The sequence below is a fragment of the Schistocerca gregaria genome, chromosome 3, assembly GCF_023897955.1.
Source record: "Schistocerca gregaria isolate iqSchGreg1 chromosome 3, iqSchGreg1.2, whole genome shotgun sequence".
Lineage (NCBI taxonomy): Eukaryota > Metazoa > Arthropoda > Insecta > Orthoptera > Acrididae > Schistocerca > Schistocerca gregaria.
In genome coordinates, this window is record NC_064922.1 from 388,902,498 (window position 1) to 388,974,586 (window position 72,089).

A 72,089-nucleotide genomic window follows, 5' to 3' on the forward strand; every position below is an offset into this window, starting at 1 on the left:
GGACAGTTGAGACGTCTTGCGGATGCAGTCGAGGACAACGGCCAGGAAGACTACTCGGAATGCTCCTACTCCACGATAACGAACGACCGACGCCCCCCTCCCTCCCCACAATTCTGCTAGACTGGCGAGAAACACTGTACAGGAGTTAGGGTGGGGAGTCATTCCGCGTCCACCTTACCTTCATCTTGCGCCCTCATATTTTCACATTTTCCGCTCTAGCAATCTTGCTATGAAAATGTGCTCCGAACGTAGCTCTAACAGCTCTTCACCTCAAAATAACCGATTTCTACAGCCACAGACTAACAGTTACTCCGATCTGGAAGACAAATAGTGAAGCACAATCTATTATTGATTACTAAAGGCTCATGTGTATCTTATTTAAATTATGAAAAAACGCAAGGAACTTCTGCGCCATGATGGAAGGTATTGCTACTCTGAACTGGTGCTTCTTACTTTACTGCCGCGTCAGCGTGTACAGAACACACAAGTTAAAGGAGACGCACTTAACTACAGCTCTAGAGCTATAGATCTATCATCGTAACCAAATAAATTGAGATTAAACGAGGTTAGAATTCTGTTGCTCTATTAACCTAGTATTTTTATCTACATACATACTCCGCAATCCACCATACGGTGCGTGGCGGAGGGTACCTCGTACCACAACATCTCTCCCTGTTCCACTCCAAAACAGAACGAGGGAGAAATGACTGCCTATAAGCCTCTGTACGGGCCGTAATCTCTTATCTTCGTGGTCTTTCCGCGAAATGTAAGTTGGTGACAGTAAAATTGTACTGCAGTCAGCATCAAATGCTGGTTCTCTAAATTTCCTCAATAGCGATTCACGAAAAGAAAGCCTCCTTTCCTCTAGAGACTCCCGCCGGAGTTCCTGAAGCATTTCCGTAACACTCGCGTTATGATCAAACCTACCTGTAACAAATCTAGCAGCCCGCCTCTGAATTGCTTCTATGTCGTCCCTCAATTCGACCTGACAAGGATCCCAAACGCTCGAGCAATAATCAAGAATAGGTCGTATTAGTGTTTTATAAGCGGTCTTCTTTTCAGATGAACCACATCTTCCCAAAAATTCTACCACTGAACAGAAGACGTCTATCCGCCTTCCCCATAACTGCCATTACATGCTTGTCCCATCTCATATCGCTCTGCAATGTTACGCCCAAATATTTAATCGACGTCACTGTGTCAAGCGCTACACTACTAATGAGGTACTCAAACATTACAGGATTCTTTCTTCTATTCATCTGCATTAATTTAGATTATACTTAGAATTAGCTGCCATTCTTTACACCCATCACAAATCCTGTCCAAGTCATCTTGTATTCTTCTACAGTCACTCAACGACGACACCTTCCCGTACACCACAGCATCAGCAAACAGCCGCACATTGCTATCCACCCTATACAAAAGATCATTTGTATAGATAGAAAACAACAGCGGACCTACCATACTTCCCTGGGGCACTCCAGATGATACCCTCACCTCCGATGAACACTCACCATCTAAGACAACGTACTGGGTTCTATTACTTAAGTATTCGTGCCACTCATACTTGGGAACCATCCCAGATGCTCGTACCTTAGTTAGGAGTCTGCAGTGGGGCAGCGAGTCAAACGCTTTCCGAAGTCAAGGAATGTGGCATCCGTCTGATACCCTTCATCCATGGTTGCAAGGTATCATGTGAAAAAAGGGAGAGTTGCGTTTTGCAGGATCGACGCTTTCTAAAGGCGTGCTGATGCATGGACAGCAACTTCTGTCTCAAGGAAATTCATTATATTCTAACTGAGAATATGATCGAGAAGCCTGCACCAAACCTATGTTAAGGATATTGGTCTGTAATTTTCAAGATCCGTCCTTCTACCCTTATGTACACGCGTCACCTGCGCTTTTTTCCAGTCGCTCGGGACTTTACGTTGGGCAAGAGATTCGCGATATATGCAAGCTAAGTAAGGAGCCAATGCAGTAGAGTACTGTCTGTAAAACCGAATTGGAATCCCATCACGACTTCGCGATTTATTTAGTTTCAACCCATTCTGCTACTTCACATGTTTTCGATTCAGGATCTGTACGAGACTCAAAAGGCGGTATGTTTGTACGATCCTCCTGCGTGAAAGATTTCTCAAATGCTAAATTTAAAATTTCAGCTTTCGTTTTGATGTCTTCCGTTGCCAGGCCAGACTGATGAGTGAGTGATTGGCTGAAAGCCTTCGACCCGCTCACCGATTTTACGTAAGACCAGATCTTTTGCTAAGGTATAACGGTGGTCGTGCTTGAATGCTCCGCGCATCGCTCTTTTTACAGCAGCACGAATCTCTACTCAATTTAGCTTTGCAGTAGCGAAATATTCAAATTTACCAAATAGGTAAGCATCGCTGTTCTAGAGCACTATATTCAAGTTCTTTCGACTTGAAGAAAGTCTCTTCATGTACATACACACAGGAGAAATAAGAGACACGGAAATATGGCATACTGAGCAAGTGCAAATAAAACTTGTTGAATGTGCCTCCCGGCCGCTTTCTAAGAAGTTTCGAATACAATCCACCTGCACAGACAAGCTAGGAAGACAGGGGGAACCAGATTATGGATGGATGACCTGCAATGAAGATAATCGTTTGTGAAATTCAGGTATCTAATGTGTTTAAATGTGTTTAATTTCTTCCAAATGTTACTCTATTACTGATGAGAGCTCGCTGAACAGCTTTGCACAACCATATACGGCAACGCACTACCCTCCAAAGGAAGAAATCCACATGGCAAAAAACGAGTATTCCTACGTTTTACTGCGATTTGATAAAGCAGTTCATTCGAAACAAGTGTTTTATTAGAACAAAATATCGTTACTGATTAAGTGTATTGTGAAATATCTTTCTCTAGATCCTTCTGTATTGTTCTGCAGAGACAGTCCAATATCTACCTCAGTATTCTTACGGCTCTTTGAATATTTCACTTTGCTTAGCGTAATGACTAACTGAAGTAAGTCAAGGCATATGTAAGATAATACACCGGCAAGTTTCTCTTTAACGCTACCAGCTAAGATTTTAAATGCTTAATAGTACGATAGGAACTCTTGTGGGTTAAAGGATGTGATTGTGGAATCGCACGAGATACTGGATTTTACAGAATTTCGTTCAATAAGTGCTTATGTTCACATGAAAATATATTTGAAACTACTTTATGAGAAAAGTAGCTTTTTAACTACTTTTACCATTGTTCAACTCATCGTGCTTTTTAGAGTCAGAGATATCACGGCTGTGATTACTGTACTCTCTCCACACATAAGCTGTTCAAGGATGACATAGCTGCTCTGGTCCAAACCAAGAAAGACTTAAGATCTGCTGAACGTCATGGTCAGCGCACTTAAAAGATACGGACTGGGAATGAAGAATATCAAGATAAAGTTACAGTAGGAATAGATATGATTGGAGAAGTAATGAAAGCTAAATTTTTCGTGACCTACCGGTGCTACGGAATTAGCATGTACAATAATTGCTACTAAAAACGGCAACGAATGGTCCTACTCAACGCCTGAAGTCAAACTTCAGAGCAATGCTTTATCACTTTAATCTGCCACTATTTTAACCCAGAACAACTGCCGAGCAGGTCTGTACAGAACCTGAATGTGTTCCACATCAATCCATAGATAGTTCGTTTGCTGTGTGCACTGTTGAAGCAATGCAGAAATTCCTTTAAATGTTTCACAGACTTTTAAAAAAAGAGTGGTGATACAACACCTAAACCCTTCGAAGAGAAAAGTTACGTGATAAACGCTAATCCAAAGGCGAATGTCTAATACAGTTTCCCACTGCCAAGTAAACAAATAGTGCAAGCGAGCGGAAATTAGCTGGTCTGCGCCTTCACATTCAGTAAATTTTCTGTCTTTTTCCGCTGAACGTTTCATTATACCCATCAAAATACCCCGAAAGCAGAATATTTTTTTTAAAAAAAACAGAGCTTCATGAATAATTCGCTAGAACAGAAAGATACAGGTATCACCAATAATACTGAAACACCTATCTTTGCGTAGTATTATTTTCACCAAATTCTGCTGCCGTGTGAAACAGAATGAACGAAGAGAAGCAACTGCCTTTCGCCCCCACCTCCTCCCTCGTAGCTGCTACCAAAGCAGGTACTTACGAACGAAGGTTAAAACATATCGAGGATGAATTACTGATTTCTACACTAAGACCAATCTCAAATTACTAAAGTACAGTTTTAAGAAATGACACGTGAATTATAAGAATAGTTCAGACCTTCGAACAGGATTACGTTCGAAAACTTAGATCCTAGAAAAACAACTTTGGTTTCAGAAGGGCATTAGTTTACCGATCACAGAGAACTACGCTAAGTTTTGAAACACTAAGAAACGTACATGAGAATTACTTGCACGTGAATTCAGCCTGGCTCTCTTGTACCCACACATGAACACAGAGAGAATGGCCTCGCAGAAGCGCTTAAGCGTTGTCCATAAACAGGTCATGTTATGTCACCAAGACGTCCGTGCGGCCCTCTTCTCTGAGAACAGACGGTAAAGTGCGCTACACAGTCTCACAGCTGTCGACAGGCGTGCTAGCGACTGCTACACTATCTTTGCTTAGAACGGTATCAGGCAACATCTTTGCTGCACTTTTCGCCCCTCGACAAATACCCGCGGAGAACATTTTCCTCCATGTTAAACATGGTGAAATATGACTTACTGCTAATTTTTATGAAACGAAAAAAAGGCTTTACGTATTCAAATATCACATCATGTAGTTTGAGACGTAAGTCTCATAACCCGTTGGAATTATATTCTACAATCGTTTCAGATTCGTTATTTGCGTCTGCACCAGGTCCACAATTGTTTTTCTCCAAAACTACTTACTTGGATTATTAATGTGAATAAATGTAAGATCGTCTTGCGGAAATTGTAATTTCGCCACAGCCTGAATTTGCGGAGTTGTTCATTGCAGTTTCAAAACTGTGTGTTGTCAGAGGTCTGCTACCTCTGCAGACAATACATATTTCGTAAGCGAATGTGAAGCGCATGGTGAAGGTACTTAGCACTAATATTAGTGACATGTGCAGTTTCATTGTGGTACAGTGCGAATGGAAAATGTCTACACATATTCTCGACACCCTACGTGAAATATGCTCTGGAGAGAGCAAAACTATTGCCCAGACTTCCTGGAGTACTGGTTCTCTAAATTGGGCAAGAGGCATCGAGAGGACAATATCCTATTTTTTCTGTAAAAATTGTCTCAGTAACTCTGTCTCAGATATGGGCTACACCAGCCTCTGACGATCCTGGCAGCGCCTATCAATTGGTTCGATGTCAGCCTTGGCGCTTCCTCAACTGACGCTGGAGCTGTCTACAATGCCTTGAATGGATTTTTTTAGATGTTCACTGAGCTTTCCCAGAAGCAGTCTAAATCTCAAATTTGTCATTCATAATACTGATATCACATGTTCACAGAATCCCATATCGGTTTGCTGTACTACCATAGGACATTTAAACGGAATGATGGGAGCAAGAAGTTAGTCACTGATTTTTTAATCGGACACGGTCGGGTCCTCTCTCTCTGTTATGAGCGTCATCCACGTTTAAAGGGAACTGTCATTCGGTTAATCGTGTGAATAAACACCTAAGTAATTGTGTCAGATACTGGTCGTCCTCGTAAAGGATGTAAGTTAACCGCAAAGGTGATCAAATCCTCTTTAACCTTGGAGTCACCTAACAGTTTTATTAATGGCTCAGTAACTAAATAAACTCTACCCCAAAACTTAATAAAAAAAGGCGCGACACGAAGGAATTATTCGAATGCGACGCAAGTCGGTAGATGTAATACACCGGGTGATCAAAAAGCCAGTATAGGTTTGAAAACTTAATAAACCACGGAATAATGTAGATAGAGAGGTAAAAATTGACACACATGCTTGGAATGACATGGGGTTTTATAAGAACAAAAAAAAAAAAAAAAAAAAACATATTGCTAGACGCGTGAAAGATCTTTTGCGCGCGTCGTTTGGTGGAGATCGTGTGCTCAGCTGCCACTTTCGTCATGCTTGACCTCCCAGGTCCCCAGACCTCAGTCCGTGCGATTATTGGCTTTGGGGTTACCTGAAGTCGCAAGTGTATCGTTATCGACCGACATATCTAGGGATATTGAAAGACAACATCCGACGCCAGTGCCTCATCATAACTCCGGACATGCTTTACAATGCTGCTCACAACATTATTCCTCGACTACAGCTATTGTTGAGGAATGATGGTGGACATATTGAGCATTTCCTGCAAAAAACTTCATCTTTGCTTTGTCTTACTTTGTTATGCTAATTATTGTTATTCTGATCAGATGAAGCCCCATCTGTCGGACATTTTTTGAACGTTTGTATTTTTTTTTTTTTGTTCTTATAAAACTCCATGTCATTCTAAGTATGTGTCTCAATTTGTACCTCTCTATCTACATTATTCCGTGATTTATTCAGTTTTCAGATTTATACTGACTTTTTGATCACCCTGTACATGTACAGACAAACAAATACTTACGATTTCAGAAAAAAAACTGAGAAAGTGAATAACTTTTTCGTCCAACTCTGGCCCTGACGCAAGCAATTGATTGATAGAGTTGTTGGTTGTCCTTCTGAGGGATATCGCCCCAAATTTTGTCGAAGTGGCGCGTTAGAGCGTCTAATTGAGTGACGGATCTTGCCCATAACGCTCCAAACGTTCTCAACCGGGGAGAGATCAGGCGATCTTGCTGGCCAACGTAGAGTTTGGCAAGCACGAAGACAAGCGGTACTCTCGCCGTGTTCGGGAAAGCAATATCTTGCTGAAATGTATGCCCAGGATTGGCTACCATAAAGGGCAACAAAGCGCGTCGTAGGATATCGTTGAGTACCGTTGTGGTGTAAGATTGCCGTGGATGACAACCAAAGGTGTGCTGCTATGAAAACAAGTGGCACTCTAGACCGTCACTCCTGGTTGTCGATCAGTATGGCGGGCGACAGCCAGGTTGTATCCTACCGCTGTCCTTGTCGTCTCCAGACACATTTTCGGCCTGGAAAGTCATTAACTGGAGTAGAATTGTCTTCAGTGGTGATTCCCGCTTGAATCGAGCTCCGATTACCAGATATCCACCTTGAACTCAGCCCAGTGTAACGTAAAACTCTGATAAGACAGCGATGGGATAACTACCTGACATTCGCCCGCCAAACGGCTAGCTCACCGGGTATGATGTCTAGGATGCCATTTCATGTCATAGCAGAACTCGTTTGGTTGTCACCCGTGGCTCACTTACAGCACAGTGGAACGTCGACGGTATTCCACACCTGCTTTTGTTGCCCTTCCTTCCAACCTGTCCTGACCTAATATTTCATCAACATAATACCCACCCTCAGACGGCGAGAGTTTCTAATCCTTGTCTTCGTAGTTTTCAAAGTCTACCTTGGCCAGCAAGTTCCCCGGATGTCTCCTTAATTTGTTCATGAGACCCAGAAAATATTAGATACAGGCTCCCAGGTAGATGCCACTTTCCTTGACTTTCGGAAGCCGTTCGATACAGTTCCTCACTGTCGCCTGCTAAAAAAAGTAAGAGCATACGGAATATCACAACAGCTGTGTGGCTGGATTGAAGAGTTTTTAGCAAACAGAACACGGCATGTTGTTCTCAATAGAGAGACGTTTACAGACGTTAAAGTAACCTCTGGCGTGGCACAGGGGAGTATTATGGGACCATTGCTTTTCACAATATATATCAATTACCTAGTAGATAGACTTTGAAGTTCCATGCGGCTTTTCGCAGATGATGATGTTGTATACAGAGAAGTTGCAGCATTAGAAAATTGCAGCGAAATGCAGGAAGATGTGCAGCGGATAGGCACTTGGTGCAGGGAGTGGCAACTGACCCTTAACATAGAAAATGTAATGTATTGCCAATACATAGAAACAAGCATCCTTTATTGTATGATTATATGATAGCGGAACAAACACTGGTAGCAGTTACTTCCGTAAAATATCTGGGAGTGTGCGTGCGGAACGATTTGAAGTGGAATGATCATATAAAATTAATTGTTGGTAAGGCGAGTAACAGGTTGAGATTCATTGGGAGAGTCCTTAGAAAATGTAGTCCATCAACAAAGGAGGTGGCTTAAAAAACACTCGTTCCACCTATACTTGAATATTGCTCATCATTGTGGGATCCGTGCCAGGTCGGGTTGAGGGAGGAGATAGAGAAGATCCAGAGAAGAGCGGCGCGTTTCGTCACAGGGTTATTTGGTAAGCGTGATAGCGTTACGGAGATGTTTAGCAAAATCAAGTGGCAGACTGCAAGAGAGGCGCTCTGAATCGCGGTGTAGCTTGCTTTCCAGGTTTCGAGAGGGTGCGTTTCTGGATGAGGTGTAGAATACATTGCTTCCCCCAACTTATACCTCCCGAGGAGATCACGAATGTAAAATTAGAGAGATTCGAGCGCGCACGGGGGCTTTCCGGCAGTCGTTCTCCCCGCGAACCATACGCGACTGGAACAGGAAAGGGAGGTAATGACAGTGGCACGTAAAGTGCCCTCCGCCACACACCGCTAGGTGGCTTGCGGAGTATAAATGTAGATGTAGATGTAGAAATGAGAACGTTAGGAGCATTAAGGGCAGGGCTTTCCAACCAGTTCGGGATTTTGACGATCTAAAGCGCCAATTGGACAGAATTTGGTATGATATCCCTCAGCAGGATATCCAACAACTCTGTCAATCAATATTAAGTCGAATAACTGCTTGCTTAAGGGCCAGAAGTGAACCAACGGGTTATTAACTTGCTTAATTTGTAAAATTCTTCCTCTTCAATAAATCATGCAGATTTTCTTAAATCGGAATCACTTGTTTGTCTGTACATGTACATCCCGTCTACTGATTTCCGAACCATACGAATAATTCCTTTGTGGTGAGTCTTTTTTTGTCACACTTTCTGGGATAGTGGAGAAACTTGTACAATTCAGAGGCTAGTGATCTAGGTAGGCAAACAACCGAGTCGACGGTTATAAGTGAAAATCGTTGTGATGCCTCTGACAGTGGACGTCTTTTACTGCGAGCTCTTTGCTTTTCATATTTTGGTTGAAGATAGTATGACCAAAACCAGATAAATATTTCCAATAAACACGGGCTGTAAGGTGCATACCTTAAGAACTATGAGGACTTGTTCATCTTTGCTTCTGTGAAACACATCTCTTGTACTGATCAAGTACTCGCAGCTCTTACGATATGCGTTTTAGAACCGATATTTGGTAGGCAATATTTTCTTTCTTTGCTCCATATTGTCTCCTTACACAATATGGTAAACAAATAGCTGACATTAGAAAATATCAGAACGATATTCGATTATAACTTTCTACCCGGTCGTTTCCGGACCAGCATCCCTTATCTCAAATTGATACATTTATCCCTCTCCAAGGAAGTTTGTAATACCATCAAAGAATCACCCTGTCTATCTGAATAATTTCAAATTTGTTTAGTAGCCATTTTTTAAGCACTTGTGAAAGGATGTATTATTTACTGCATGTACTTCTAACTAGTGGTCATGATATACGAGGACGTGCTGAAAAGTAATACTCCGAATTTTTTATGTGTAAACTCTAAAAGCTCTTATAATAAAACAAATGTTATTAACATTGTGCTACTTTATTATTCATGTCTGCATATTTATTTTTCAACATAGTCAACTTGGCGGCGTACTCATTTCTCCCAACGAGAGACACGTTTTTTGGTATTGTGATGCTGGAGCAGATGGTGCCCCATGTGCGAAAGAGCACTTAGAATTCGAAATCCGATTACAGCACGTCGTTTCTTACGCAACAAAATAATCAACGTTATATACCGCCATTTTACACGCTACAATTCTGAGCGCTCTTGTGGCAGAGGCCTGCAAGTATATAGCCATGAAGGATAAAGATGTAGGTTGCTAATAAAGTTTGTTCTATTTAAAAAAACTGTGAGATTTTTTTACATAAAAAATTCGAAAGCATTAGTTTCCATCACGCTGTCGCTATCCTTTTGTAAAAAGGTTAGCTCTTCACCAGCTTTCATTCCTGAAATTTAATGTTAAGAGTACTAGTTTCTTGATGCTAGTTTGAACTAATTCGAATGAAGCGAAGTCTTTAGTTCATGATAGAAATTTGCACAGCCACTTCTCAAATAGTTGGCTGTGGACAGTCATCATAGGGTATTTACTGATTCGATTTGTATACGTGTCGAAATGTTTCTAATGATCGCTGCTTGTAACCAATCCGGAATATTTATTGCCTTTATCTTCTGTATTTTCTGAATTTATTGCGCCGAACCTGAATTCATCTCAGAAAGCAAATATGGGTTCTTACTGTTATCTGAGGGGCATTTTAATATGCATTTCGACTACTGCCAACGGTGCGTTCAAATTATCTTGCCATGTACGTTACTTCCGGTTTGCATTTACGGTCGCAACTGCTACAATCAATATGTGCTTTGTCGTCAGTAATTTTAGCACCGTCCTCTCTTTTATATCAACATCGGTGGGAAAGAAGAAGCAAGGTAGTCTTGTCATTATCGCTCCGTCGACAGCAAGTTCGTAAGAGAGCGACCACGGCTTTAGTCACAAGTAACTTGTGGGCGTCGGGACAGGGTATGGAAATGCGCTCCTTTCAAATTTTAATAATGCACCTTGACCAGCATCTTTCTTTCTTTTGAATATTTTTAATATACATTGTGAACAAACGAAACAAGAATGGTAAGTTCACAATTTCACGATAAGACTTTCTCTGATATAGAACACACACATACTCTCTCTCTCTCTCTCTCTCTCTCTCTCTCTCTCTCTCTCTCACACACACACACACACACACACACACACACAGAGAGAGAGAGAGAGAGAGAGAGAGAGAGAGAGAGAGAGAGAGAGAGAGAGAGAAAGAGAGAAACAAACAGCAACCAACCGTTTCCATAGATTTCGATTCATTGGGCTACTGAGGATATTCCATTTCTCAATATCTCCATTTTTTGGTGCATTGCGCACTTCACACGATTGTCTCCCTTTTTTCACTTTTACTGCACTTCCAGAAACAACTGCCAAGATCAAGCAGGCGTATCGAATGGACTTTTCTCTTGCTGTCTGATCAAACGGCATTCTACTGAATAAAAATTCTTGAGTAGTTTCTGCCACAAGAAGAACTTTAGGACTTGGCCAAGTTGTATGCTCTTCAAAATGAATGATAATGAAATGGTAGCTTGCTATGTCACAAATTTTAACAGGTGTAGGTATGTTCCAGTGGCAGAATCAATATTTTGATGATAAATGTGTGTCATAAACTGCACTTGGGGTTGTTAAAAAGTACTTGAATTGGCAGTAGTAGAAAAGGAGAAAGCTCTTATGCTGTACCTTCCAAGCCAACAACACTAGCGCCGGAAAAGTTAACCCATTTCTGCCTGAATTATCTTTTTCTTCTGATTTCTACAAATTAGATATTTATGTGTTTCTTGTCATCAAAGAAAAGCAATACAACAATAGAAACAAAAACTAATCAATAATTGAAACAAAAAATGGCGTAACAAATATGTCACGATAGGCAGAACATACATTTTAGGGAGAATGTATGACAGCAAGTAAAATAATACACTGTATGTGATTTACATCAAGTTCAGGCAGCAGTAGTCACTTTCTGTGATATGGCACAAGACATTCCATGCAAAAACCAACATCTCACTTGCAGCACATTGTTCTTGGGGTTCCGTTGCAGTTTTCCGCCGCACAGCGTCTTCTTTTTTTCTGTGACATCATGATTTGTTTCATCATATCTAATATCATGCAGGACTGTGCCTTGGTTTGAATTACCTGCAGGGCGTCCAGGACCTATTGGTAAAGCAGCATTGGAAGTCAGGTGACATTTCACAATGTAGCGCCGGAAGTGCAGCTGAGGCATATTTATACCAGTCTTCTATGAAGAAGCCACCCATTATGTGTAGAGATATCTAGAAGCCAGGTAAAAATTGGCCACCACCATTTCTTTCCTCTGACACTCACTCTGTATAACGCTACATTTTCATACATTCTGTCAGTTCCTCCCACATTCTCCAATTACATTAAGTCCACCAAAACCTCGTTGCTTCAGGTAAATCAACAATTTTTGTGATGTAAACAGGTTGTCAAAATAAAACCTGTAGTGAAGATGGTTGTTCTTTTCAGGAAGAGAATCGATCATTTGAATCAAAGGCGCAGCACATTTTCCAAATGCTTTCTCATATTTTTCATTCCTCTGAGGGTGAGATCCTTGGTATATTTGAAAATCCACTAGATAACATATGGTTGTGTTTAGACACCATGCTTTGTACCCAAATCTAATGGGCTTACCTTTCAGAAACTGTTTACATCCATGTCTACCAAAATGCTTTATCATGCTCTCATCGTAAGACAAATCTTGCTCAGGCTGAAAGTGGAGAGCAAACATTTTTCTTAGCATATTTATTAATGGACGAAGTTTCCACATGCCATCATTAGCATCTATTTTTGTGTTGTCACATGAGTGAATGAATCTCATAATTGTTTCAAACCTGTCCCGTCTCATCGTGCTGTGGAACTTTTTATTTCTCACGTCCAATCCAGAATCCCAATAATATCTTCTGCTAGGTAAAGGATTGTAGCCAGAAGGAATTAGAATTCCTAGAAAACCTTTTTATCTCTTCATATGTTATTTTTGGATCTGAGCAGTTCTTGAACAAAGCATACTTCGTCGATTCAGTGACAAGAAATTCAATTACTTCGTCGTTCCAAAATAATTCGAAGCACTGAACTGTATTTACTATAATCACTCTCAGGAAATACAGAACTAACACTACGCACATCGTCTTTTTTCCAATCTCTGATAACAGTTTTTAAGATCAGTGACTTTTCCTGTTCATCTGGTTTATGATCAGGAAAGAAATTAATCTCAGGTTCACTACCTAACCTGTTTTTACTTGCTACAACCACTTCTGCACCAGCCTGGAGCTTCCTTGGTCCAAGATTATCGACGTTTCCTCCCCCATCTTCTTCCCCAGAATCTTCATCCGAATCCACATTAGCTTCAGGAAGTTCAATAAATATATCTTTTGCATTCCGCTTCCTCCCCTTCAAGAATAGCCAGAATCTCATGGAGAAATAGACCTCTAAAGAAAACGATTCGTTATTTTCACTGTTTTGCCTAGCATGACATATGTGCAACACAAAATTAAAACTGCATTTGGAGCCACAAAAATAAGAATTGCATTTTGTAAATAACCATCAACATAAATTTCAGTACTTTTAACATTATAATCAACCATAATTAAACAAATTGTATTATATTTGCGATAAAAAATGACACTTACTTCTTATTCCAAGATATAATCTCACTCAGAAAAGTCTTCCTTACCTGAAGCACCAGTCACTGACCACTTAATGCTTGCAACTGACTGACACCCACCTAAACACGAACAGCAAAGCCTCCTTATCTGAAAGCCATACAACAATAGCCACTCCAAACGCAGGCATTGTTGCCAACGAGAGAAAACAATGACAGGCTGGTCCGGGACATATGTGTTACGCTAGGAAGAAATGGGTTAAAGTTATTGCCATTTAACGTAGGTGAAAGGCCAGATAGAGAGTTATTCATCATAATATTTCGTTTTAACCTTGACCCTTATTTTATACGACCAATATGGCGTAGGACAATTACGCAACAGAATTAAAGGATTACTTCTTGGAAACAGCAAGATTCCTACCCATTAAGACTCTTATGTTTGTAATGTGGCTCAAACGTGCAAACAGCCGTCCTCTGTGGAGCCCTCGGACGTTACCTCGAGCTCGATGACGCTTCAAACAGCGAGGTGTCGACACTTCCGAAGAAAAGCTCGCAGATAAGAAGTTCATGTCACGTGTAAGGTGGGTTAATGATGCCACATTGGCATCAAACTTCACCACAATTCTACCCAACGCCACCGTGGACGTGCCACAAGATCGGAAGATCTCACTCAGCCTCTCTTACCCACATTTCTCCCCTTCATTTGTCGCCTCTGTGATGGAGGTTATTACCTGGACTCCGAGTGTTGAAATCACTCGGTTTTCTTAAAAGTATCCGAGGAGGAAATTCTAAACTTAACGCCGTTCAGTATCGGCATGAAAAGGCATCAGGGGTTGGCATTAAAGGCATCAATAAAACCGCCCCTTTCCCTGGGGCGTTGATTCCCACACACATCGCGTCGAGAACGACAGTTCGTGGTGCGATGGGCAACAGGAAGGCGTTGTTGACAATCTCCAACACCGCAGACACCATCTGATGTTTCAAGGCTTCTCTTAAGACCTCTGTGGGGGCGCAACCCCATTAAAGGTGATCAGACCCCTTTGGAGCGCCGCACGACCACAGTTTTTCAAAATGCTCAGATGTGTGTGAATTCCTAAGGGACCAAACTACTGAGGTCATCGGTCCCTAGACCTACACTCTACTTAAAGTAACTTATGCTCAGAACAACACACACACGCTCATGCCCGAGGGACGACTCGAACCTCCGGTGTGAATGGCCGCGTAATCAGTATCATGGCGCCTCTAATCGCGCGGCCACAGTTTTCCCTCTCATGTGTAGCTTGGAAATACCAAGGACTGTTCACGACATTCGAAGAAAGCTAAATGTGCTCCGAAGCAACTATGCTTTTAAGATTTCGCTTTTTCAGCGCTGCTATTTCGCTTCCTTCTATGACGTGAATATGACGAAGGTGTACGGGAGGTGCGACATTGACAGGCATGAATGAAACAACAAAGGGTCCTCCAAAGGCCTGCCCTCCTCCCCCGCCCCCCTCCTTTCCGTTTGACAAAACCGTCTATTGTGCTGTTGTGCCACCCACCCGACTTTTCAGCGCTGCTATTTCGCTTCCTTCTATGACGTGAATATGACGGAGGTGTACGGGGGGTGCGACATTGACACGCATGAATGAAACAACAAAGGGTCCTCCAAAGGCCTGCCCTCCTCCCCCGCCCCCTTCCTTTCCGTTTGACAAAACCGTCTATTATGCTGTTGTGCCACCCACCCGACTTTTCAGTGCTGCTATTTCGCTTCCTTCTATGACGTGAATATGACAGAGGGGTACGGGGGGTGTGACATTGACACGCATGAATGAAACAACAAAGGGTCCTCCTAAGGCCTGCCCCCCCCCCCCCCCCGCCTTTCCGTTTGACAAAACCGTCTATTATGCTGTTCTGCCACCCACCCGACTTTTCAGCGCTGCTATTTCGCTTCCTTCTATGACGTGAATATGACAGAGGGGTACGGGGGGTGCGACATTGACACGCATGAATGAAACAACAAAGGGTCCTCCTAAGGCCTGCCCTCCTCCCCCCCCCTCCTTTCCGTTTGACAAAACCGTCTATTGTGCTGTTGTACCACCCACCCGACTTTTCGGCGCTGCTATTTCGCTTCCTTCTATGACGTGAATATGACGGAGGGGTACAGGGGGTGCGACATTGACACGCATGAATGAAACAACAAAGGGTCCTCCTAAGGCCTGCCCTCCTCCCCTCCCCCCTCCTTTCCGTTTGACAAAACCGTCTATTGTGCTGTTGTGCCACCCACCCGACTTTTCAGCGCTGCTATTTCGCTTCCTTCTATGACGTGAATATGACGGAGGTGTGCGGGGGGTGCGACATTGACACGCATGAATGAAACAACAAAGGGTCCTCCTAAGGCCTGCCCTCCTCCCCTCCCCCCTCCTTTCCGTTTGACAAAACCGTCTATTGTGCTGTTGTGCCACCCACCCGACTTTTCAGCGCTGCTATTTCGCTTCCTTCTATGACGTGAATATGACGGAGGTGTGCGGGGGGTGCGACATTGACACGCATGAATGAAACAACAAAGGGTCCTCCAAAGGCCTGCCCTCCCCCCCCCCCCCCAACCTTTCCGTTTGACAAAACCGTCTATGGTGCTGTTGTGCCACCCACCCGCCTTTATTGAGTAACTGAAAAATGTACCTGTACAGCGTCGGGAGCTTAAGGCCGATACGCTGCTGCCCTTACGTCTGAGAGTGTCGAAAGGCTTGCCGGGCGGTCTGCAGTTGTGGGGACATTTGCCACGATTTTACCTGTTCCGAAGGGTTGGGTCCCTTGTCTCCCCCTCCTCCTCCTTATCGCTGTCGCGCAGTAAAGGTACTTACTTAGCCTTTCCGCTGGTTTACTTAACGTAGGATCAGAATGTCTTTGGATTTTCTGCCACATTTCTAGAGAGACCTTCATTGTGGAAACTATTAAATGCATCTCTCATTGAAATCCGCACCAAATTTCGAGCCGCAGTAAAACTTCGCCAATATTGGAGGTTTTGCGTTCATCTAAAATATACGTGCCTTTTTCGGTGCTCCTGCAGCAGCTCTCTGTCGTGTTTTGTGTACCACGCGGGAAGAGTTCCGTCTCTTATTAATTTATTTGGTATGAATCTTTCCAGCGCTGTTGATACTATTTCTTTGAACTTAAGCCACATATGGTCTTCACTTACGTAGTTTGGAAGGATTGCAGACTGTCTCTTAGAATAAATAGATATATTTCGCGTTTAGTTTTGGTGAATTTCTTTGTTACGGAACTGAGCCTCGCTACGACTGTAATCCCTGTATTCCTCGTGATGCTCAGGGTTATTTGTGGCTAAGAGGTCAAGTGTGTTTTCGTAACCATTTACAATTTGAATGGCCGCGTGAAATAATTGTTCAAAATAATTTTAAAAAAGCATTTAGAACAGTTACGGAAGTCGTTTTATCTCTACAACAGGGTCTGAAAATGTATTTTTTTTTCAACACACGGAAGGTAGGTTGAAGTCACTGCCAAATATAACTCTATGAGTAGCGTACCTATTTGTGATGCGACTCAAGTTTTCTTTGAACTCTTCAGCAACTGTTTCATCTGAGACCGGGAGTCGGTAAAAGGAGCCAGTTATTAATTTATTCCGGTTGTCGAATATAACCTCTGCCCATACTAAGTCACAGGAACTATCTGCTTCAACGTCGCTTGTGAGCTGAAACACACATAACATTATTTTTCCTTAGGTTGTGCTTCTTGTTTCTGTTGTAGTGCAGATCATTACAATTACGGCTTTTCCCTCCAAAACCTAGGATGCTTTCTCTGTCACCCTGTAAATACCAGAGCTAAACAATGTAGAACAACAACGTACGTTACAAGCATAGCATTCTGTTTTACTTCATTTCCTTATTCCTAACATTTTAAAATTGTACGTCGACTTTAGATGACATGTCAATCATAGATGTTCTTATCTCTATTGAATGAAAGTATTTTCAGTCATGTTTTGAAGATTGTCCCGCTACACATTACTAACTAATGTTTCGCCGCAAGGGAATCGGATTTTAGAGAGTAAATTAATATGGAGTGTGTCGTTCTTCTTTTCAAACATTCACATCCCCATTTCCTCTTTCCTTATTGTCTTTTTGTCATGCAGTTGTAGTAATTAAAGTAGGCACAAATGCAGTGATCGAAAAGAAATGATTAACGTACATTCTCATTCTCTATACATCGTTCCTTTCTTCTTGCTCCCATGCCAATGAACTGTTTCTATCGCAATCAGTAAGCGTGAAAGGAAGCTACCCTACAGACAGAGGAAACTATATTTACACTTGGCAGAACTAATTAGATACTGACATAATCGTCGGTATTGCTTTCGTTTCCCAAAAGTTTTAAATATATCGATTTCGGAAAAGAAACTCTGTATTTCGCCAAGATGTCGAAGAAGAAGGTCCCTTACGTACTGGTTGTATCGAGTAAGATGTGGAGACGGCGGTTTGAAAGCGGACAGAAGAAGTAGGAGGAAGGGCGTCCCTTACCTGAGGATCGCTACTCAAGCTACCTGGCGAAGGGGCAAGTGTGGAAAATGAAGGGCGTGGCAAATATCCGGCGTGGCAAATGTCCGGCATTCGGTCTGCAAAGGCCTACGACTTCGTCACGGGTTCTGCTTCTGCAGGTATATGTTTAAGATTCTCAGTAAATATGGGTGGGTGTCACCAAGGGTTTTGCAGAACTGAGGAACCCTCCGCAGTTTTATTCGTGCATGTGTCAATGATGTGTCCCCACATGATCATGCCACAGGAGGACATAAAATAGGAGCGCAGAAAAAGCGTAAGCATAAAAGCCTAGCTGCTTCGGATCAGGTTCAAATAAGTCCAAATTTTGTCGAATGGTTTTGAACGGTCCTTAGTGTTTCCAACCTGCACACGAGATCAAAACAGTGGTCGCGCTGCGATCCAAACGGGTGCGATCACGTTCGATGGAGATTCTGCCCCACAATGTCCCTAGAGAAGGCTTGAAATCCCCAGGGATGCCAGCAGTATCAAAATATGTGAAAGTGCGTTGCTATCGCTCATCGCACCGCGAACTTTCGTTTACGACCGCTAAATGGGTGGGAATCAGCGCCCCAAGGAAGGGAGTGTTTTCACTGACGTCTTCTACGTTACTCACTGATGTCTGTTCGATCCGATTCTGAACAGCGGTGTGTCTGGAATGTTCTTCTTGGCCACCCGTAAGAAACCCACGTGATTTCAACGCTGGGAGTCGTTGTTCTGACATCCCTCGTCAAAAGAAGGGAGAAATGTGGGCCAGAGGGGCTGTGATAATCTTCCCTCCCCCCTCCCCCCCCCCAAAAAAAATGGTTCAAATGGCTCTGAGCACTATGGGACCTAACATCTGAGGTCATCAGTCCCCTAGAACTTAGAACTACTTAAACCTAACAAACCTAAGGACATCACTCACATCCATGCCCCAGGCAGGATTCGAACCTGCGGCTATAGCTGTCGTACGGTTCCAAACTGAAGCACTTAGAACCGCTCGGCCACTCCGGCCTTTCGCCAAAAGTGTGTTTATTTTGCAGATAATAAAATTCCATTAGGAAAGCTAAAACATTCGTTTCATTATGTCACTCCCTGTGAAAGGTGGAATAGTATATTGAGAATAGAAATCAGAGATTCACATTAACAAGTGGTGTCACTTGAATGTGAACTAAATTGAAAGCGGAGAACCATTAACTATGGAATTCTGCAAGATTCAGTGCTTAACATGCTCCTGTTCTTGGTCCTCCAGCCCAGGAAATTGGATGACACTTCAAAAATTCTGATGTTTGCTGATCTCACAAGTCTACAAGTAAAGGACTCAACCTCTTCCACACTACACTCAGTCAGGAGAATAATGGAACAGGCTTACAACTGGTTCACAGCAAACAGCTTTAAACCTTAATCTTACAGAGACTCATACTGTGCATTTCCATACAAATAAACAAGACTTACAGGTACTAAAATTAGAGACCAGGAGGCACATATTAGATGAGACAGCTCAGGTAAATAAGTATTTATTCTACAGAAGTGTAGGGTGGAAAGTAGGAGGTGGGTGTGTCGAATTTACGCCTAAGTTCGAGTAACGTAGGATGTTGAGAGGTGAAGGGTAAGCGAATTCGAAAGGCTGGGCGGAGTGCGTGGCGTTCGAGGATGAAAGGAGGGAGGAACGGAAGTCCGTGCCACATTTGTTTAGCAGACGATGGATCGAATCGGGAATTTATAGGCGTGGAGGCTTTTGGAAGGCTGCAGTCCCTATGTGCGGCCAATTAGTAAATTTAGCAATGGTTTTTCTGTCGAATGTTTAGTAGATGGGGCCTTCCATGTCAGTAAGTGACCAAGTGTTAGTCCGAGATATTTTACGACCTAGTATGTTAGTCAACTGGATATGACGGTTTTAAATGGTAAAGTAAAAGTGGTGGGGAAAGAAGCTGCGGATGGTTCGGCCTATAATTATTGCCTGGGTTTTGGTAGGGTCGATTTTGAGGAACCACTGGTTGCACCAGGAGATGAACTAGTACAGATGGGGCTGGAGGCATCGCTGGGATTTCTGGAAGGTAGGAAAGAGGGCGAGGAACTGGAGGACACAAAAAGGTATTACACATACGTCATAGTTCCTTCACTGCCTAAGTCCAATATCAAGTGTGCTTTGACGTCATGTTTACCTTTAAAACACGTCATAGACGGTTAGCGCTCCAAGCGATTACATTTCTTCACGCAGTAAACAGAAGACGAACGCACTCCTTGATCATATCCAAAGGGCCCTACACACGCACCACTCGACTGAATGACCGACTGTAGGCGTTTTGACTGACCGACTGACGAACCGTCGTTGTCAGGGTGTCGAGTGGTTAGGACCACCAGACAGCTGATCACCCCTCTCCCTCATTCATCAGAATGTGCCGGGCCTGGTTCCTTCGTGGCAACCGCCCGACAAAAGTTCATCTTCTATCACTGAACCGAATGACAGGGTGCGAGGAAGACGAATCTCCAAGGACAGAGTTCCTAGACGAATTTAAAGACTGGGGATGTTTGTTGGACACATGGTGCGAGGAGTATAACAACATAGATGCAAGAAATGGAGCGTTTTTCTTCATTTTTTGACGAATACCTAATGGTTTCGTGAGCGCACAAAGAGAATAAAAGTCGATCGAACTTCTGTGTTTGTATTTTTATGTTCTATTTCGGATACTTGTCGGAAATGAAATCTAGAAACCGAGCTATCAACATTCAATGAACGTTGATTCATAAAATGTACCTCCCACATTATTATAAGTGTTAAAAAAAGTCCAGCCTTTAACTAAGTTCTCTGCTATTAAGGGCGAGGTATAGTATTTATTACAGTTAAAACAGTTGCTAAATACTTCACTCCTTATGTATTTGTTGTTGTATTTATTAGACGATGTGTGGCATCACCATATGTAGTCTTTCTTCCTCGAATTTGAAACGAATTTCTTAAACTCACTGATCTTAAATACATAAATAAATTAATAAAGTTTTCATGAACGTCTGTTGTTTAATTTGTTTATTTTACCATTATGTATTTCATCAGTCAACCATAAATCACCCTGCATGATTCAGCAAGCATTATAGTCAATAACTGAGATGATACAACACTGAATCTGAGATCCTCTTAACTTCTGCCAATAGGTAGAAATCGTAACGCTTGTAATAGCCTCTACTCGCAGCTTACGGCTTCTCTCATGACTGTATACTTTTCCTTTAAGGTGATGTTTAGCAGCTCCTGAATGTATGATACATCCATTCTTAGATAATTACGGAAATAGTCGGCTCACAGCTGCTTAAGTGAACGAACGTGGGTGAATTTCTTTCCTTGCATTAGCCATTTCTTTGCCTACGGCTCTCTCTCGGCTTTTAAGACCTTGTTACCTGTAAAACAGTCAAGGCAAACTCCCGTTCTTGTTTCTGTGTAAAGCTAAGCGGAGTCTCGTAGAGCATACTAACAACGATCCTAAGATAAACAAATCACAACGCAGGGCGGCGCTGCAATCCTTGAGTGCAGTGGGTTGGGACGTTTGTAGGCTGCCTCGAAAGTGGTCGGTTGTCGGTCGGTCGTTCGGCCGATAAATTGTGTGTGTGTGTGTGTATGTGTATATAGGGGCCTTATAGGGAGGTGCAGGATCTGGGCATAGAAAATTTAACAAATGCGTGACAAAGTTCCTTATTGCACTGTCGAATTTCTTTGACAAATTTTGTCAGTGAAAATTTGGTAGTGTAATACCAGCCACACCAGGTTGTCGCCAGATTTTGCCAGCCACGCCCCCTATATGTAAGAGCGCAGACTGGGCTTGCTACGATGTGAGAGAGAGTAAGTTCATTCCATAGTCAAGCGGCCAGAAACAGTTATGCCACTGCTTGATTATATCAGGGGCTACAGAGACTTCTGGATAAGGATGTTCTGTTTCTGGTGTTGTAGGAGGCCTGATTATGTTCCATTTCGCCAACGGACTCCGGTACGTTAGCAAGTATAGTAACTCTGTTTCGAGTAAATGTACCATGTTAATTAAACAGAAGCTGTTGTAAACTATTTAGCAGTTTGAAACCGTGTGCACGTAAGTTTCTGATGTTACTGGAATATAGAACAGTACACGTGACACAGAAGCTGGTGGTATTGCCATTGTCGAAATGTTTAATACGTAGGAAAACGTGTGTTACTGAAATGTTTCGTCTTAGTGATCCGAATTAACGAAAGGACACGAATTATACTCAATAACATGTTGCGTAGTGTAGCTATGAGGTATATTTGTTTTTTGTTTCTGTAATTATAAGCACAGTTATGTTCTTCTCTCTTTCCAATTTGTCCTCGCTTGTAATGATTAACACTCATTTGCAGTATTACGTACTGGAAACAAAGCGAAAGCTTCAGAGACTTGATATTTCACATGTCTCTGAAAGGGCGATATGGACGATACCGACGTGGCAAGCTTGAATACGAAGCGAAAGTTAGGGACTCAAAAATTTACGTTAATAAAGAGGCTTGGAACCTAATCGTTGTGCAAATAGTTCCAACCAAAAGTTGGTCCAGAACATGCAACTAGTGATAGTATAAGCTGTATAAAAGTATAACTACATGAAATTTAATACTGCGTTTAGGACGAGTGGAAGAGAAATTCGAATAGTAATTGCAAGAAGCTCAATCTAGAGCTTCCACTGCAATGCTTTTTCTTTAAAGTATAGAGCATGTTTTTTTCTATTTTCAGTCGCCTCCACGTAAGTAAAAAGTCATACTTCAAACCATAAGGTTTATTTCAATATTCACAGAAATTAATGGCTATACCGATTAGATTGACTCATTACAAATTGCCCATAAATATCTATTGGTGGATGCCTACAGCAAAGCGACTACTAGAATACTTTGCCGCTGTCATCAACCAGGAAGTATTCGGGGGCCGTTTGTTATGTTTAATCAGCCATTAAACATCTCACGTGAGGATGTAGTCTTGATAGCTAAAAGTTTTGTGCTCACTTTTGCTCTTGCCAATAATATGGCAAATAAGAACGTATTTTAATTGTCAGAAACAAAATAAAGTACAAAGGCTTGTAAGCATGCGGTGGAAAGACATCCTATAGGGCCCTACACACGCACCAGCTGACAGACCAATTTCATGTATAGCCTCCACACATCTCGACCGACTTTACTTAGCGATTACTGCACCGCAGTGTCATACGAACTTTCGTCGGGCAGTTGACAAGAAAGCACTACTCCTTCGTTCGGTGCCTGTCCTGTTCAGATGTTGACGGTCATGGATCCTATTCTTCTCGTGCTGATAGCAATACGAAATAATTATGAAGACATACTGAACCAGCAACTAAGGTTGTCAAAGATGTTAGTCTTCTTCCAGGGCCTCTTTCGTTGATTTTCGCCTGAAGTTTTTTCCTAACAAATATCTATTTGTATTACCCGTATGTCCTAGATATAGCAGCTTTTGGCATTTCACTATCTAGATTAAGTTAGGAACTGTTCTTCTCAAAACTTCATTTGTCACTCTGGGTGCAAAGTATTCTCAGGGTCCGCCTGTAAAGCCACAATTCAAAGGCCTCCGTTTTTATTTAAGGTCAATGTTCCTATCCCATATGACGACAGACCATACATAGCAGTGCAAAAATCTGATTTTTGTTCTTAGTTAGGTTATGGCTAATGAAAACGGTACTCATTGTCTGAAACACGCTTCTTGCTTTCGCAGTGCGTACCCGCGGCATTTCTTGCGAGTTATTGTAATTTCATTTATTATGGTTCCAAGATACGTATATTTTATCCTTTCTATAGTTCTTTGGTTTGACTAAGTTAACTCTTGTAATATTTTCCTTATTTCAAGCCAATAGTGACTGCTGACTCTTAAAATTGTCCATTAATAATTGTAACGCATGAACAGTGTCAGCAAATAAAATATGATAAACATATCGAAAGTTGTTTAATCTTGTTCCGTTCATCAAAATTCCTTCTACTTCTCCCAGGGCATCTCTAAACATGAATTCAGAGTATATATTAGTATATGTGAAGAGATATATCCCCTTCTTACTCCCCTGAGAATTTTGACTGATTCCATGTGTTAGCCATCAATACGAAACATCACTGTTTGATTCCAGAAAAGTTTTTTGATTCGTAGAGCTTTCCTCCATTCCAATATTTCTCAAAATCTCAATTTGCCGTGTTTTACTCTATCAAAATCCTAGTAATCTATTAGCCAAGAAAGTACCTATTTATTTAAATCTCCACATCTCTGAAACCATACTTGGACGTTGGACAAGGCTTCTCTCGTACTCATGGCAAGAACAAACGCAAACTGATTAGGGGCTATCTGTTCTCACATAGACTATTTATTGTGCTGTGTATCACCCTCAAAAACAATTTAAAGATAAGGCTCATTAATATTCATACGATAATCTCGGCATTATTTTTGCTTTTAGTTTCTTGGGCAGAGGAATGTACTGATTTCAGCCACTCGAATAAATGTTTCCAGATACATAAATTTGATTGAAAATTTGGGTTTACCATATTACACGATTTTCATGCATCAATTTTAAAAACTCTACTTCTGCTTTATCTGATCCTCAGCCTTTCCGTTCATCTGTCGGCTGTTTGATCTCCACTTCTAGTATATCTGCAACACTTATTTCATTTGTACTTGAATTAAAAGCACGTCTAGTGGCATGAAACAAATTTTCTAGATGTCCTTCTTGTCTTCTAATTCCACCATGAAGTTCTCTGCTTCATCCATTAGTTTACACTGATCTTCCTGTTATTTTCTTTTTTGACGTTGCTGCGTATATCATATTTACTTAGATGAAACTTTGCCCCCCCACACGCCAGATTTGTTGGGTTTAGTGGTGCGCCGTCGGCTGTCGGGCGGTCACAATCAAACTGTCGGGTGGTAATACCCAACCGGCAGCTCGACAGGAAACGTTGGTCGCTTGGTCGACACGTGAGTAGAGCGAGGACGAAAATGGTTATGGTTTTCTCAAAGGTTTTAGCATCTTTAAATCTGCCTTGTTGAAAGCTTAGTATAGAATCTAATCTTATCCGAAATTAAAATTAACTTAATAGGCAGTTTAGAAGCTCTACAAGTTTTGTAACGCATTCATGAGACTCTCGGAAGTTTAATCACGCTTCTGTCACAATTACACTGCGCGATGAGAGCCAGAGGACAAAAAGAAACGGAAACTCGTCCGGAAATGATCAATAATCATGTGGCCGTCTCCAAGGGATTTTGAAACGAATCAAGGTCAAAGTTGAAGACAACTGGTATTTTTATTGATATACGGCGAAAGATCGTATAAAAAATTATCAGTATGGTATGGGATCCAAAGTTGGTAATGTTAGTTATTAACTTTTTGTGGTTTCATGCTGTAGCTTGGGTATCCGTCATTCAATGTATCGAGTAGAGTGAGGTCGGTGATCTGTCGGCGGCGGCGCGGTAACTCAGCGTGTTCGGTCAGAGATCTCGCTGCCCTCCGTAATAACAGTGAAGTATTCAACGATGCACTTGAAGGCGTACCTTGTCTTTGCACACCAGCTGCCGAGAACGATGACGAACAAAATGGTGAAAAAGCAGTCATGGAGCTAGGTTACGAAACTACTGCTCCGTGTTAGTCTCGGTCGTGTCCGTTTTTAATCAGATATTTTTCTGTGAATCTAATATTTTGATGATAGAATACTTTTGTCTTTTGTTTTTGATTAATCACCACACATACATTGTAGAAGTTATTTTTATCGTGGTACATAGTACAGAAAACACCAGTAGTATATCATGCGCAATCCCAACTGGTCATATTCGTGAGTGTTCCCGTAATTCATGGGTAACGTTTATTATAGAAACAATTAAAACACAAATATTTTCCGCATCATGCACAACACATGAACGAAATCTCAAGGCATTGACAAAACTTGTTTGTTGAAAGCATACGGATTTACGTTGCTCAAAACAGGAATAAACTTGGATGCATACCGAGCGTATAAAAGCATATCTTGAAAAACAGGAGTGGACAGATGGTTATGGACCAACGCTTGAATTTTGATGGCATCCACTCTGTTGTGATTATCTGGTGTTATGTGGCACGATTTTGAAAGCGTGCGATGTAATTCTTTACCTGCTGGCTAAAGAAACTTACAATGTTCACAGAGGTATATTTCTGTGGTATCACTTACGGTGCAGGTTAGCGCGTTATGTATTAGTATGAAAATAATTTGGAAAGAAAAGTACTTACATTACCAGAATGTCACGGGAAAAATCAAATGAAAAGAAAACCACGACAAAGTATCGAAACCGAAGCAGCTGTTTGGTAATGTTGTGACTACTCGTCCAGCGACCACTGTATGCTAGACATGTCGAATGACTGGTACCAAACTTATAGCATGAAAACACAAAAAAAATCAATAGCTTCCGCTCCCAAATTATAAGAGTATTAAGTTTTTAGGTCTTTTTATGTGTAGCATTGAACATGATTGTCATCAACCTTGACCCAGATTTTTCAAAACAGTGTCCAGCAAAAAATCGGAACGCCTTTGTTCACCAGCGTTTGAAAATTGAATAGAAGTCGGTGACTCTCACGTCAGACCCCACCCTTGAAAGTGGAAAACGTATTGGACAACTGGATATTTCGGCGTTGTAACTAGATGAATCACAGCGTTATGAACATGTTCTTGGTTATGGAAGTTTAATACTTTGTACACGTAATATGTAACTGCAAACGAAACAGTGACAGTTTCAAGCAGTCGTTAATTTTAGACGAGTAATCAGTATGTAGGCATTGCAGGTGCAAAAATTCTCTCGCGAACTTAGAATATTTCTGGAAAATGAAGCAATTTGACGTTGAACTGAGAGTGGGAATTAATTCCTGAGACAGAGAAGGTAAAAGAAGGATATTAACTTCTAGTAACGAAAAATATGAACACAATACTAAAAGCGCATAGCTTACATTCACACTAAGCACCATAGTAGAAATTCCTGCGTAAGTAATCTTCGGAAATGTTTGCTTAGCCTACACCATAAGCGATATTTTGCCCCAGTCACCTGTCAACGACTTAACCATATCGCTTTTAATTGGAATACAGTTCATAGGGCAGGATTCTATGACTGAAAAGATTTCCAGGTCCCACATTTTCCTACTCGAAAACTTAGATATTTCGAAGATCCTGAGTTTCACTACAGTTTTTTTGATTGGGGAGGGGGAGGGAGGGGAGGGGGTGGTGGGGCGCGGCGCGGCGTAGCATCTGCAACCCCCCCTCCCCCCCCCCAGTCTCTGTGACACCTCTGGTGGGAAGATTTGCAGTTTCACATCAAATCCCTTTTTGCTCTGTCAAGGGCCAACTCCTGGGAGGCTACCTCACTGTCCAATAAACTTCACGCAATCAAGCAGACTTTAACCATATGGCGTTCTTCTCTCCACTTCTCCTGGTGGGAATCTACCATCCTTCGCTGTCTTTGTACTGGCCATACTAGGTTGACTCGTGAAATTTACTCTGCAAAAAGACACGCCCACTTGGTAGTTGTGAGGCCCCCCCCCCCCCCCCATCATGGTGAGCCATAGTTCACTGGACTGAACCCATCTTTTCGCCCTTTGCACCAAACATTCCCTCCCAACTTTCTTGTCTCAGGTGTTAACAGATGAACCTCGCATGGTTCTTCAAAAGGAATTGGTATCTCAGTTTTAAGTCTTTGAATTTTCCTCTGGAATTTAAATTAACATTGGTTATAGAGGTCTTGGTCTTGCCTGTACACCAGCCAGGTCCTCCATGACTTTTACCTATGTTTTGTCTGGTCTTTTGTGCAGTTTTGTTTCCTGTTTTGTCTTTTTTTCCCCTGGTGGTGTCCCCAATGTACCATGATCATCGTAGGCTGTGGAACTCGGGATGGGTAGGCGAGAGTGGTGATGTCTCACTGTACTTAACGTTTATTGGGACACACGTGCTCTCCCAGTTTCCCTCCGCCCCGTCGTGTTCTTCCCTCTGCTGCGCTGAGGTCCCTTTTACCTCTTAGATTGCCCGTCATCACTTCCCCGTGACTGGACCATGCTGTTTTCGTTGTTCCTCCCTTGACTTCTGCCATCTTCGATTATGGGAGTGATGACTTCGCTGTTTGGTCCCTCCGCAGCCAACTTAATTCTTTATGTCTTAGAATCTATGATAAACTACGTATCACGACATTTTTCAGCGATGTTAACACTTTTATGAGGAGATAAACACAGCTGTTAACAATGTAATGGCCGGCCGGTGTGGCCGTGCGGTTCTAGGCGCTTCAGTCTGGAACCGCGTGACCGCTATGGTCGCAGGCTCGAATCCTGCCTCAGGCATGGATGTGTGATGTCCTTAGGTTAGTTATGTTTAAGTAGTTCTAAGTTCTAGGGGACTGATGACCACAGATAAGTCCCATAGTCCTCAGAGCCATTTCAACCATTTGAACAATGTAATGTCTGTGTATGTACGTATTTTGTGTTAGATGAAAGCTCCCTGATCCTTGTCAGGGAAATGAATACAAGTTAGGAATAACGAAGATAGCCAAAATATTACTTGATTGGGTAACCCATGGTGTGAGTAATAGCTACACAGAAAATGAGGCTGAGAGGAAGCGAAGTGGCTAGCACACTGAATTCGCTTGGGAGAGAGAGAGAGAGAGAGAGAAAGAGAGAGAGAGAGAGAGAGAGAGAGAGAGAGGAGTCGTATCCCAGTCTGGCCATCCATATTTGCGTCTTCAGCAATTTCCCTAAATCTCTGCAGGCAGGTACCGGGATGGATCCTTTGAAAAGGGCACAGCCGATTTTATTACCCGTCCTTTCGTAGTCAGAGCTCGTGCTGCATCTCTAACGACCTCGCACTCGACGGGACTTCTTTCTTCCTTATACATCAAATAGACTACTTCCTTTGTAAGTTAGCTGTAATACATGAAATTAGTCATTTGACACCTCCCGCTGGAGAAACTCTGCTTCTAGAATTTTCAGTGCATTCGTCTTCAGCTGTAGGTATCCATGTTTCCGAATGGCGTCTACCCATCTTTCATTGGTTGTCGTCTGTCATTTATCATGGAATCTGATAAATAACTTGTTCCACTATTTATGACTCTCCTCACTGAAAGACCTGAACATTTCTATTTAAACTCGGCTACAATCATAGTTACATTCGCATGCCAATCTGTCCTCTGACCTAACGTTCTGCAGTCTCTTGGTAACTCTTAGAGGAATGCGTACATCTCTATAATCTTCAGTTTCTGAATTAGTCTCGCTTTAAAATCCATGTCGTACCTCAAAAGTGGCAATGCACACGTGCTATCCAATTCTGTACAGTACAGACTGCTAACGGAAATCAGTAGCATTCAGCATGTATTGTAGAACTCAGCTGACAGCGTTCGTTTGCGGTGAAAAGTGATTTACTGTATGGCCTACAAGCAACTGCAATGGAAGCTGCCAAGTAGATATCCACTACAATGCTATCCGTCTCAGCATCACGCTGCAGAAGTAAAGACGTAACTCCCATTCGAAGATGATCCAGAAAATGTCTGAAAAAGAGTTTACGGGAACAAGCAAATATTTCAGAAAGCGTGGTTGCATTTATTTGTATATATTCGAAGTTTGCTGAAAATATTTTGAGTGATAAATTTCCTTGCCTCGTCCCTCTCAATTTCTGGACGTCTAAGTAGCTTAACTGAAGTATGTTGTGCTTTTGGTTGTAATTTCAATGAATAGACATTAACAGACGGAGACTGCCATAAGTGATGTAGTTTGTATTGTCTGCTTTAGCGTGAATAGCGTTATGGGTGTTATCTTCCAACCGCAAACATGCTGCAAATAGTCTACTAAGTCTATTTTTACTTTTTCCTCTATATTTAAGAACTTTGGTATTCACTTGAAAATTATTTTCAAAGTTCTGTTGCAATACAGTGACAAATTCCGCTCCAGCGGTTGTAATGTCGATTTGCGAAAGCAGGTACAGTCAGTTTCAAGCTACATGTCAGTGGCTATAATGAAAATAAACATGAGTAAAGGTACACATCAGTTGTCTTTGTTGACTTGCAAAACATCCTGGACTTTACTAAACTAAATCAAATAAATCCTTCAATAATGGTAAAAAATATTTTGTTTGTTTGCAGCAAAAAGCTCCCGAGTCATACGACGAAATGTAGCGTCGGATGATACATCTGGACGAAGAAAAAATATGCCAATGAGCTGATTCGGCGCACAAAGGAATGTCGAGTCTTCACGTTTGTTGTAATTACATATTCTAAAACTTGGCATCCATTATTTTATAATTATTTCAATGGTCACAAAGAAAATGTATTTTCTCGTTGAAAATACTCCAGAACTAAAATTCAGTAACGCAGGTGGTGACCTTTAAATCAGCATGATAAACGAATTACTCTTGTAATTTTGCGCATATTTAAATGTTTTTACATAAAGTATAAATACGTAGTGACAGGTCTAAGAATAATTCAGATGTTTATGAAGAGATGTTACTGGTATCAAAACTGATGCTTGTATCCATAATTTTAGTTCAAATACTTAAAAATGTTCTCTATGAAGCATTGTTTGAATAAAATTTTAAAATTCTAATTTTATAGCATGTTAATACAATTTGTGAAATATATTACATATCAATAGTGCTATAGTTTATTTCTATGTTGTTTAGAAACGCCTTACCTTTTCCTCGGCTTTAAGAAAAAAATTTGTGACACTCTCAGATTTAATACGGAGCTAAATCACTGAACACAGGCCTTTAATTTTTGTTCACTCAAGTAGTCGCTACAAATTAAGCGTGTTGGTATTACGATGACACTACCGCAGCTCGTTGCTTTCTAACGGACTAGAAATCGTTTGAAGTACTGAGAGAATACGAAGCAGTGAGAATGCCTTGCAGCATGGTGGCAGTTACCAGTTGGTCAAGTAAATGCTGTGAAGCAATCTTCTGACTGCTGTAGGTATATCTTAAAATTGTGTGCAACGAAATTAGCAATGACCTCACTCAAGTTTACTCTACAGCACTCAAGGGAAGGGCATTATGCATTTAATACATTTGGCAAAGTACAATATCTTTGTGTTAAGTCAGCTCAGAGAACATAGAGATTGAACTCGCCGCGGACACATTGTTACCGTAACGTCCCCATACCATGAGCGACTCCTAGTGCAGCAGCGGCGCTGTGCTCTTAATACGGCCCTGCTTGCGGCTGGCTGCTACTTGCGTATTGTATCGAATTCAGATAAAAGCGCTCTCCCAGGAGCCATTGTAAAGCACGTAGCTTTCAGAAAGCGCTGGACTGCATCTCCGCTTCCCCTCAAAAACAGAAAAGCTGTTAAACGAGAAACTGAGGGAATAACAAAGGAAGCTGTGAGTTATCTGGAGAAATTTGAAATGGCCGTATCCCAAACTATGGCTGTTAGTATCTCAGTGTGAAATTATAAACAGCGCCACACATAATGACGTTTCCACTACGTAGCGGAGTAGGCACTCGAACAAAGCCCGTATCAGATGAATATTGCCAGTCAGCCAAGAAAGCTTCATCTTCAATCGTCAGTTGATTACTACAGGTTCCGTTTTAAACAGCTAGAGACCCGTGGCACTGATTAATTGGGGACCCCTTCAGTAAATATTTTACTTCCATAGTATGTGGAGGAAACGTCTAATAATTTACTTCATTTACTTAAACACAGACAGGTGCTATGTATAGGGTGTTTGCAAATTAAGCAAAAATGACCTTCAGTTGCGAAAAAGTAAAAACTTAAATATTTGGTACAACACGGAATGCAGTATACCTTCGTTTCACTCACAAATTTTCGTTGAGGCTACCTTCTGTAAGGAGACAAATGTTCCATCTGTAATCAATTTCCAGCCACTTCCTATGACTTATCTGTTGCCACAGCTTGTCGACGTTTCCCAGAAGCGGAAGAACAAACGCTCTTTAATGCAACCCCATACACAGTCCATTGGGGGGTTACATCTAGGTGATCCTGGTGACCGGGGCATTTTTCCACCTCGTCGAAAGACGGCCCATTCCTGCGATAAGCGACAAGTTCACAAAGATGTGGTGGCGCTCATCTTGCTGTGAAATAAATCTGTGCCCATATCCTTCTGTAATTGAGGTATTAGATAACGTTGGAGCATGTCTAAGAAAGGTCTGTCATTTGGAGTTGGCTCAGTAAAAAAGAAAGGACCTGTAAATCTTGTTACATGTTATAGCGCAAAAGACATTTCTTAGGCAAGCCCCGTTCCTGTTCGATTATGTCATCGTCTCTACTCACCCCCTATCACAGCTTACATTTCCAATGTGTAGGGTTTGAATGGCAAGAGTTTCCATAATACCTTCCACACAGTAACGGTAGGCATGTTGAATTCTAAGGTGGCACGTCTCAAAGATTTACCAGGACTACGAATGTGAGACTGCGAAACTTGTTAAATTGCTGTCTTCCATTTGCTATTTTGAGTTCATCATTTGAACCTACTACTTTTCCTCGTCAGTGTTTCCATATTTTAGTCTTTATAAGCCTATTTTTCCATTATCCTGTAATTTCCAACATTAAACTGTCCCACGTATTCTAGATATCGCAGATGTCTCCTCCCCCCCCCCCCCCCCCCCCCACACACACACACACACACACACACACACACACACACACACACACACACACACACACACACACACACACACACCTACACCTGTCCCTTCTAGCAACTGACTCCTATAGTTTCTGACCTTTCTCTTGTAATAGTTATATTGCTGCATCTGACTGCCGGCCATTCTGATCTGTCATCCTATGTGATACGCAACCAGTTTCTGTGAAACTACTGTATAAGTTAAGTAGTTTGACCTTGAGGTGGTGGCTTGCGATACTTAGTCCTGAACTGTGGTAAAGGATTTGAATTCATGAAACCATAAACACTATGCACCGTTACGACTCCATGCTTCTTGCAATACCCCCATCGCGCACGTCGCCTAGCGAGAACGTCGGGAACTAAATGTTGGACGGGAATAAAACTTGAGGATATGATGAATTCAGTTTTGTATCAAACATTTATGTAAGTTATTTACCCTTTCCGCAATTGCAATTACTTTGTATAAATAATTAAAACACTCAGTACTTATAGTTTGGAAACCGTCTGATCTTCGCAGTAAATTAGCCCAGAAGTATCTATTTAGATCACTGAGACATTAGCTCTATTTAGACACCGAAGGAAAGAAAAACTTGCATGCCAACCCATATCTGGCATGTCTCTCAAAGGAACGTTGTTAAGCAGGAGGTTTGGCTTAGATAACGTGTCGAGACTTGAATGGTGGAGGCAATTGCTGTCTCATTTCAAACCCCAGGACCTTTAAAGTAGTTCATTCTCATTAGCCTCAATAGTTGACAAGCACAGCCTCGCTTATCTTAAAGACTGCCGGACTCGATAAGTGTTCCTCACGTTTACGCTTTAACCTAACAGGAAAAATATGAGAAACATTTAGACAGAACAAGCAAAAGGCATTTACACAAAATAAAAGGACATGCCGGATTCAGTATCTCAGCATTTTACATTTCTCAGCGCTCCTATGCAGTATGCTATTCTGCCGCCAATCACCTAGTTTCCTTCCCGAAATTAACCTTCAAATTTTAAAGCCTCATGTTTTAACATTTGGCCATGTCATAATAATCCAATTACCAAACGGCTTGTATCAGTTCATGACAATCCCAGTTCCAGCCGCAAAAATAAATTTGAATGTCAGTATTTCATATTTACCGAATTAAACGATTTAAAATGGTATCATACTCATTAAGAGGTATACAATTGAATAAAAAGTTTAACTGGCAAGTATTACTGATAGTATCTATGGAGGCAGTGCAGCTAACGGCGTGCAAGTTGCCCAGTCTATATTCACCCATCATTTGAAAATGTGAGAGCACTTGGCAACTTTCAACAAACTTTAAACACAATTTCACACCTGTTCTACTTACATGCTTGATGTCACATATCTAACACAATGACTGCCGTAAGCCCACTGGCGGCCATAGCACAGCCTCACACTCCTAGCCGCGTGCGAGGTGGGCTTGGCGGTGAAACATCCATTGCCAGGCACGCGGCAGCCACCATGTTAGTAAACTGTGGTTTACTAGATGACACTAAGAGATTATAACGGCAAGTCAAACGACAGACTTGTTTCTTAAATAGAGAAAACAAAACTTAGGTCATCTCTCTGAATCAATCACTTCCCCATCAAGGTGGTTTCACGTTTCAATAACACTGCAGAAACGTTCTGGTTTAAGAAAATAAGCGTGCAGATAACCATAGTGCCAAACGGCCAAATGAATGATAATACTGAGAAACTCCACATGTCAATTTTTTTTGACATTACTGTGCTGATTCTGTACTTTAATCGTCCAGGCTGATCATAAGAGGTCATCATGTTATAACAATTTCTGTATTGTTACGCAGCCATTGTAACAGTTAAATGGAAGAGACCCTCATTTACAATTTTGTCAGCACTTATTAAACAATAATCGATACGTGCCTATACATTACAAAAAATGCATGGCCTATGGTGATTTCTACCTTTGATATGAAATCATCCATAACTTCTAAACTTACATGAAATTGGCCAACATGGGTCAAAGAATGAACCAAGAGAAGGAAAAACTGGCATGTTTCATTTGTGTATACACTTGAAGTAAAGTATGAGTTAAGTAATGATCTATGCTTATTTATTACAAAAGTCAAATTCTACACGTTCTAGTATTTCCTTTCCTCAGGGTTCTGCCGTAGACACACAAAATAGAAAATCTGATTGGGTTTTGAATTTTTGACGGAATAAGTTACGGATAAGGCGGACTTCGTATTACTGATTGAGACAGTGCTGCAATTTGACCGTGAATGGCAGACGGAGTCGGCAACAACAAGAAGAGACTGTAAGGAAATGGCGTCAGAGATAAGTTGAAACTTATCTCATAATTCTGTTAGAAACATAGTTTTTCTTATAATAGTCTTCGTGGCTGCGTCTGGAACACTTCATTTTATTATAGGATGTCCTTTTTTTTTCATTGTTCATTAGTCCTGTTCTCCGTCTGACGAAAATTTCTTGAAGTTGTCACTGTCAGGATTAATTTATAAATTTGGCGATAGCCATTGGCGCCGAAAAATACGTCTTGAACGTATGAAGACAGAGTAATAAACTAGTTGTTAAAACAAACACCTACGCAAAAAGAAAAAAAGAAAAATTATTTATAAAAATCTGTCGCTGGCGCAGCGCCCTTCTGCATTCGCGATCGTAAATCATATCTTTGTACTGGCAGAGGCGCGGTTGTCAAAGTACCGTTACAACGTTCACTAAATAAGTTTTAACTTAACGTCAGGAAAATGTATCACGATTGTCTCGGGTACATTGGCATTCTTCTATCTACATTCATTTTAATGAAAGTGAGAAGAAAACTGGAATTTCAGCAGTTTTTTGTATCTCCTGAAAAGTTTTTTGGACATGTGTTGATTAACCCTTTCATTCAAATGTAGTCAGCCTTCGGCAGCTCAGTGGTCGGCGCTACTGAATGTCGATCCTAAGGGCCTCGGTTAGATTCCCGGCTGGGTCGGAGATTTTCTCCGCTCAGGGACTGGGTGTTGTGTTGTCCTAATCATCATTATTTCATCCCCATCGTCGCGCAAGTCGCCGGAGTGGGGTCAAATCGAAAGTCATGCACCCGATGAGCGGTCTACCAGACGGGAGGCCTTAGTCACATTTATAGAGGCAGCCCGAAAAGAAGAGGTAAAAGTTCGCTGAGAATGAAATCTCTTCACGAATTTAATAAACTTTCTTGAAATTTCTGTCCCAGAGGACGTAATCGGCCAGAAAATTCGGCGACCGGTGCTGCCAAGCACTATTTCCACTATGTGGGCAGAGCAAGGCGACGTCTGCTGTAGGTTTTTACGGCCGCTCGAATCGCCAGCGAGCAGAACTAACAGTTGACAGTTTTAAGCTCTGACTTGTACAGACTGTCACGAAATTGGCTATAAGTTATTACAACTCACGTTGACAATTATATTAGACACCTTTAGACCTCTGGATAGACCAAAATTTCGCGCCGCTGAAGACTCCAATCTTGGCGTTGGAAGGTGGGAGCCTCACTGCGACATTCGGCGGGAGTAACGGCACAAATTAAAGGTACTTCGTAATTCGTCAGCAATGTCTGTTCTTTCAGACATGCGAGTATAGAAAATCTTGGTTACTAAGCCTAACTCAAACGAGTAGCTGTCACATGTTGGCAGTAATCTGGTTGAGACTATTTCCCTTAGCGGCCTATGTCTTTCGTTGCGAGGGCGTATTGACTATCGGTATTTTGTCTAAAACACTGTGGCAGTATTGTTGCGGCTCCACTGTCAGCGCGAGACGCGCATCGTGTGAGACACGCTAGGAATCGTCTAATAGTCGAACTTAAAGTTGCAATAGTCATAAGTTAGTGCCCCACAGAAGTCACGTTATGTAAACCTTACATATCGCGGCGACCCTATTTTCGGGTACAGTAGAACCTGGCTAACCGGACCCACATTGAGGTAACAAGGTCCTATCATTTTCCGCTCTATGAAAGAAAATCACAAAAAATCTGACCTATCTCTATAAGTAAGCGTGATTTGCAGAAAATGTGCGAGAGAATTTATGTAATCATTTAACAAATGCCAAGACGTTCAATGTCTTTTCAGAATTCTGAATAAAAATTTATAAATCCATTAAAGTTGATATTAAATAAAAGAACTTTTAACATAGTAGACACCCAACTCGAAAAACTGCAGTCACAAAAGGAATTACTTTTGTCAAGTAGTATAGAACAGGCACTTTGTCATTACTGCCGACACAAGAAACACAGTCGAAATAGCACATAACATAGTTTGCACACATATATGGGTGCCTATAAAAGTTATTTAGAAACCACCTTGAATACAATGGCAGTAAACATGACAAAACATGGGTTATAATATCATATTTTGTTGAGGCTGGTAGGGCAACAGTCACCATTAAAACAAAAGCTGTTATCAGATGCAGAAAAGACTGCAACGACAGCAAAAGAGTAAATGAAGCATTACAAGTTAAAAAAAATTAATGTCAATCTTGCAACGACCATGCACGGAAACAAACTCACTCAGCTGTGGTAGACAGGAAAGTTGAAAGCGTTTTGTTTTGAAATGTTTTCACTAGATTAATTTTTCTCACGTGCTCCGCTCACGGCGCAGTGAACGAAGTAGGCAATAGCTGGCGTTTTACATGCATATGCAGTCGATCTGCCACTAGCCCTACAGTTCAGACTATAGCAAGTTCTCGAATGCGTATGTCTCAAGTTGACAGAAGGCAGACAAGCACATCATGCTTCACATACAACACAAAGTAAAACATTGCTATGTCTCCAGCGAAGCGCATGAATCACAATTACTAACATTTTTGCAGCCAGTTACTTAGTCATTAATCAAGGAACACGCCATAAGCGCAAGACAACGCACGCAGCGCTCTTGAAACAAAATGCAGACTGGGCATTGCAAGAAACCCCCACTCGTACTAAACCTCCAGAAATGTCTCAGTTTAGATGGAGGGTCCGTAGAAGGTGTGGTTAGTGACGCACAGTATAACTGACCACCCTTCCCACCAGAGGTCTGCAATAATTAAGCCAGTCCATCCGTGAACTGAACTAGTGAACCGCCGCGTAAGAATGCATCTTTTTCAAGTATATTTTATCTATATCCATGTTTTCAAATGTTATAGTTGTCATATGGAGATACACCGTGATTCTGAAAGTGCAATACTATTCTGTTTTACGTAACGAAGCAGGATTTACTTTTTGTACAACTAATTGTTACACTGGATGCTATTATGATGCGTTTATTTAAGAAACATAAAATGAACTTGTTCACACTGATTATAAGTTAACTGGTAACGGTACGACAACACGGTCTACTGCATGACCAGACCGAAAGGCATCCTATCGACTCTTGCCGACTATGCTGCACAGTCTGTAACTCGAGCATACAATCGATACAGTTGGTATAAGCCCGTACATTTTCTTTTATACCGAAGTTATTCATTTATTTTATCCTGGAAATGTAAAATTTCTGAAAGATAGTATTTATGACCTGTAGACTCCTAATATTTGAGTGGCAAAATGCATCTTTCGTTAGCAAATATTTATTAATAACAATTACTGGATTCACGCCAGAATAAATGTACTTTCCGTACGTATCTCTTTGCTGATGTCACGAGCTGTTTCTTCATCGGCGCCTCATCCCACTGGCGCCTCATCCCACTGGCTACGAAAGCACCAGAGCGGCAGCCGCCTCTGGTAGCCAGCGTGGGAACCTACTGCTCGCTCCTTACTCCCTACTGCACGTCCTGCAGTGCCGGTAAAATGGTACGAATGTAAAATTTCTGAAAGATAGTATTTATGACCTGCAGACTCCTAATATTTGAGTGGCAAAATGCATCTTTCGTTAGCAAATATTTATTAATAACAATTACTGGATTCACGCCAGAATAAATGTACTTTCCGTACGTATCTCTTTGCTGATGTCACGAGCTGTTTCTTCATCGGCGCCTCATCCCACTGGCGCCTCATCCCACTGGCTAAGAAAGCACCAGAGCGGCAGCCGCCTCTGGTAGCCAGCGTGGGAACCTACTGCTCGCTCCTTACTCCCTACTGCACGTCCTGCAGTGCCGGTACATTCATTCACGAATGTGAAATAACAAGACTGAAAATAAAGTAAACCATACTCTTAAGTAAGGGGTACCTTACAGCATTCCATGCAGGTGCTCAGTCAAGCGCGACGCAGTTCCACTCGTTGCTAGATTATAAGGTGCAGAGATGAAATAGATTGAAGACTGCAATGTGTAGCAGGTTCATGAGTAGATAAATGGCTAAGAAGTATTAAGAAAAACAGTTGTTGAATTTCCAAACGTTGCAAAGTTACGCGAGGTGCATCAAATTAACCATCGACAGAAGTATTTCCGACGGTGGACAATCGTTCAAATAAAAAGCTTGACCCTGCACAAAAGTCGGAACGGAAGACTTAACACCAAAAATCATTGGACTGAAGATCTGACAACTCTTTCACGTTAGAACCAAGACGATGCAATGCAGAAAGACTGGTTTGCTTTTGAAATACCTTTTATTTATTTTTTATTTGTTGCTTACTTAGCCTGACCAGATTGGGGTACCAAGGCCCTCTCTTACATCTGAACAGGAGTAACAAGTACATAAGATGTTGCAATACTACCCGATGCTGCTGCTGATGATTATAGTAATAGGTTAGCTTAGCGCATTTAGTATTGCTAGGAGCAGAATGGGTAAAGGAAGAGAAGAAGACTGAAATGACTGTGACATTGGGTGATAGGAAAGAACAGAATATAAATAGAAAGCTGTAACGACGAGGAGTAAGAAAAAGTGAGGGAAGGGGACTGACGAGAATAAGCTGCACAAAATGTAGAATGGCTGTTGTCATAGGAGGACCATCAGCTGCTTTTGAAGGTATGGTATTTAATTTCTCTGATATTTTGAGGAAGACTGTTCCAAATTCGAGTTCCTCTTACAGAAAATGATTTAGCGAACATGGTACTGCTGTGTGATGGTTCAGAGAGAATTTTACTTTGTTGAGAACAAATATTTCTGCTGAGCTGTTCAGAGAGTAGAGTGAGAGTTGAAGACAAATAAGAGGAAGTGCAATAATTGAGAAGACGACTCAGTAAATATAGAGTATGATACCCTCTACGCTTATCGGCAAATAGCCTCGATAACTGTTCGTAGATCAGATTTACTTTCATTCCATTTGATGCCTAATGAGGAGGTCCTCGAGGATTGTAGAACATGTCAGAAGGCTTACGTCACAAATGTATCTCCAGTTCCAGCCTGAGTGAGCTTTCGTCTGGAAGTCCTTGGACAATGGCATCATCTTAGTCAAGAATGGGGAGTATTAGTGTCTCTATGAGCTTTTCTTCAGGTCGAAAGCAAATACATTTTATATTTCTGTAGCGAGTGCCTTGACACTGACAGCACCTTACACACCGCAGTTTTGTGTTCAGTCCAGTATAATTAATGGTCGAGATTTTTCCCCAAGTTCTTTACAGAAGAGGAAAAGGTTATTTCTGTGCTGTTTAGAATTAATGGTGGAACAGGTCTTCTGAACTGAGGGCTAACAAGCCTCTTGCGAGCGACTGCGTTCTAGGTTTTAGAGAGAAAGAGAGAGAAAAATGTACAAATGAACAAAAACGGAAAACAAAGTAAAAACACAAGAAATTAATCTAGCCCACTTTTCGAATGAGGGGCCACCAGGTTGACCAGCTTCATTGAGAGACAGCCACCTCAAACCAAATCGTCGTTCAGTCCTCTGATTCCCAAAAGCGCTGCCATCCCCTTGTTAGAGATGGAGATGATGAACCGCTGCAAGTGAGACGTGAACTCTCGCTTTCTGGTTTCGACTATATTTTCTTCCAGGCCGGCTCAGTTTGCCAGTTATTTAGTCTCAGCAGTAAACTGATTACGTTGCTTCTTGTACTCATTAGGTGGTTAGGCACCGTCACTCATCAGGCATAACCAAGAGTCGTGTGCACCACGAAAAAGAGCGCTGCACGTCCCTAGACTAAGGTAAAAAAACCTAAGGTTTTACGACTTTCTTTGGCAAAGTTACAATAGACCTAGGAAATTCACAATGTGTACATACCATCCTCCTACGTGTTTAATTTTTTTCAATTTAATTACATAAAACGAAAGTACTAAAATATGCAATAATTCAAAAAGTATGATATAGCTCGATGAGGTAGGTCGTAACGGTCACAAAGCGAAAAAAGGCTAAATAGAGAATGTCGGTTACTACTTTGAAGAAGTGTATTTAGAGAACAAGTAACTTATTAACAGCACAAACAGCAAACAAATTATTATATAATTATCATTTCTTTTCAAGACGAAGATATTACTATCGGGGATAAGTGATTCAAAAAATGTTCGACAATGTTTCCGTATAAACAGGAATTTTCTCCTCGCCAATACCTACGCATGGCTCGTGACCCCACATTGCACATTACATTTCATTACAAACCAATGCAGAATTTTTTTTCAAAACAATACAGTAAATTCGTATGGCCTTCAGTTTCTGAGCCTTCAATCAAACTTTCGTAAAACGTTGCGCAGCCTAGATTTCATTACAGTTTTCCTTGAGCCTTCCTATACTTTTCTCCTCGTATCTTTTCCGTTTCATACCACTCTCATTCTGTTTCCTTCGTACCTTTTTGAGCTACAAGATCATTTTTATTTTTGTAAATGCTTCCGGACAGGAGTGCAGCACAAACTCTTTTTGCGTGCTTGTCCTTCATTTGGCCTCAAGTATGCAAGAAAAAGCCGCAACTACTCTCAGGCGTTAATGATAACCTTGGTCGTGGATCTTATGAGAGACGCCCACATGCCTTGCTCATACTGTGGCATCAAGCAGTCAAGCCTGCAATATGAGTGGTCTGCCAAGCGAGTGGACTCATTCTTATTTATCGAGTAACATGAACTCTAGCACTCACAATTAAGCTACAAATTATTCTCCTGTTTGAATATTAAGCAACGGAAACGGAAACGCGCATCTGACTATTAGTAATTTGCACAACTCTGTTCACTACGCACTGGCAATACCACATTTTCTTTCTTACCCGACGGCTTTGATCAACACGTGGCAGTCGCACTGAATATGAATGGCGCACACGTTATAAATCCTGGATATCACGACAATATACAATCCGAAGGAGAAAGCCACTAATCTTTTTCTTTTCCACTATCTTTTTTTGATTCCGATAAATTCTATAACATAAACACACAAATTCTATAACCTACAGCAATAACACATGAGAAATTCCGCCCAGTGGGCATGGCTTTACACTGGTGATTCTCTATCTTATGGTCTCGTAATTACTTAAGGCTAAGTGCACGTTCTGGATAGGATGGTGGATCTTTTGCTATATCTCACACTTCGACTCTCACAACCATCATCATGAAAATTTCCTCCAGGCGGAGTGGTACAAAAAGGAACATGCATAACCCACTGCCTCTGAAACTATCTTGTTACTCTCCTATGCCAACCACACATACTTAAATTTCATAAAATACATCACATTGGCAACATACAATACAAAGAATAGTCACAACGTTATAATCACATAACTTTCAGCTTTCCCATTAGAATTCGTATTTATCCCAGTTTCACACGACATTGCCCCACTTCGTAACTTTTCTTTCCTACTATGAACTCTGGAGGATATATGCACGTCTTCCTGTGCAATGCAAGTCAAGTGGCGTTGCTGGATAGACGGCTGACTCACCTTGCTTTTCTCTGAGTATTATAGTTTGAATCAATCGTCACACGGAAACATAACACGCAAAGTAATATTAAGAACATATTCATCACACACGCGAGTCCTCAACTGATACTATGGACGAGTACTTCTTTTTATCCTTTGTCTCATACACAGATTGAGCCTCACACAGTACTCACCCCGTGGAAGTACTCGTCTCTAATTTCAATTCCTGCACACGCCATTTCTTAAATATTTCAACTTATTGTACACACACTAGTAATTCAGCTTAACTTAAGCACTCGGAAGTATTTCAAGTTATTGCTACACGTTGTTTCATTGTGACCTGCCTCACATTTAATTCTCCCCACAAAAGTTCATGAAATAGAGAAATTATTATTCCGACTACTCTTAAGTATTTCACATGCATACCATGTTTCCACTCTTTTGTCTTTACGGAGCACACCTAAGACAGGTCTTACCAACACCAGATCCAGCTGCAGAGTGCTGAAACGTGGCCGATCTTCAGGTCATCTCGCACCTCTGTCGAGGTGAGGGAAGGCCACGCTACCATATTGGTCAGCCACATTTCAGGCGCTCAAAGCTCCGGTAAGTTTCATCTCTTGGGTGTGACCAAAGGATCGTCTCAAAGATGATCATATACTCATATTCACTATCTGCAGTTAGCAGACGACCATACATTCATTCATTTCACAGATCTCACCAAACTGGGTGTAGGTATTTATTTTGTGGGAGTGCACATGTGATCAATTAAATAAATAAATTGTCATTCTTTCCCACACTGGTATCCAGCTTCGCTGTATTAATTGAAATTGAGTTATTATTAGAAAACAATATGTTGTTCTGACAAGAATAACGAAGAATGTTGTATCTATTTTCAATGTCGGGCGATACTGTACCCTTTCACTTGAATTGTACCTTCCTCACTTTGAGTGTAAACTTTCGAAAAACCTGACCGCAATAAAGGGTCAGTCATGATGCCTGATGGGCTACACTGCTGATCGTATGTTTTACTTAGAATAACAACAGCCTATTGTTGAATGTTGTAGCAGGCGTTGGATTGGTAAGGAGACACTAGTTGTCACTGCTGCAGCAACAAGTTACGAGAAAATGTGTTCAGCGAGTACTAGAATGCTACCCCTTTTATAAATCCATTGACAGCATTGAGCGGAACAGCTCCCTTAATATTAAAAAAAAAAAACTTCCATGACCAGGCGACTCATCTGGAATTCAGTCACCCCTTGCCCAGGGTTGTTCCTTAAGAGCAATTCAATAATCTAAACCTGCAACGAGTTGAAAGTAAGTATTAGTGCAAAGTGGATATTTTGGCCACTGACTGGCCCTTGTAGCCGCCTAAACGCCATTCCAGAAAAGATTTTGTTAGTTGACGACAGCCTCCATCGAAGCGTTGTTCGACGTGGGAATTTGTCGCTTAGTATCCAAGCTTTCAACTCAATTGTATAAGAAAAACCTAAATTTTCTTGTAAATTTCTAATAACTATATGAAATAAGGGCTAGCCTTAAATCAGAAACGTAATAAAATGAAATACTTGCAATGTCTTTTACTAGTTATTTTATTACATGGCAACCAGTTTCGGTGACTCAGAACACCATTTTTAAATCTTCGCTGATGCTGAGGTGGTGAACTCGGATTGCATACACAATCCCATCAGTGTAACACCTATGAACTGGCTTCCGTAAAATACTTTAAATCAGTTGTTACTTGATGGTTGCAGTATTCTACGGAAGTTAGTTCATAGAAGTTGGCCACTGAAGGGATCGTCTATACGATCGGTATTCACCCCCTCAGCATCAGCTAAGGCCTGAAGATGGTGAACTGAGTCACCGAAACTGGTTTCCATATAATAAAATAACATCTAAACGGCATCTGCAGATGTTTCATTGTATGAGTATTACGAAGGTGAAAGCCAAAGTCCCACGGACTATCGGTCTCAAAGATAGACATACAATACATCAGAAAGTCTGAAAACCGTACAAAACGTGACTGCAAGACAACGCGATATTCTGGATCCTTAAAATGACCTTGCGTAACTAGGAGTTTAGAGCGTTACCGCAGTGCAGTTGCAGCGCCGTGGTATCTCTGCAGGGACTTCCAAATTCAAATGGTTGGTAAGGCAAACTGGCAATTAATCCTGTCCGTCCATTACGTCCAGTCTAACTTAGATGCATCGATTCTTGCTTTGCTGAATAGTAGGACAACAGCCAATATGTACGTACAAAAAGATATCAAGAACACCGTCATCTACAGTTTATTTTATAGGCTACCGTTTTTGGCGATGTAATATGCCATCAGGCCCTAAACAACAAAATTTCTAGCCATATTACCAACAAGAATGGCATAAAATAGAGGGAAAATATGTAGACATATGAAAACAAATGTCATTAAATAATAGTATCACTACGTGCAGTGGTTGATATTCCATTAATATACCGAAGCGCCAAAGAAACTGGTATCGGCATGCGTATTAAAATACAAAGATATGTAAAAAGACATAATACAGCGCTGTGTTCGGCATCGCCTATGTAAGACAAGTGTCCGGTACAGTTGGTACAGTTGTTAGATCGGTTACTGTTGCTACAATGGCAGGTTATCAAGACTTCATTGCGTTTGAACGTGGTGTTATAGTCGGCGAACGAGCGATGGGACATAGCATCTCCGAGGTAGCGATGAAGTGATGATTTTCCCGTACGATCATTTCACAAGTGTACCGTGAGTATCAGGAATCCGGTAAAACATCAAATCTCCGCATCGTTGCGGCCGGCAAAAGATCCTGCAGAAACGGGACCAACGACGACTGAAGAGAATCGTTCAACGTGACAGAAGTACAGCCCTTCTGGAGATTGATTCAGATTTCATTGCTGGGCCATCAATAAGCGCCATCGTGCGAACGATTCAACGAAACATTATCGATATGTGCTTTCTGAGCCTAAGGTCCAGTTGCGTACCCTTGATGACTGAACGCCTAGGCCCGTCAACACAGACATTGGACTGTTGACGATTTGAAACAGGCTGCCTGGTCGGACGAGTCTCGTTTGAAATTGTATCTAGCGTGGGACGTGTACGGATATGGAGAAAACCACTTGAGTCCATGGACCCTGCATGTCACCAGGGGACTGTTCAAGCTGGAGGAGGCACTGCAATGGTGTGGGGTGTGTGCAGTTGGAGTGATATGTGACTCCTGGTATGTCTAGATACGATTCTGACGGGTGACAGATACGTAAGCACCCTGTCAGATATCATGCATCCATTCATGTCCACTGTGCATTCCGACGGAGTTGGGCAATTGCATCAGAACAATGAGACATCCCACACGTCCAGAATAGCTACAGAGTTGCTCTAGGAACCCTCTTATGAGTTTAAACACTTCCTCTGGCCACCCCAGACATGAATGTTAGTGACCATATCTGGAATGTCTTGCAACGTTCTGCTCAGAAGAAATCTCCTCCCCCCCTCGTACTCTTACGAATTTATGGACAGCCCGGCAGGATTCATGTTGTCGGTTCCCTCCAGCACTACTTCAGACATTAGCCGAGTTCATGCCATGTCTTGTTGGGGCACTTCTGCATGCTCGAGGGGGCCCTACAGGATATTAGGCAGGTGTACCAGTTTCTTTGGCTCTTCAGTGTATGATACCACTACAAGCGAGAATACTGCTGCCAGAAAATTGGCCCTCTGCCCCAACGTTGGCAAGGTGCTGAAGTGTGCAATGGACGCAGTCTATGAGATTCATTCTGCAGGCTACAGTGCTTATCTTCTGAACAGATCACTAACCCACTCTTTCTGGGTCCATTAAGAGTGCGCGAGGCACCACATTTGCAGCGCAACGCATTGTGGTAGGCAACTCACATTTCTCTTGCACACAGAGAAACCTCTCGAAGCGACGATACAGTAATGGGAAAGGGGTGCTGCTTCTTGTGAGAGTCAAATAATATCTTTAGCGAAGACGGACGTCTTCAATCAGTAATGCCAAAATCAGGTCCCTGACGCTGGGTTATAAAAATATCGTCAAACGTTTCCTTTCTCCTGTAATCAACAGACGTGAAATGGCGCTGCAAACGACTCTGAACTGGCTTGTCTATTTCTGCACTAGTGGCCATTAAAATTGCTACACCAAGAAGAAAGATGATGATGATGATGATGATGATGATGATGATGATGATGAAGTCCCATATTCCGCGATGGAGCGTAGGGGAACGATTCGAGAGACCCGCACCGCCATATTAGGCAAGGTCCTAGTGGAGGTGGTTTGCCATTGCCTTCCTCCGACCATAATAGGGATGAATGATGATGATGAAGACGGCACAACATCACCCAGTCATCTCGAGGCAGGAAAAATCCCTGACCCAGCCGGGAATAGAACCCACTGTGCAGATACTAGGACCAAAGTCAAGATGATCCTTCACCTCTCCCCCCCCCCCCCCCCCAATTGAGGTAGACCAAATGGATTATTTAACCCTCCCACCCCCTTCTCTCTCTAGGTCAATTTGCGTGTCTCGTCATTCGAGTCCTGTACGCCATAGAGAAAGGATCATCACGAAGTGCAAACAAATGAAATCAGCAACTGCCTCCAGACGAATAAGGAGCAGCAGTTAAGTGGTTCCGTCTGCTCAGTTCTCAATGCGAATTGTGTGACAGGCTGTTACCGTACTTAAAAATGGCGGCAAATATATTATTATAAATTATCCAAAATGAACACCTTCACACTTATCTTAATTAGCACAATTAACAACAGAGTGTTGGACATTTTCTGTAAGCACCCCAAAACATATTACCAACTTCCATTGTTATTTACTATTTTATGACAATTCGCTAAATTTTATGACTGATTCCTCCCCCCCCCCCCCCCCCCTCGCTCTCCCCAGTATTCCACATACACACTTTTGAAGATTATTAAGCAAAGACTCATGTCAATGGGAGATTTCAATAAACTTTTGCTACATAACTAGTCTACATTTCACTGCAAAGAAGTTGTTCCTGAATTATTGGCATATTAAAAATGGTCATGTCCTCGTGTTTTTAAAATAGTGACGTACTCATAAGACTGCCTTAGAGGATACTACAGGATTATAGTAAACTTTTAAATAATGGCAAAAAGTCAAATATGTAAACATTGACACAAGACATCACTAAATTTAAATTCTAAAAAATTACCCTGAAACAACGACAAACTGCAGCATGAAGCATCCCCAACTCTCTTGTGGTTCCCTTTCTAGGTACTCCACGTCGATGTCTGCTCGTAGATACGTATCGTCAGTAGGTTTTCCGGCTTTAGTTCCCGACGTGACAGCGACGACTCTGCGATGAGGTGTGACCCTTGTGTTTTGCTATTACTGCGAGTCTTGTAAATATCGCTTTTATTTAGTAATTTGCCAGGCTAAGACTCTCCCCTTTTATGATTAAGACAGCCTGCGCCACCTTTCGGAGGGAATGGGGACGTCAAAGAATCACAAAGTTCATATTAAGCAGTCCGCAAAACACGTAAACGTTCACATCAGTTAGCGTGTTAGTTAATGCCTACGCTCTCCGCTAGTTGGTGCTGACTTACTGCTGAAAAGCTTTGGTTCCGTAAAACCTTCACTGATTAGTACTAGGTAAATGAAATACGTACAACACTCTTGTGTTTCACTTTCACTCTATATTCAAGGATTAAGATGGATGGATGATGGTCTATTTAAAGTTTCCTAGCCTGGAGGAATCTAAATAGTCCGCAAATGTCGATATGCACGCGCTCTACGTCCAGATTCGCAACTAACGGCACACGACACTTTCAAAAGTCCACACGTTGATATCTAAATACTGATACCTCTGAATTCTCTCGTATCAGCAGATAATTTGAGTTTCTGTCGTCTATATGTCCGTAAAGTTCCAATCTAGCACTAAAGTCCTAAAATCCCGTTAATACTCCGTTGCTACCAACAGTCAGAGATAGTACATTGCATCACTTTTAATCTCCGTAATATTCTAACAGTTTATCGTGAATCTTAATACGATAAAGTTCAATCTAATTATTGTCTCGCTGACTGACACGGCTTCCCCGCCCTTTAACGGAACAATCAAGGAAAAAAGGGGGCAATAATGACGATCAGGCCTTTTTATAGATTTTTCATCACAAGAGTTTAGCGTCACTGCCTTCTCCATGACGGAGCTTCCGTGGGTTTGCTGTGCTTGGACGTTAAAGTAATTGCTGATATACTAGAAGTTTGATCTGCTATTACCGAACTCTGATTCTACTCTATTTTCCCTTCTAAAAATTCTATTCTTAATTTTAAATTATTCTTTCTATAGCTTTTATCACTGTAAACTGAACCGAGGTGTTACGAGCACCAGCACCACCGCTGGCATTATGGAAATAGGATAGGCATGCGTTTTATTCAAAACAAACTAAAAATGAGAGGTAGAGGCCTGCATGTAACTGTGTCTGTAGTCGCACACAACTCTCCAGTACCGCCACTCCTCGTTCCCACCAGACACCATCCTCTCCCGGCTCAAGCTGCAGCATCGATAAGAGCCAGCAGGGCATAACTAGCAGCTTGCAGACATCACCCACTGGTCAACAACCACCAGAATCGCCGACACACCTGCAAGATAACAGTTCCACCTCCAGCCGCGAGAAAATAGTCAATTACTCGCCAATGCTGGAAGCACTCAGCATAGGAGACTTTATTAAATACACTGGACATAGTATGCAGGCAACCTTAAACCAGTCTAATATTTTTTTGTAACATATCTAATTCTCAAGAATATTTTCATTAATGTATCGTTATTAATATTCTATCAGCTTGACGTAGTACGAGGGTTATTCGGAAAGTAAGGAACGATCGGTCGCGAAATGGAAACCACAGTGTCTCTAGTATGCCCGTCGATCGCGTTACGTCGTTAATTTAGTTCTGAGCGCACAGGGAACACATAAAGATACCTAGAACAATAGTGTCTCCCGCCAAGTACAAGGGCCTGGTGAGAAATTTAGCCTGAAGCTATGCAGCCAACATTACATAACGGTCGTGCGGTTTCTTCTTCAAGACAATTCTCAGCCACATTCTGCAGGGGCAATCGTCCATTCTCCGCAGTTCGTTATCACAAACAAATCGCCGAAAAAGCTATTTTAACGCGAAAAGTCATTGACTTCAACTCCTGCATCGTTTTCGATTGGAAATGTTTGGCTACCCACAATACAGCCCGTAATTGTCTCCCCCAGAGTTTCATCTCTGCTCATGTGAATCGCTGGCTGTGAAAACAACTGACTTGGCAGAAAATCCTAAGAAATTTTGGTCTTATGTAAAAGCGGTAGGTGAATCAAAACAAAATGTCCAGACTCTCTGTGACCAAAATGGTACTGAAACAGAGGATGACAGACTAAAGGCTGAAATACTAAATGGGTTTATCCAAAGCCGTTTCACAGAGGAAGACTGCACTGTAGCTCCCTCTCTAGATTGTCGCACAGATGACAAAATGGTAGATATCGAAATAGACGACAGAGGGATAGAGAAATAATTAAAATCGCCCAAAAGAGGAAAGGCCCCTGGACCTGATGGGATACCAGTTCGATTTTACGCAGAGTACGCTAAGGAACTTTCCTCCCTTCTTGCAGCGGTGTACCGTAGGTCTCTAGAAGAGTGTAGCGTTCTAAAGGATTTGAAAAGGGCACAGGTCATCCCCGTTTTCAAGAAGGGACGTCGAACATATGTGCATAACTATAGACCTATACCTCTAACGTCGATCAGTTGTAGAATTTTGGAATGTTCCAGTATAATGCCTTTTCTGGAGACTAGAAATCTACTTTGTAGGAATCAGCATCGGTTTCGAAAAAGACGATCTTGTCAAACTCAGCTCGCGCTATTCGTTCACGAGACTCAGAGGGCGATAGACAAGGGTTCCCAGGTAGATGCCGTGTTTCTTGACTTCCGCAAGGCGTTTGATACAGTTCCCCACAGTCGTTTAATGAACAAAGCATATGGACTATCAGACCAATTGTGTGATTGGATTGAAGAGTTCCTAGATAACAGAACGCACCATGTCATTCTCAATGGAGAGAAGTCTTCCGAAGTAAGAGTGATTTCAGGTGTGCCGCAGGGGAGTGTCGTAGGACCGTTGCTATTAATAATATACATAAATGACCTTGTGGATAACATCGGAAGTTCACTGAGACTTTTTGCGGATGATGCTGTAGTATATCGAAAGGTTGTAACAAGGGGAAAATTGTACTGAAATGCAGGAGAACCTGCAGCGAATTGACGCATGGTGCAGGGAATGGCAACTGAATCTCAATGTAGACAAGTGTAATGTGCTGCGAATACATAGAAATAAAGATTTCTTATCATTTAGCTACAAAATAGCAGGTCAGCAACTGGAAGCAGCTAATTCCATAAATTATCTGGGAGTAGGCATTAGGAGTGATTTAAAATGGAATGATCACATAAAGTTGATCTTCGGTAGAACAGATGCCAGACTGAGATTCAGTGGAAGAATAGTGAGGAAATGCAATCCGAAAACAAAGGAAGTAGGTTACAGTACGCTTGTTCCCCCACTGCTTGAATACTGCTCAGCAGTGTTGGATCCTTAGCAGATAGGGTTGATAGAAGAGATAGAGAAGATCCAACGGAGAGCAGCGCTTTTTGTTACAGGATCATTTAGTAATCGCGATAGCGTTACGGAGATGATACATAAACTCCAGTGGAAGACTCTGCAGGAGAGACGCTCCGTAGCTCGGTACGGGCTTTTGTTGAAGTTTCGAGAACGTACCTTCACCGAGGAGTCAAGCAGTATATTGCTCCATCCTACATATATCTCGCGAAGAGACCATGAGGATAAAATCAGAGAGATTAGAGTCTACACAGGGGCATTCCGTCAATCTTCCTTTCCACGAACAATACGAGACTGGAATAGAACAGAGAACCGATAGAGGTACTCAAAGTACTCTCCGCCACACACCGTCAGGTGGCTTGCGGAGTACGGATGTAAATGTAGTGTAGATGTAGATTTTGGCACAACGAGGTTTAGGCGAGCGTAGAGAATTGGAGGAAAGCCCTGGCGGCTGCCTTCTATAATGTTGGTATTGGAAAGTTGGTATAACGCTACGCGCTACGACAGACGTCTAAGTCGGATCGGTGACTATGGAGATAAGTAACTGGAAGTTGTGGCTAACTGTTGCAAAATAAAACAGTTTTGATATTCACTGTGGTTTCCATTTCGCGACCTATCGTATAGCCCTCGTATTACTGCTAGCAATATGCTGCTGGACTGCAAATGAGGTTGAGAGCGACCTATTTATGTTTATGTCACAAAGGCAGAATTGGCAACACATGGTAAATAATGCCACTAGAGGGTGAGGTAAGTGCAGAATGGCCTCTTGGCCGCACTATCGCTCCGGCAAGTACATGTAACGTGGCTAACGGCCAAGATAACAGTCCCGCCAAGAGACAGTAATCTGTACCTCGTGTGCTGGCCGCACTGGCCAGCAGCGATCAGCAGCCTCTCACACCTGGGATTAGACCGGCAAACTTAGTACTGAGGTGTGAGTGGTTCGCTATCAGAAACAGCCTCTAGAAGAGCCAGCAGGCACAGAATGCAGGTTGCTTTGAAAGCTGTAATTTTTTATTTTTATTTCATGTGTCTCAAATTCCGAAGTATACTTCCAGCGATTGGTCGCCATTAAAATCGTTAAAGGACAAATGGGGAAACAGTAGTGGGGAACTATTCCTTCACTGTATTCCTGTGAGTTAACCTCACTTCAAAACTACAAAATTGGCGTGTTCCTATGATTTCCATGTGAAAGGGAAAGACGTTAGCAACAATGATCAAATCATTAAATTGGCGTTTGGTTTACGTGTACAATAATAAACTGAGATCGCTGTATCCAATAAGCTGCACAATGACAAAGCCAATGATCGTGCAGCCACGTGTCATTGTGCAAGACGCGTCCTCGTATTGCTTCCTACAAGACATTGCTAAACCTTGTTACCTATGATGGTTCTCTATGGGAAAAAACGAAAACCGAAATAAATAGTAAAATTCTTATGGTCGTTCAGTAACACTCTCACTCCTTGTGTCACTTTTTCAGTCTTCCATATCCTAAGTATATGAATGGAGTGGACAATTGTGAAAAGTTTCATTAGAGACAATTATCGGCGAGTTGCGTTAAGGTAGTTCCCAGCAGTGAGGGGGGGGGGGGGGGGAATACCTGATGCAAATGTATCTTTGTAAGTAGTGGTAAGCTTATCGCTAAAGCTATATATTATTTATCATTTTGAGTGCGCTTACTTTCTGATAATTTCTTGTATCTCCAGTATTTTTCTGCAACTAGAGAAAGTAATTTTGACTCAAAGGCTCTACCAGTACTCAAGAATGACTGATTTTCCATGTGGATCTGGAAATTAATGTAATATTACAAAGGATTCTCAAGCACAGTGTACGCAGAACGTAACACGTCGAAAAATACCATGAATAATACACGAAAAACGAACTTGAAAATGGGGATCCCAAAACGTGTAGTGCAGGGGATAAATAATTCTAATTTAGACCGGTCTAGACGGGTAATCCTAGATATTTTATGACTGTTGCCATTTCTAGCGGTTATTGTCAATAGTGTAGTGGGACTAAAACACATTTCCACACACACTGTTGTATGTTTACATCATTATATCAGTAAGTTCTCTGACATAAGAATGAAGGTAGCACCTAACACATTGAAAACATGATGAACCAGTCAAGTAACATTTTACAAGCAGTGTCAAGATGTGTACTAAATTTTGTAATCATAGGCGGAAGTGACATAATAATCACGTTACCAACTTAAAATTCATAAATCGACCTAGTTTTCGGATCAGCATTACATACTTAAGCAACCCTCATATAAAATATAGCTCCAATACCAAGAAGGACAGCAATCGTGCAAGAGACGTAAAGTAGGGAGAATTCATTATTTTATTTGTATTTGATTATTCAATGCTACGGAATATAGTGTATGGTTATGAAAAGATACACTTACAGTTGACTGTCACTTTTATAGGGTGATGTAGGGTCGTTTGTAGCATTTGAGCAACCGATCATAACTGCGAATTGCTGTTCTTCACGTGCATTTTCGTTCGACGAACTAACACAAAGAGGGGAAGCACCTTTTTTTTCAGTTTTTCGTTGAAATCAACGACTTTTGGCGTTGAAATAGGTTTTTCAGCGATTTTTATGTGATAGCAAACTGCGGAGAATGGACCATTCCTTCGTGGATCTGGACACAGGTAAATGTAACGTGCTGTACATAAATACGCCAAGAGACCCACTGCTATTATATAACACTATTGACGGTAAATCACTGAACATTTACCGCTGGGATTTCGCTAGTCACATCGCACATCTATGCATAACACTGTCCGCCTCTCATTCTGTAGAAGTGTCAGTAAGTGATCTACGTGTATTGCTTTTTCCTGGCATTTCGTTTCATGGAATCATGCCTACTTCGTATGGTTACTTCCAGATATCTTAAGATTTTAAATACATGTGACTCACAGCTCTCAGGCATTGGGAAAAATTAGTACAGCGATCAGGGCCCAACTAATAGCCGACAAATCACGCTCCACCGACCTAACATCAATAATAATTACTGAAAGTCAGAGAACTTATCACACAACCGCAACTTTTCTTCCAATATTTTTGTGTATAGTACTGGAGTTTCTAACTCTTTAGCAAACGAATGAATACTTACCAGTTTATAACACAATACAAGTAAACGAAGCAGAGGACATCTTCTAGGTAATATTAAAAATACGCAACACAACTCCTGTACAATGCTTGTATCCTCTGTGTAAACAGTCTCCTCCCACTTTATAGCTGTCCCATTACAACTGTAAGCTAACGAAACATGGCTTATAACCTTTTATTGGTACTGGTAATTGTTATGGAATGAAACAGGATATTTACCATGGTATGCAACTGGTATAGCCTTCTAGGGCACATATACCACCCAGCTTCCGTTCTCATGATTTCGAGACGAAATTTGTTTAGGAAGAATAGTAAGTACACGAGCAGAGCAGTGGAATTCGGAGTGTAATACAGATTTCTATGTAGTTCCGACTTAGATTACCAAGTGATACTATCGCTCAGAATTTGCCAATCAGTTATCTTACTTTCGTTGTATTTTCCAGCAGTATAAGTGATGGAAAATTCTTTCAACTGTGTGATTTCAAGTTAAAATTCGCCGATTTCGACAGAAATTTATTGATTTTGAGATTTTTACAAAAAATAGTTCAAATGGCTCTGAGCACTATGGGACTTAACATCTATGGTCATCAGTCCCCTAGATCTTAGAACTACTTAAACCTAACTAACCTAAGGACTTCACACAACACCCAGTCATCACGAGACAGAGAGAAAATCCCTGACCACCGCCGGGAATCGAACCCGGGAACCCAGGCGAGGGAAGCGAGAACGCTACCACACGACCACGAGCTGCGGACTGATTTTTACAATTGACTGATTGTGATATAGAATTGCCAGAATTTGGAGGAGAGTGGCTGTACGTTAGCGTGGTTGCATTAATAGGATGGATTTGATGCTGTTTACTATATGCACATTAGTGTACATAGCCCTTCGGACGTGAGGTGCTGAGGCAGCAACCAGCCACAAATTTATTTTCAGTTCCTTTATTCAAAAGGTACCGTTACCGGTTTCGAATTATTACGATTCGTCGTCAGACGGCTTTCATGCTTTCACTACAACTAGTGCTGCGTTTTTTACTGATTAGTTATCCTAAAATATAAATAATACGTAATTATGAGCGCGTCACAAAGATGGTTGAGTTACAGAATTGCATTATGATGTGGCTTATGTGGAATGTCGGTTTGGAGTACTTGTTTCCATAGTTTTCGTCCAGCAGATATTTGTAGTTTTCACCACATTCACATCATTGGACACAAACTTGCAAAATTGAGAGCTTCAGATTTGTCACAGATTTCCACCACATTCTGCGACAAATCTGAAGCACTCAATTATGCAATTTTACGTGTGCAATGATGTGAATGCGGCGATAACTACAAACATTGTCTGCTGGAAGAAAATTATGGAAACAAGTACGGTAACGGTACATTTTGAATAAAAGAACTTAAATTTGTGGATCGTTGCTGTCTCAACACCAACAGCATCTGTCTTCAAATAATAGCCATGGTCTAGAACCATGTCATCATATGAGAAAATAGCAAAGAAGTTGTTGTTTTGGATATTCTGCTTAGTTTACACTCCATTAGAGATACACGTCCACAGGTTGTGAAGTCAGTTTCTCAGAGATGATCAACGACGCAGGAATGCTAGATTTGTTACTAGTCTGGTGAGTTTCATCAACACACAAGTATTACGGAGATGCTTCGAAAACTCAAATTATTATTATCGGGGACCGGTCTTGAGAAAATTTAGAGATGCGGCACTTGAACCTGCTGTACAATGATCCTACAGCCGCCGACATACATTTTGCTAACGACCAGTAACATAAGATAAAAGAAATTAGGAATAATACTGGGATGTCTCGAGGACGCAGTATTACAATTTAAAGAGCTTTAGAAGACTTGCGGTCAAACCAGGCAGAAGGGATAGAAAACATTTCGTCAGAATTTCTAAACTCATTGTCGGAAGTGGCGACAAAACCACTATTCACTCAGGTGTGTAGAACAAATGACTGGTGATATACCATCACACATTTAGAAAAACATTGTCCTATTCCGAAGATTGCAAGAGCCGACAAGTGCGAGAATTATCGCACAATCAACTTAACAGGTCATTCATCGAAGTTGTGGCAAGAATAATATATAGGATGATGGAAAAAGAAGTTGAGCATATGCTAGACGACGATCAGTTCGGCTTCAGGAAATGTAAAGGCGCTAGAGAGGCGGCTCTGACGATGTGGCTGACAGTGGAAGCAAGACTGAAGAAAAATTAAGACACTTTCATTGGATTTGCCAACCTGGAAAAAGCTTTCAGCAATGTAAAACGATGCAAGTAGTCGAAGTTTTGAGAAAAATAGAGCTAAGCAACAGAGAACACAACACAATATATGCAGGAACCAATAGGTACCAATAAGACTGGAAGACCAAGAAAGAAGTGATCGGATGAAAAGAAGAATGTAAGGCATGGATCTAGTATTTCATCCCTGCTGCTCGATCTGTAAGTCGAGGAAGCAATGACGGAAATAAAAGAAACATTCAAGGCTGGAATTAAAATTCAAGGCTTAGGGGTGTTGTGTACATAGTTCCGCGAAGTCAGCGCGTACACAACTTTCCCACTAGGGCGCGCCCCGCTAAACACAACAGCGCAGGCGCAGCGCTCGTCCGTCTCCACACTACGAGATGGCGCTGTCTTAAAGACGGACCAAATTCTGCTTCCGTCGATCCGCGTATTGATATGTAACGCAGCCAATGAGATAAATGACTAGACACTTTGTCAAGTATCTGAGATATGTGAGAATAAGATTAACGTACTAAGACCAAAGGAACTTCAGATTGACAATTGTAAACAGCATCCAGAATCAAGTTACGCAATGTCTATGATTATGATTATTTTAATAAATGTGTGGGAAAATTAATCAAGTTCTGTTTAAAGTTAGTCAACGAAAATCTGCCACTAAGCGTGCAAGTGGCATTTCTATCGTCTGACCTAACGGCAGAAGATAAACACGCCACGATAAGACCACGAGACATGTTGCTCACACTCGCCTACTTCGTTAGAGCGCCAAGTCAAATAATCTGATGGTGTGTGTACCAAAGGTCTTACAGTATGCACACCACAAGGGGTATCATTGATTAGATTCGCTGATGACATTTCAAGCATCAGTGAAAGTGAGAAGAATAACAGGATATGTTGAATTGAGTGAACAGTCTAATGAGTACAGTATATGGACCGAGAGTAAATCGAAGGAAGACTAAAGCAATGAGAAGTATCAGAAATGCTAACATTGAGAAACTTAACAACAGAACTGGCGTTCGCGAAGTAAATGAATTTAAGGAATTCTTCTGCCTAGGCAGCAGAATATACCATGACGGACAGAGCAAGGAAGACATAAGAAGCTTTCTAGCACCGGCAAAAAGAGCACCTCTGGCCAAGAGCAATCTACTAGCATCAAAACATAGGCCTCAATTTGAGGAAGGAATTTCTGAGAACGTACTCGTTGAGCACCAAAACCAGAACTCAAGAGAATCGGAGCTACAGAAGAAAGTTGAAAACTGGGTGGACTGTTAAAGTAAAGAATGAGGAGTTTCTCCGCTGAATAGGCTAGGAAAGCAACATATGAGAAACACTGACAAGAATGAGTATCAGGATGATAGCTGATCTCTTAAGACATCATGGAATAAACACACTCTTGCTGCAAAGTCGAACCGGCCAAGATTAAAACTGGTGTTCTAATGCATTTACTGCCTGGATTATCACGTTAGCCGACACAGGTGTTGTACATAAGGGCCAAGTTCTTAAAGCTGTATAGGGTAAAAACTGTAGAGAAAGACAGAGATTGGCATATATCCAGCAAATAATTGAAGGCTAGGTTGCAACTGTTACTCTAAGACGAATACCTTGGCACAGGAGAGGAACTCGTGGCCGACCGCATCAAATCAGTCAGACGATGGATGACTAAAACACGGAGGTATACAGACGCCGTCTTTGCCTTGTCTATTTGTGAGTTTAAAAAGACGGGAGACGACTAGTGGTGTTACAAAGTACACTCCGCCACGCAACCTGTAATCCAGGCTGTTCCAACGGAGCTCCATGGAGCCGGAGCGCTCACTGCGGCAGCTCGGAGCAGGCGTGGAGGGGGAAAGTGTACTCACTGCCCCCTGACCGCATGCACCCGTAACTGAAGCAATAATCCGTGTTCAATGACAGCCATGACTAGCCGCGGGAGCCCTGTACCTCTATTGGAGCATACCTTCCTATTCACTGAGAGGGGTGGTCGTCTGCAGTGTCTTGTATGTCATAAAATATTTAATTCTGCGAAGAGGTACAATATACAACGACATTATACACGTCTTCACGCAGCGCACTACGATCAGGTAGAAGGCTTTGAACGCAAAGAACTGGTAGCCAGGCTTAAGAACGACATACCAGGAGACGTAAGGTTAAAAACGGTTTCATAATACGGAGGGTATCAAAACGTGCAAAATAATTCGTGTCCTGTAATGCTTTTATAATTTTTAGGTGAACGAGATCGGAGAAAACACTACTGAATCTGCAATTCAAGCAAACTACAGGGTCGCTCACATCATTGCGACAAGTGGCAAGCCGTTTTCGTTGGGACCACTCGTAAAATCGTGAATGGTAGTAGTTGTAGAATGTTTGTTTCCAAGGGAGGTGCAGGCAATTGAAGGGGTTTGCTTGTCAAAGAAAAAATGTCTCGTCGAATCGTGGACATGGCAGTGGATTTAGAGACACAGCTCACGAAAAAGGCGCAGAGCTTTGTTGCATTTTCGCTAGCGCTTGACGAAAGCACCGCACATGCTGAGATTGCAATCGTTATGTACTTCCTGAACATCGTATTTTCTGGTGTAGCATGTCACCACGTCTTAGCAGCTAAAGTGTGAGGTTGTCGATCTAGTAAGACGTAGCTGGCACATCAAAACGCTTGCCTTGCCGCCTGCCTCAGCCAGCTGAGCCACGTGCCGCCGTGCCGGCCCACTTGAATGGTGACAGCGAGCGACACGGCTCCCTGGAGCAGGGAGCGCTCCGCGGCTCACAGCGGAGCCGACGAGCTGTAACAGCCTGCTTGTAATCGGTTATGAAGTATGGATGTAGATGCAGATGTCTCCTTCACGGTTCTCGTGAGCCCAGTGACAGTACGTTGCTCGTAACTGCGCCCACCTAACCTCGCCACTGCGTAGTGAGTCTGACTATCGCCGCTGACTCCCCTGAGCTGCAGTGATCGTGTGCCATCTGCCTAAGTCTAAGTGGCAAGCATCTGTGTGCATACCATAATCTATCAGTTACTGCACTGCTCAATTTAAAGAAACAAATACGCTATTGCTGCAAAGTGGAACTGGCCAACTTTAAAACTGGTGTTCTAATGCATTTACTGCCTGGTCTATCGACTTAACGACACAGGTATTGTACATAAGCGCTAAGTTCTCAAAGCAAGAGATTCTTTTCTTAATCTAGTCCCCTGATCGCAACACCTAAAAAAAAAATTCTGTTATTACCAAATTAGGATTGTCTCCTTTCGAGTTCTATAATATATATAGTACTAATATCTCAATTTGTCTAGAGGGGTAATAAGAATACATGAAAGGTGAGCTGCGGAAAACTTATAAACTATGATGTCTGTCTGCAGTTATGATTATATGGCTGTAAGCTACTTGGAGATTAACACATGCGACATATGTACACTCCTGGAAATAGAAAAAAGAACATATTGACACCGGTGTGTCAGACCCACCATACTTGCTCCGGACACTGCGAGAGGGCTGTACAAGCAATGATCACACGCACGGCACAGCGGACACACCAGGAACCGCGGTGTTGGCCGTCGAATGGCGCTAGCTGCGCAGCATTTGTGCACCGCCGCCGTCAGTGTCAGCCAGTTTGCCATGGCATACGGAGCTCCATCGCAGTCTTTAACACTGGTAGCATGCCGCGACAGCGTGGACGTGAACCGTATGTGCAGTTGACGGACTTTGAGCGAGGACGTATAGTGGGCATGCGGGAGGCCGGGTGGACGTACCGCCGAATTGCTCAACACGTGGGGCGTGAGGTCTCCACAGTACATCGATGTTGTCGCCAGTGGTCGGCGGAAGGTGCACGTGCCCGTCGACCTGGGACCGGACCGCAGCGACGCGCGGATGCACACCAAGACCGTAGGATCCTACGCAGTGCCGTAGGGGACCGCACCCCCACTTCTCAGCAAATTAGGGACTCTTTGCTCCTGGGGTATCGGCGAGGACCATTCGCAACCGTCTCCATGGCTCTGGGCTACGGTCCAGCACACCGTTAGGCCGTCTTCCGCTCACGCCAACATCGTGCAGCCCGCCTCCAGTGGTGTCGCGACAGGCGTGAATGGAGGGACGAATGGAGACGTGTCGTCTTCAGCGATGAGAGTCGCTTCTGCCTTGGTGCCAATGATGGTCGTATGCGTGTTTGGCGCCGTGCAGGTGAGCGCCACAATCAGGACTGCATACGACCGAGGCACACAGGGCCAACACCCGGCATCATGGTGTGGGGAGCGATCTCCTACACTGGCCGTACACCTCTGGTGATCGTCGAGGGGACACTGAATAGTGCATGGTACATCCAAACCGTCATCGAACCCATCGTTCTACCATTCCTAGACCGGCAAGGAAACTTGCTGTTCCAACAGGACAATGCACGTCCGCATGTATCCCGTGCCACCCAACGTGCTCTAGAAGGTGTAAGTCAACTACCCTGGCCAGCAAGATCTCCGGATCTGTCCCCCATTGAGCATGTTTGGGACTGGATGAAGCGTCGTCTCACGCGGTCTGCACGTACAGCACGAACGCTGGTCCAACTGAGGCGCCAGGTGGAAATGGCATGGCAAGCCGTTCCACAGGACTACATCCAGCATCTCTACGATAGTCTCCATGGGAGAATAGCAGCCTGCATTGCTGCGAAAGGTGGATATACACTGTACTAGTGCCGACATTGTGCATGCTCTGTTGCCTGTGTCTATGTGCCTGTGGTTCTGTCAATGTGATCATGTGATGTATCTGACCCCAGGAATGTGTCAATAAAGTTTCTCCTTCCTGGGACAATGAATTCACGGTGTTCTTATTTCAATTTCCAGGAGTGTATTATACGTAAGTGCTTGGGAAAGATTTTTATCAGTGCAGGATCTTCCTAAAGTGATGTGACACTCATTAGAACCCTATGAGATGGACAATACCTAACAGAACCCACGTGTCGAGCGGACTTAAACTATGTGGTACTACTGTCATTCGCCAATTTGTCTACTGGGCTAATGACGCAGGAAACTTGCCTTGTGCGAAAGTACACCTTCCAGAGAAAAGGGCACAAAAGGTTATTCACTTGTTCTTCACCTACACAATAGAATATCGTTAACACAGAGGATACAGATATTATACTAGAGCTGTGTTACGTATAGTTTGTACCCTAACCTGTATTTAAAATAGGTCCTCTGCTATTTACGCTACCAGTGTTAAAGACTGCGATGGAGCTCCGTATGCCACGGCAAACTGGCTGACACTGACGGCGGCGGTGCACAAATGCTGCGCAGCTAGCGCCATTCGACGGCCAACACCGCGGTTCCTGGTGTGTCCGCTGTGCCGTGCGTGTGATCATTGCTTGTACAGCCCTCTCGCAGTGTCCAGAGCAAGTATGGTGGGTCTGACACACCGGTGTCAATGTGTTCTTTTTTCTATTTCCAGGTGTGTACATATGTCGCATGTGTTAATCTCAAAGTAGCTTACAGCCATATAATCATAACTGCAGACAGACATCATAGTTTATAAGTTTTCCGCAGCTCACCTTTCATGTATTCTTATTACCTCTCTAGACAAATTGAGATATTAGTACTATATATTATAGAACTCCTATTGTGGTACAGAACTGGTAAGCACCCGTTAGTTTGCTAAAGAACTAGAAAACAATTATATATACAAGAATATGGAAGAAAAGTTGTTTATAAGCACTAACTCTTCTGGTCCCAAGTCATTTTATTAATGATGAGAGATTAATAGAGTGCGATTTGTCAGATACTGTTTAGATTCTGAATGCTATGATGTTTCCCATTATCTGCCAGCTGTGAAGTCTTAAAATATTTGGAAGGAACCACAAGAAGCATTATAAAGTGAAATAATTCTGTAAAACGAAATGCAAGGAAGAAGCGACACATGTATCACATATTGGCACTACTATTGATAGAATCACGAGAGGTCCGCTAATAGGAGGGTGTAAGGGGAGGAAAGTGCTCTGTGCACATGTGCAATACGAGTAGCAAAATCCCGGCAGCAATTATCATGTGCTTTATCACCAATAGTGTAATAGAATATTAATGATCTCTTTGCCTTTTCTCAGGCAATACATTACATTTATCTGCGTCAAGGCCCCGATCTAATCTCATGTGTATAACACCGTTATTGGCTGGTGCGGCCAAGATGCAAGTAACAGCACACTGGCTCTTTGTGAGACTTACGTTCGCTGCTCGTCATCTCTGATGAGCTTACCAGTGGGGCAAAGTGTTGTCACGAGGCCTTTCTCCACTTCTCTCGCTCACTAGTAGCATTGTCTGTCAGGTATTTGGGCGATTCTGGATTCTGCCTGTGTGACAGAAAACAGCCGTTCTCCACGCTGTCCGCTAGCATATTGCAAACGTCACTAGTACGTAAAGCAGCTGGGATATTAAAAATGACTTGTTACTGAAAAATCTTCGAGAATTCGACACCTGATAAAGAAATTCTAGAGCGGTTTAGGACTACCTACATGCTGTGTCACTGCGGTTGGAAGAGGGACTAGTCTCTCAAGTGTGTGGACGATTCTGGCGTTTACTGACCGGCAAGTGATATCTGCGATCTGCTTGTAGAGACGTGGCTCTTATTGAGGCTGCAGCTTTTGATGCGGGCAGCTGGCTGCTAGCGGTCGCGACAATATGTCGTGAACCAGCAACTGGAGCGTCGCGTGTGAACAAGTGGGACTCCATTAAATAAAATGTATGCACACACACACTTGGATTTTCTGCCGTTATTTACATTGGTTTAAGAACCATGAAAGAAGGTTGTATACATGGAAGAACCCTGGAGATACTAAAAGGTATCAGATAGATTATATAATGGCAAGACAGAGATTTTGGAACCAGGTTTTAAGTTGCAAGACATTTCCAGGGGCAGATGTGGACTCTGACCACAATCTATTGGTTATGACCTGTAGATTAAAACTGAAGAAACTGCAAAAAGGTGGGAAATGAAGGAGATGGGGCCCGGATAAACTGAAAGAACAAGAGGTTGTACAGAGTTTCAGGGAGAGCGTAAGGGAACAATTGACGGAAATGGGGAAATAAATACAGTAGAAGAAGAATGGGTAGCTCTGAGGGATGAAGTAGTGAAGGCAGCAGAGGATAAAGTAGGTAAAAAGACGAGGGCTGCTAGAAATCCTTGGGCAACAGAAAAAATATTTCATTGATGAAAGAAAATATAAAAATGCAGTAAATGAAGCAGGCAAAAAGGAATACAAACGTCTCAAAAATGACATCGACAGGAAGTGCAAAATGGCTAAGCAGGGATGGCTAGAGGACAAATGTAAGGATGTAGAAGCTTATCTCACTAGGGGTAAGATAGATACTGCCTACAGGAAAATTAAAGAGACCTTTGGAGAGAAGAGAACCACGTGTATGAATATCAAGAGCTCAGATGGCAACCCAGTTCTAAGCAAAGAAGGGAAGGCAGAAAGGTGGAAGGAGTATATAGAAGGTTTATACAAGGGCGATGTACTTGAGGACAATATTATGGAAATGGAAGAGGATGTAGATGAAGACGAAATGGGAGATACGATACTGCGTGAAGAGTTTGACAGAGCACTGAAAGACCTGAGTCGAAACAAAGCCCCCGGAGTAGACAACATTCCATTGGAGCTACTGACAGCCTTGGGAGTCAGTCATGACAAAACGCTACCAGCTGGTGAGCAAGATGTATGAAACAGGTGAAATACCCTCATACTTCAAGAAGAATATAATAATTCGAATTCCAAAGAAAGCAGGTGCTGACAGATGTGAAAATTACCGAACTATCAGTTTAATAAGTCACAGCTGCAAAATACTAAAGCGAATTCTTTACAGACGAATGGAAAAACTGGTAGATGCGGACCTCGGGGAAGATCAGTTTGGATTCCGTAGAAATGTTGGAACACGTGAGGGAATACTGACCTTACGACTTATCTTAGAAGAAAGATTAAGAAAAGGCAAACCTACGTTTGTAGCATTTGTAGACTTAGAGAAAGCATTTGACAATGTTGACTGGAATACTCTCTTTCAAATTCTAAAGGTGGCAGGGGTAAAATACAGGGAGCGAAAGGCTATTTACAATTTGTACAGAAACCAGATGGCAGTTATAAGAGTCGAGGGGCATGAATGAGAAGTAGTGGTTGGGAAAGGAGTGAGACAAGGTTGTAGCCTCTCCCCGATGTTATTCAATCTTTATATTGAGCAAGCAGTAAAGGAAACAAAAGAAAAATTTGGAGTAGGTATTACAATTCATGGAGAAGAGGTAAAAACTTTGAGGTTCGCCGATGACATTGTAATTCTGTCAGAGACGGCAAAGGACCTGGAAGAGCAGTTGAACGGAATGGACAGTGTCTTGAAAGGAGGATATATGATCATCAACAAAAGCAAAACGAGGATAATGTAATGTAGTCAAATTAAATCGAGTGATGCTGAGGGAATTAGATTAGGAAATGAGACACTTACAGTAGTAAAGGAGTTTTGCTATTTAGGAAGTAAAATAACTGATGATGGTCGAAGTAGAGAGGATATAAAATGTAGACTGGCTATGGCAATGAAAGCGTTTCTGAAGAAGAGAAATTTGTTAACATCGAATGTAGATTTATGTATCAGGAAGTCGTTTCTGAAAGTATTTGTTTGGAGTGTAGCCATGTATGGAAGTGAAACATGGACGATAACTAGTTTGGACAAGAAGAGAATAGAAGCTTTCGAAATGTGGTGCTACAGAAGAATACTGAAGATAAGGTGAATAGATCACGTAACTAATGAGGAGGTATTGAATAGGATTGGGGAGAAGAGAAGTTTGTGGCACAACTTGACTAGAAGAAGGGATCGGTTGGTAGGACATGTTTTGAGGCATCAAGGGATCACAAATTTAGCATTGGAGGGCAGTGTGGAGGGTAAAAATCGTAGAGGGAGACCAATAGATGAATACACTAAGCAGATTCAGAAGGATGCAGGTTGCAGTAGGTACCGGGAGATGAAGAAGCTTGCACAGGATAGAGTAGCATGGAGAGCTGCATCAAACCAGTCTCAGGACTGAAGACCGCAACAACAACAACAACAACAACAACAACAACAACAACAACAACATTTACATGTGTGTTATAATTGTATCTAAGACAGTGTTACAGCGATATAATTGTTTTAACGCACTAATAATAGTTCCTTATAGTGAAACAGACTTGATACGTAGCAAGAGTGTTTGAATTAAGTTGCTACAGCGCTTTATTTAAACACACTCTCGTACTGACATGCGTCTTTGATTGACAATGTTAAGAATCATGTGTCTGGAATACTGGGGAGAAAAATCAGGCATGAAATTTTACAAATTACTGCAAAATCGGAAATCACAGTGGGAGATGGTCCGAGTGCTTACAGAGAATGTTCAATACTCTGCTGATAACTTTCCTATTTAAGATAATAAACCTTTAAGGTGGTCATTTCGGATCATTAATTAGGGTAATTTATATATATGTCGCCACTTTAGAAAACCATCCCCTCCCACAGTTTACTTAGACGAGTGCGTGGAGGCAACTACCAAACTTCAGCCACCTCTTATGTCCGGATGCAGTGGCAGGTCTCTGCTGTTCTCACTTCGTGATCGTTCTTTAACTATGGTACACGGGGCTCGAATGATGACTCATACAAAAGAGAGAAGGGAGAGGGTACTTCATATTGCTGTCGATTTTAAGTCATCCAATTTCCAATTGATGAGTGGGAGGAGGTGATCTTGTTTTCGGTCCTCGTACCTGCACAGTGTATAGGTTTCCACGTTTCCGCCATCAGCTTTTAGGATTTTTTAGTCCCACAATTGCCCTATAGGCGTAGTCGGCAAAAAGGGGGGGGGGGGGGTACCAGACTACATCATGACCTTGAAATTGGTTCTCGTACTTGCATTGACACTTACATCTACATTGATACTTCGCAGGAAACCGTACGGTGCGGGGCGGAGAGTAGCCAATACCATTACCAGACATTTCCTTTTCCATTCCACTCTCAAATAAAGCGAGGGAGCAACGACTATCTATACGCCTCCTCTGTTGTTGTTGTTGTTGTTGTTGTTGTTGTTGTTGTTGTTGTCTTCAGTCCTGAGACTGGTTTGATGCAGCTCTCCATGCCTCTATATCCTGTGCAAGCTTCATCTCCCAGTACTTACTGCACCCTACAGCCTTCTGAATCTGCTTAGTGTATTCATCTCTTGGTCTCCCTCTACGATTTTTACCCTCCACACTGCCCTCCAATGCTAAATTGGTGATCCCTCGATGTCTCAGAACATGTCCTGCCAACCGATCCCTTCTTGTAGTCAAGTTGTGCCACAAACTCCTCTTCTCCCCAATTCTATTCAATACCTCCTCATTAGTTATGTGATCTACCCATCTAATCTTCAGCATTCTTCTGTAGCACCACATTTCGAAAGCTTCTATTCTCTTCTTCTCCAAACTATCTATCATCAATGTTTCACTTCCATACATGGCTACACTCCATACAAATACTTTCAGAAACGACTTCCTGACACTTAAATCAATACTCGATGTTAACAAATTTGTCTTCTTCAGAAACGCTTTCATTGCCATAGCCAGTCTACATTTTATATCCTCTCTACTTCGACCATCATTAGTTATGTTGCTCCCCAAATAGCAAAACTCCTTTAATACTTTAAGTGTCTCATTTTCTAATCTAAGTCCCTCAGCAGCACCCGACTTAATTCGACTACATTCCATTATCCTCGTTTTGCTTTTGTTGTTGTTCTCCACATGAGCCCTTATTTCTCGTATCATATCTTCGTGACACGCGCAATGAATGTTGGCAGCAGTAGAATAGTTTGGCAGTCAGCTTCAGATGCGGGATCTCTAAATTGTTTCAATAGTGTTTTTCGGGAAAAAAAGAAAAAAAAAACGCCGCCTCCACTCCAGGGATTCTCATTTGACTTCCCGACACATCTCCGTAACACATATGTGTTGTTCGAACCTTCCGGTATGAAATTTAACAGTCCACCTCTCAATTGATTCAATGTTTTCCTTCAATCCGACCTGGTACGGACCCCAAACGCTCGAGCAGCACTCAAGAACAGGTCGCACAAGGTCTTCCATGCTGTCTCCCCTGCAGGTGAACCACTCTTTCCTGAATTTCTCACAATAAAACGAAGTCGAGCATTCGCCTTCCTTATCACAGTTCTCACGTGCTTGTCCCATTTCATATCACTTTGCAACGCTACGCCCAGATATTTAAGCGACTAGACTGAGTCAGGCAGGACACTAGTAATACTGCATCAGAACTTAACAGGTTTGTTTCTCCTACTCTCTGCCCTCTCCCATCCCCTTGGAACTTTAATATGATTTGCAGAGTATCTATGTAGTAGATGTAGATACTCATCCGCATCAACTTACACTTTTCCACTTTCAGAGCTAGCTGTCATCATCACTTACTAGTAAATTGTTCTACGAATTTGTTACAATACTTAAAATGTATACTAAACTATTTTCTTGTACTGACCAGAGGAAACGAACTTGCGGCGACCAAGGAAGAAGTGAAACGGGACAGGTAGCACTAGACAATTTGGATGAGATGGCCATCTAAAATTACGCACGACGCACGTATTCTGGGTCATTACCTCAGATCAATTTTTGTGTGTCGTACGTTAGCTAAACAGACCTACAAAGTTCTCAAGTAGCAGTAGCAGTGAAGCAAACAGGAATTTGCGGGTATTATGGTAGGAACAAATTAACAGTGAGATTACTGTAATTCTTCACTCTCTCTGGGAACCCTGTTGACATCTTCAACAGTCAGGCATTTTGCCGGATTTCAGCGTAGTTAATGCGCGATTTTTCCATAACGTGACATCATTATCTTCATCAAGCGCTACTTGAGATTGCTTGTCGAGTCGAACGCGTTCAGTATTCGTACCTACAGCACTCTCCATCCATCATCGCTTCAAGACGTTCCGTCTTCGCTCCGCCCCCGCTAGCAGCGTCCTTAGGCATTCCCTCTTCGGTCGGGCAGGTCAGGCCAGGCCGGGCACTTGTGTTTTGTCTTCGCTCCAGTACACTCGTTCACTTGCTGCCATTCCATTTTCGGTCTGGTGCGGTTCTAAGCGTCCCCTGCAGTCCGCTCCCGCTGGAAGCGTTCTGCGACGTACCACCTTTGGTGCGGAGCGCCTGCTCCTCTGTCTGGGTTTCGTTTACCATATCCACATTCTCAGTTCTTATTTTTGAGGAATTCTACTGCTGCTCCCGTCGCATTTTCAGCGGCTCCAGTACAGGATCCTATACTCTACTGAGTTGGTACCCAGAGTTCCGATTCGTGACGTTTCCATCACCTTTATAAGTTGAGGTCAGTACATTCCTGACGACGTCCAACAGAAATTATTTTTTGTATGAGGTCAACATTACGAGGAGACAGGAGGTGTACCCAAGGGAAGCCCCTTCTCTCCAGTTGTTGTCGTCAATATGTTCATGTAGATATTTGAAGCCTGCCGAAGTGGCCGAGCGGTTCTAGGCCCTACAGTCTGGAACCGCGCAACCGCTACAGTCTCAGGTTCGAATCCTGCCTCGGGCATGGATGTGTGTGATGTCCTTAGGTTAGTTAGGTTTAATTAGTTCTAAGTTGTAGGGGACTGTTGACCTCAGATGTTCAGCCCCATAGTGCTCAGAACCATTTGAACAATTTTTTTTAGATATTTGAAGAGGAGGCTTTAGAGATGGGTAGATACGAGCCCACATGCTTCTTCAGATGTGTGGATGATACCTTTGTGATATGGCCTCGTGGTAGGCAGATGCTCATTGAATTTCTGGAATAGCTTAACTCACACTACCCAAATATTAAGTTTACCATGGAACTGGATAAGGATGGTCACTTGCTGTTATAGATGTACTTGTCAAAAGGAGAGCAATGTGTATTGTAAACTCACACACTGATTTATATCTGCAGTTCAGCAGCTCTCATCAGCCAGCCCAGAGGAATAGAGTTTTGAAGACAATGAACCACAGGGCACACACCTTGTCAAGCCCAGACAGTTTGGCAGCAGAAATAGAGCGCCTACAGCAGCAATCTGCAAGAACTGATGCACGACCACTTCGTCTCACGATATAGAAGAAGAGCAATATGGAGCAAAAACTATGGTACATCTGCCTTATGTGGGATCTATTTCTGCCAAAATCAACAGGATTCCCAGGAATCACATCAAGAGTGTTTTCTGTCCACCTACCAAAATCAGAGGACTACTGAGAAATGTGAAAGATGATCTGGGACTCTGAAAACCAGGAATTTATATTATATCTTGCGGTATGGCGTGTCACACACTGGTTTAACAACTAGAACAGTGGACATCAAATACAAAGGATATCAGAGGCACAATCGACCTAAGACAGCAACTGTGTCAGCCCTTGCCGAGCACTGTCTGTAATTCTTGTTATTCCTTGTACTGTGATGAAACAGCGGTTCTAGCACAAACCACCAGATACTTAGCACTCCGTTTTCGGGCCACAAGTGGCCCACCGGGACCATCCGACCGCCGTATCATCCTCAGATGAGGATGCGGATAGGAGGGGCGTGAGGTCAACACACCGCTCTCCCGGTCGTTACGATGGTTTTCTTTGACCGCAGCCGCTACTCTTCGGTCGAGTAGCTCCTCAATTGGCTTCAGGAGGCTGAGTGCAACCTGAAAAATGGCAACAGCGCATGGCTTCCCAGATGGTCACCCATCCAAACGCTGGCCACGCCCGACAGCGTTTAACTTCGGTGATCTGACGGGACCCGGTGTATCCGCTGCGGCAAGGCCGTTGCCCATCAGATACTGGGAGAATGTTATAAGAGCGTCTATAAAGATAAAGGTGACTGAAAACGTCGTGAACCGGGACACTGGTTACCAACTCAGTAGAGCCTGGAATCCTACACTGGAGTTACGGAAAACGCAGCTTGCCGGCAGAGCTCCACAAAAGGAAGAAATGGTACTGTGGACATGGAAATCCAAATCCAGAGCACCAGACACATCCGACCGAAGATTGTGCTTCCAGTGGGAGCAGAACACAGACGGAACACTTAGAATCGTACTGGACCGAAAACGGACGGCTGCACTGGACCAAAGGCAAAACACCAAGGCCTGGCCTGGAGCACCAGACCGAAAGGGAGAACGCCTAAGAACGTTTTTAGTAGCAAAGCATCGTAGAGGGAACACTTGGAACAGCACCGGACTGGAAAGGGTCAGGCAAGGGGGCAAATACAAACGAAGAATTCAATTGGGGAAAGCGCAGCGACTCCTGAGAAGCACGCAGAACAATAGATGCAAGCAACGCTGAAAATCGAACACCAGCACCACGTTACGACAGAAGAAAGGCAGCTATCCTCTAGGGAAATACACACATAGAGATGGCCAGGATAGTGACGTGGACCTTCCCCAGTGGAGCAGGACCCAGAAGAAATGTACAACACTAGGGTGAAAACACCAGCGGTTCCAGTCAGGGTTTCATGGAAGTTTCCCCTCCGACGCAGAGCAACTGCCGGGACCGTTTCCAACATCCTCCAAATTCCCATTTGGGACAATCAAACTCAGACGCAACCAATCTTAACCAAATCCCACACCAATATAATTAATGGCGTATACCAAATCAAACAAAACCGCCTAACCTTACAATTAAGTCATTGGCTGCAAAAGTGCATTATTTCAAGCATTAGAATAATCTTCGTCAGAGGAGAGAATGAAATGTTTGAAAAAAACACCCGTCGAGCAGTCTCAGGTAGTACCTGACGAAAATAACGAGTCACGCTGTCGAAATATGGTGCATAAACGACGCTGAATTCTGGAAGAACACTCAACACTCCAACATATCAGTGAGATTAGAGCAAGAAGATTACACTTCACGTGAAGTACGCATAACTAACAGATCACTATAGACAACACCACAAGCATCAATATACTCTGTTGCAAACACGGTACATGTGTTACTAACGACATAAAAACTGGGGTGTGAATATTGTAGAGGCTACTACAGTGAATCAAGCTTTAATATTCCATGGATTTCTTTACATCTGGCCCGAAGCAGTGTACTCCTAGGTAAGATCCTCGGAGAGTGGCAGTGTACATGTCTGAAGAACGACCGGGAATGAAATGAATTGCGGTGTAAGAAACCATATATTTTTTACTCATGGGCCTACGCAGAAACTTATGCAAAAGAAAAAATTCGAAAATTACCATTTTTTATATGATTCGATGAATTTGAGAATGTATTGTACTCTAACAGATTCACCTGAGAAAAAGGACACTTGACTTACTGATCTCAAAGGTTTTGTAACAAGTCAAATATTACACTGATACTAAGAAGATAATATACATGAAGTACATCATTTGGTTCTATGAATATGGATGCTATCTTCTTCATTTAACGATGTGTAATCACTTCTTTATATGATACTATATAACTAATTAGGAAACAAAGCTAGAAGATGTCCATAAAAGCTGTTTTCATTCACATAGCAACAATTTCGGGTTGATGTAGGAAATTAAAAATATAATATTTGTGTCTGTAGGTGAATAACAGCTAAACATACCACGTTGTGTTCTTGACAGTCTGCTATTACCACTCTGCAAAGTAAAATAGAAAATAGTCTCAGAAAAACTTGATGGATCTTCTTTGTCTGGAACATATAGCAAACAGCTATTGAGATTAAACTATGCAGCAGGAAAAGGGACCATGTCCTTTTAAGAATTGTGAACGTATGTTGGGGAGGGATTCCGCAGACATTTTTACTTAATGCTTGGCGTTAGAACAGTTAGTTTCTGCACCTGAATGATGGCTGTATGAGGAAGCTGAAGAGTAAACTATGGAGACTAGATCAGAAATGAATGACCCCCCCCCCCCCCCTCCCCGTTGCCGATTGGTTAGCGTCAGTGTCACAGGTGCACAAGGACCTGGGTTTTTTTTCTGAGGTGCGAGGTCTGGTACAAGGACCTCTCATCCTCGTGAGGCCGGATGAGAAACTACTTCAATAAAGAAGCAACTATATCATTAAGGTTCATCTACTCGCAAAAATGAC

General features: G+C 42.3%; 1 protein-coding gene, 1 long non-coding RNA gene and 1 pseudogene across 3 annotated transcripts in view; 1 reads left to right on the top strand and 2 right to left on the bottom strand.

Annotated features, from left to right (window-relative positions):
- LOC126354743 (uncharacterized) overlaps positions 1 to 4,539 on the bottom strand; it is a 23,548-nt gene extending 19,009 nt beyond the window's left edge. The window contains exon 1 of one of the 2 annotated variants that reach the window (XM_050004622.1): positions 4,400 to 4,539. In XM_050004622.1, coding sequence (XP_049860579.1) covers positions 4,400 to 4,492 — 93 coding nt within the window. In that variant the 5' untranslated portion in view covers positions 4,493 to 4,539. Of the gene's footprint in view, positions 1 to 4,384 lie in introns of both variants that reach the window. The other variant, XM_050004621.1, reaches the window with a different exon arrangement.
- A 17,044-nt stretch (positions 4,540 to 21,583) lies between these two features.
- On the top strand, positions 21,584 to 30,433 carry LOC126354744 (uncharacterized). The gene is made up of 2 exons (XR_007565377.1): positions 21,584 to 21,801; positions 29,929 to 30,433. It is a non-coding gene; the product is annotated as an uncharacterized LOC126354744 (long non-coding RNA).
- A 39,292-nt stretch (positions 30,434 to 69,725) lies between these two features.
- LOC126356528 (5S ribosomal RNA) lies at positions 69,726 to 69,843 on the bottom strand (annotated as a pseudogene).
- Positions 69,844 to 72,089: the final 2,246 nt, after the last annotated feature.